At 34.8% G+C, this 72,089-nt stretch overlaps 3 protein-coding genes across 7 annotated transcripts; all 3 read left to right on the top strand.

Moving 5' to 3' along the window:
* The first annotated feature begins 12,136 nt into the window (after nucleotides 1-12,136).
* barc (RRM1_TatSF1_like and RRM2_TatSF1_like domain-containing protein barc) lies at nucleotides 12,137-28,749 on the top strand. 2 transcript variants are annotated; one of them, XM_067285066.1, is made up of 9 exons: nucleotides 12,143-12,211; nucleotides 19,300-19,501; nucleotides 19,871-20,037; nucleotides 20,105-20,252; nucleotides 23,332-23,534; nucleotides 23,612-23,781; nucleotides 23,851-23,947; nucleotides 27,674-27,763; nucleotides 27,837-28,749. In XM_067285066.1, the coding sequence occupies exons 3-9, from the start codon at nucleotides 19,879-19,881 to the stop codon at nucleotides 28,272-28,274; spliced, it is 1,305 nt and encodes a 434-aa protein (XP_067141167.1). In that variant the 5' UTR covers nucleotides 12,143-12,211; nucleotides 19,300-19,501; nucleotides 19,871-19,878; the 3' UTR covers nucleotides 28,275-28,749. The 2 variants fall into 2 exon arrangements, with proteins under 2 accessions (XP_067141169.1, XP_067141167.1); XM_067285068.1 differs by lacking the exon at nucleotides 19,300-19,501 and having other exon boundaries at nucleotides 12,137-12,211.
* Nucleotides 28,750-29,256: 507 nt separating this feature from the next.
* Nucleotides 29,257-46,327, top strand: LOC136987343 (transcription cofactor vestigial-like protein 2). 4 transcript variants are annotated; one of them, XM_067285081.1, is made up of 6 exons: nucleotides 29,257-29,425; nucleotides 29,784-29,839; nucleotides 34,381-34,591; nucleotides 43,897-44,325; nucleotides 44,574-44,662; nucleotides 45,940-46,327. In XM_067285081.1, the coding sequence occupies exons 3-5, from the start codon at nucleotides 34,396-34,398 to the stop codon at nucleotides 44,636-44,638; spliced, it is 690 nt and encodes a 229-aa protein (XP_067141182.1). In that variant the 5' UTR covers nucleotides 29,257-29,425; nucleotides 29,784-29,839; nucleotides 34,381-34,395; the 3' UTR covers nucleotides 44,639-44,662; nucleotides 45,940-46,327. The 4 variants fall into 4 exon arrangements, with proteins under 4 accessions (XP_067141182.1, XP_067141183.1, XP_067141181.1 ...); XM_067285082.1 differs by lacking the exon at nucleotides 29,784-29,839; XM_067285079.1 differs by lacking the exons at nucleotides 29,257-29,425; nucleotides 29,784-29,839 and adding an exon at nucleotides 33,932-34,099.
* Nucleotides 46,328-61,575: 15,248 nt separating this feature from the next.
* Nucleotides 61,576-68,057, top strand: LOC136987191 (uncharacterized). Its single transcript, XM_067284883.1, has 8 exons — nucleotides 61,576-61,995; nucleotides 62,701-62,770; nucleotides 63,095-63,172; nucleotides 63,238-63,318; nucleotides 64,374-64,579; nucleotides 64,789-64,858; nucleotides 65,692-65,769; nucleotides 67,318-68,057. The coding sequence occupies exons 1-8, from the start codon at nucleotides 61,648-61,650 to the stop codon at nucleotides 68,055-68,057; spliced, it is 1,671 nt and encodes a 556-aa protein (XP_067140984.1). The 5' UTR covers nucleotides 61,576-61,647.
* Nucleotides 68,058-72,089: the final 4,032 nt, after the last annotated feature.

Here is a 72,089-nt window from a genome sequence, read left to right as displayed (position 1 = left end):
CCAATAACTATAAGTATAAAAAAGATTTAAAGTTGAAAAAACTTTTTGGGTATCCAACCCCTAGAGAAAGGAAAGAATGGGGAAATAATTTAATTATTAATAAAACTAACATACAAATCCCTAAATACATTAAAAACTTTCTCATTTTAGGTATGAACTTTAACTTACCTACAAATAAAATAACGGTAGATTTAATAACTGACATAGACAAAAGTATTAAAGATCTGCCTGTTAAAAAAGAAAAGAAAAGTGACCTTATAGGTTCTGTGATACAAGACATGAAACACTCGCACCAGAAAAATAAATATAAAGTTAATAAATATAGAATTAATTTAAGCAAAACTAAAAATTTTTTAAAAACTAATAATTTATCTATTATTAAGGCTATAAACAAAACAATCAGTTATTATTCCTGTATCCCAGATACTATAAAAAAGAATACATATATAATGGACTTAAAGAAAATATATACAAGAACGAGTAAACAAAGCGAGTGTCAGATTGAATTAAAAAAATTAAATTATAAATTCATACTTAATAACTACCCAAAGCATTTATTAACGAGTTGGCAAACACAATATTATAAAAATAGATTCAATATTAAAAACAAGAAAGACACTAACCATAAACCTTTCCCTTATATAACTAAACATATATATGAAAAGTGTTCTAAATCTCAGCTACTAAAGAAAATTTAATATAATTAATTTTAAGCAATTAATTAACTTTCTATCAGATTATTAATTGGCATCTTCCTTAATTAAATAAATTCATTGTATAAAGAATTATAGCTTGGATTTTATTAAGTTATAAAAATGATTTTCTTTACCTGAGTAGTGGTTACGTGGGCCCACTGGCGCGTTATGGGCCCAGGCGAATTTGAATGAGGGGCTCCCATTTTTTAGTGTTGACTTCCGACATTGTTTTATGAAAGATTGGTTTGGGCCCCTTTTTGGTGGGTGCCCCAGGCGACCTCCCTTTTTGCCTATAGCCACTGTCTGGGCCCGGAAAGAATCTGTATAATAAACTTCTAATTATAAAATCTAGAAAAGTATTTTGAGTAATTGAAAGCGCATAAAGAAGAAAATAAGAGATAGAAAGGCTCTGGAGGTCCTATTCTGTAGGTCAGTGTTTGTTTTTCACCGTCTAATTTTATAGTATACGAGTTATATTAAGAATGTAACGCATAATCTATGAGAATGTTACATTAAAAAGTTGTAAATTCTCTTAAATTTAAGGCCCGAGTTATTCGTAAATGTGGATCCATCCCTCTCTTAAAGCCATATAAAATTAATATATATATATACTATTTTCATTTTTATATAAAAGGTTAGTTTTTGGGGCACTCGGAGGGTCGAAGCTTGGACCAAATTATCTCTAATTGCCTGGATTTAATGACTTTAAAGTTAGTTCGCGATTCACTGATTGAGTAAAGACGACGTTGAGGAATATAAGAGTATTTCGCAAGGTAATTCTGGAGAAATTGCAATGTACAGTACTTGTAGTACAGTGCATGGCATAAAATCTATATAAGTATATTATGAAATATAAAAAGTAATAATAATATTCATAAAATCGAAAAACTTTTAATATATATTTAAGGAAAAATCTTTCTATCTTCAATTTTTCCTGTGTATTTATTTTATGAAGTATAATAATAATAATAATTGTGTAATAGTGTAATAGGATTGTGTAATAGTTAAATGATCAATTAAAGAAAAATGAAATCTTTAAATAATCGTAAAGATCATTTAATTAATCTTTCAATTAACTTTAAATCGTTTAATTCAAAATGCAGCCTGTGTACGTTCAGTTAACCTTTACGTATCACCTTTATATATATATTTAAACCATTATACAGCAAAGTTTAGCCTTCGTATATTTAATTAATCCTTTATAAAGCACAATATAGCCTTTGTATTATGTGTTAAGCTTATATAAGGCATAGTTCCATCTTAACTTCTTGTAAACGACGATTAAATTATACGAAAATAGAATTTTAAATAATCTATTTTATACCAAAAATAGAAAATTCAAATTAGCCCATGCCAATTATATATATATATATATATAAAATGACATTGGAATTATTAAGAATATAGAAAATTCATAAGTAAAAACTCTCAACTTCAAGGTGAAATATTCGATTTTACAATAGAAATTACAAGAAAAATTAATTAAAAAATAATTAAAAATTAAAAAAACGAGTTATGTTTTAAAAACAATTTAAAGTTTAAAAAGTAAAATAAAATAAAATAAAGCACAAAAAGCCCGTTAAGATGTTTTTTCTGTTCAGTATTCTCCCGTCCAGCATCCATTCATCCAGCATCCTCCTATCCAGCATCCTCCTATCCAGCATCCTTTCAATATACAACTCTATAATGATATAAAATTAACTATTATATTAAAAAAATACATAATTTATTTTAAAAAATGCACGCCGGTTAGAAAAAAAATAACAATTTTAATAACTCCGAATTAAAGGAAAACGTACAAAAATGAAATTTCTAAGAAGATATTCAATAGATTTTTCACTTTAAAAATCATTTTAAAAAGTAATTAAAAATTTACAAAACCTGTATAAAATCATAAAGGAACGAATTTAAAACTTAAAAAAAAAATGTAAAATAAAGATTTAAAACTTCGTTAAAAATCCAATTAATTCGGCGCCTTTTTGTATAAAAACGCAATTAAACGATGGCCTAAAAAAAAAAACAAAATGGAAAATTGTATTTTAAAGTAATTTAATCGAAATTCGAAATAAGTGAGAGTTATCGGGGACGATAACTGCATGGGAGAGAGTGAATCACCTCCCATGCAGTTATCATCCAATGCACCACGTGATTAATGGAACCGCGTGATTTAAGAATGGAGAAGCGTAAAGTTGATCGAACTTAATTAAAATAAAATGAATTTTTTTAAAAAATAGAGCGTGATCTACCCTATAAAATTAGTAACACGTTTTAAAAACCCATCAAGTACTTTCTAAGAAATACATTTTTATATATTTATTACGAGTGTCATAAAATATTTTATGACATTTGAGTAATAAATAAGTGAATAATAAATATTTTTATGTAATAATTTGTATTAGACCCTTCCGTATTCGATGGGCCAGCCACGTGGAGTTTCCCGGATTTTCTTCGTCTAAACGGGGGGAGCTAGTTACCCATATAAAGTCCTCCCGGGTGGAATCACCAAATGAAACCCCTCGAGGGAGCGATAGAACCCATTTTGGGTATTACTGGCCTAAAGGTTCGGAAGGGAGTGAGCCGAAAATAAAGAAAAATTTAATTTAATGGTTCAATTAATGTGTTATTTAACGTGACTTAATGTCACTTTATTCCATTTAACAAAGGGTGGGACGGGAGAAGGTCAGTGAGATCGGTAATAATCGGTAACCAGGTGGTTTTTAATCGGCTTCTGGTGTACAGGTGAAGAACCTGTGGATGGGTTCTTATTTATAAAGATTCGCTTCCCTGCCTCAGACATGTTTTCATTAAATTATACAAGAATATAAATTGTTATCTTATTCTATCCTTTCAACACTGACATTGATTAATTTAATGAAAGACAAAGTTGAAACAAGTTAAAATTAGAATATTCAACCGTTAGTTCCCATTTATTTTAGCAATAAATTATAATTTTAAAGTATTTTTATGTGTCATTATAACAAAGTTTAGTGTTTTAAACTCGTATCTTTTACGGGAGGCCCCTATTTAGGTGTTACGCTCGTAAACTCCACGTGGTCAACGTTTTAATCTGTAAAATATTATTGAAAGAAATATAACAATTTTTATGGTAGATTTTTAAAACACGGAGTCAATGGTTAAAACAATGGTCAATTAACCATTATGGTTTCAAAATGGCGGCTCGTCTCTGATTCCAACAAGACACAAGGCGCCAGCACATAGAGCAAAGAAGACCTTGAGAAGCTGACCAGATTCTGCTCATTTACCTTACAGTTTAGACTTGGCGCCCTGCAGAACCATTTTGTTTGTTTTATTAAATTACGGCAACGCAACACTCGGGCGTTCTGCCTAGGGAGAGAGAGGTCTCTTTAAGGGTAACTGGCCCATATTCGGGCGTTACAGACGTGGAGAAAACTAGGAAAACTTCGCGTGGATGGCCTGTTCTGGAGAGGCGCGAACCCACGACCGAACTCCCAGTGTTCAGGGAACGGAACTTCTTGATCACTGGTGGGCGCAGAACCATTTTGACAATATACAAATCATTGACAATATCCATACGAGAACATCGGATTGAAAGTTTGCAACAAAGATGGCGAGATGTACTTGATATTGATGGTGATTACCTACAAGACCAAACTGTAACCGCTATTGGTTTAATTGTCAATACAGTTTTATTCGAAATGTCAAAATTTTATCCTTACAACCTGTTACTAGGAGTGTCTAAAATAGTCAAGGTCTTTCTCGTCCTGCTGGAGATGGTGTTCGTATCAACTTGTCATTGCTACCATTTGGGAATTTAAATTATAAATAACAAATGTTATAACTGCTCATTAACTCAGGGTCATTTTGTAATTATAGAGTATTTACAATTTTAATAAATGATCCTATTTGGACACAGAAATGTGATGAACAATCTTAAATATATTTGATTCTACGGACGAGAATATTCTGAAAACTATAAAGCTGTGTGAAGAATTACTATAATAATCGGTACAATGGGCCTTTGAGATCTCGGCCTGAGTGAATTGAGTCTAAATTACTATATCTTAGAGCAGGTGTCGGCAACCTATGGCACGCGGAACAATTTTCAGTGGCACTTTGATTGAATAGAAATGCGGTAAAAGTTATATTTTAATTATTAATTGCACATTTAAATGAAAGCTATAGTTCAGTGTGGGCCGTGGCGCATTAAAAACAATCTTTTGCTTGTATGTTTATATTACAGCTCAAGCGTTTACTCTTTGTGTTGCCATCTACGTGTTGTGCATGCTCCCCACATGTAAGAATATAATCGAATTAACAATTTAATCATTGTAATCGGACGAATTTTGATAATATATATAACAAAATTGGTAGAATCATGTTGGCACCCTGAATAACATTATGCATTAGTTTCGGCAGAACACCTATAGAAGGTTGTCGACCCCTGTTTTAGAAAATGTCATGAATAATTCATAAAATACACACTGGTAATTATTGTATTATATTATTTTTGGTTAATGTTACTTATGGTTCCAAAATGGCGGCTCGTCTCTGATTCCAGCAAATAGAAGAAAGGAAACAGTGGGGACGCACGTTCTAACCTAACCTAACCTACTCTAATAATTTTGTTGGTAATAATTATGGTAATTTATTAGAATAGGTTAGGTTAGGATAGAACGTGCGTCTCCACTATTTCCTTTCTTCTATTTGCTGGAATCAGAGACGAGCCGCCATTTTGGAACCATAGGTATATTAATAATAGTGTACAAGGTGTAATAATTCTACATCAATAAAGAGTGGGGATGCCGCACGAAAATAATTATCGTGTTCGGGTGCAACTGTAGGAAAAAAGTTGAAAAACACTACCTTAACGCTCGGCCATTCGGCTATTAACGAGAGTAAATTAACGATAACGAGCAATTATTTACTGTGACATAGTCACAATGCCAGCCTGCAATTTGAAAAACTTCTAGACCTATAAATTCTCACTGTTTGACCCTCTGTCTTTTCTTAATCTCAATAAGGGAATAACGTAGATGAAAGACGAAATCAGATATGAAAACCTTAAGGGTAGGAGGCCCCGATATATGAACTTCGAACTAATAGTTTCTTCGTAATTCACCGAAATTCCCATATCGTGCACAATTAAAAGTGTTTGGGTCGATTTACTTATAGAAAATTCACCGCTAAAACAACGATACAGTAACCATCACCGCTTGTGCACAGAAGAACAGATGAATAAACAGGTTCCAATGTTAGGTCACACTCACACACGCTGTCCGGAAGCGATTCCCTCCATTACAAGACACAATGCTTATTTTTAGAAGTACGTGATTTCCACGGTTTATAGAAAGTTTCTGATTAGTTTATTCGATAAATTAATAAAAATACTGTATCAAACCCCCTATTCGAATTAAACAACTTGATTTAACATGTAAATCTCTACGATAGACGACAGCGGAGAAAAAACACTTGGAGTTATCCCGGTTCGAGTTATTAATCGGGTTTCACTGTATCTAGCAATAAAAATTACTTCGTAATGAACAAGAATGGAAGAAATTGCTTCTGTGATACCAGTCACGGGACTGATGCAAACACTGGACAAGTAATTCCTGAGTAAAACACACTTTACTTTTATGTACAGGCCTACGAAGCAGTAAATGGCAGTTTGAAAAATAACCAATACCGCGCTGTATTATAGTTATTACAGTTCGTTAGGAGCGCACATTTTCATAAAATATAAATGACAATTTTCTTTTATTCGAGAATAAGGCTCAGTTGTATAAGATTCTTTTGTTTTCTATTTTATTTCCTTCCATTGTTTTCCCAGGTATATTTCTTCATCACTGAAAAAATTTCCTGTAAATCTCTAACTCTGTTTCTATCCATTCATATGTGCCAATAACTAATACACTATATCAGTAACATCTATACAAATAGTAACATGCATTCGTAGACTATAATAAAAAATTAGGTTAATGTTACCTATGGTTTCAAAATGGCGGCTCGTCTTTGATTCCAGCAAATAGAATGAAGGAAACAGTGGGGACGCACGTTCTAACCTAACCTAACCTACTCTAATAATTTTGTTGGTAATAATTATGGTAATTTATTAGAATAGGTTAGGTTAGAACGTGCGTCCCCACTGTTTCCTTTCTTCTATTTGCTGAAATCAGAGACCAGCCGCCATTTTGGAACCATACGTAACATTAACCAAAAAGTATCACCGAAAATAAAAGTAATAAAGTGTTTATTAATATAATACAGTAGAGAGTCGTAAATCGGCACCCTGGTAATCGGAATCGCCGGTAATCGGCACGATTTTCAGTCGGACTGTGTCGTGCTGAATCGAACGTTTTTGATACTAAATTTACTTCTAAAGTATAATCTTCATGTTTTTATATTCTTCAATATATTTATTTTGTTTGTACAAAATGCAGAAATAATTTTTAACGATACGATAGCCTCGATTATTATTATAAAAATTTTCGTTAGGCTTAAAATCGACGAAAATTCAACACGAAGCGACACGCAACGGAGAAGAATTTGAACATCGGACAGGTTAATATATTTTTTCGTACATAGACCGTAATCGGAACAAATCCCTAATCTGAACAACCCCAGTCCCCAATTGATTCCGATTTTCGGTTCTCTACTGTACGTAATATACTGTATTGCCATCTATCGTCGATTCTTACAAACAAAATAAATTGTTTTTATATTTTAAAAACGATTTTGTAATGTATAAATTTTGTTTATATATAAAATGTTAATGAAAAGTGATCTTATAATAATAATATCTATTAAAATATCAAAAATATATCGGAAAACAGGAAATGCGTGTATATATAGTCACGTGGTAATTTAAACAGGCAAAAGTAAATAAAAAAATTATGGTGTATAGCAGTGATTACTTTTAATAAGAATAAATAATATAGGCTACATAAAACTAACTTAAAAGTATACATATACTATAAAATAGATTACACACTAGCAGAATCGATAGATAAACTGGTCCTTGAGCTACGCTTTCGAATAGAGTTAATGTGTCGAGTTGCCGATAGCTGGCGTTAGAGTCGCACTACGGCGAGAAGAAGTTGGTTTATCTATTTGGTTAGCTTGTAGTTTTATCGTTTTCAAGCATTTTTGTAACTTTTTCTACTGTTCTGTCAAAAAAATTATTCGTAATTACATTTTTTAATTTTATATCATGTATAACTGCCTTACTACTGAAGCCGTAAGTTCGATCGTCCGTCATTAATCTCAAGAACGAAGTTAAAATACATAAAAATACAGACCAGATAGTATTTACTTAAATTAAAATATGATTTAAAATTTGCTGCTCGGCGATGTTTAATAATTTTTTATTAAAGCAGTTGATAATGTACGATGTTTATTTCATATTAATCTTCTATATATATATATGTGTTACAATCAAAATTCGTTTTTAGTTAGAACGCGTTTTAACTAGTTGAAACTGGTTTATACTGGATGTCTTTGTTAAAACCCGTTTTGTCTAGTTAAAACTAGTTTTAACTCAAATTCATTTTTGACTAGCAGTAAATTCTAGTTTTAACTAGACAAAACGGGTTTTAACAAAGACATCCAGTATAAACTAGTTAAAACCCATCCTAACTAAAAACTGGTTTTGACGGTAACATATAGAGTGATTCGGGGTAAGATGGTAAGCGGGTGAAGATGCCTAGTTTTTGATATTTTCAAACGGTGACGTCAGATATTGTCATGTGTTTGTATGATGAATCGTTGGCCAATATTGAGTGCGGAAAGCTATAGTTGGCTACCGTTACCTCATTTTCTACATCTGAGAAGAATAAAAGCAAGATAAGAACGAAGTTTTTGTTGTAAAATGTTTCTAGAATCATTTTAAAACTAAAAGTTAAAATAGAATTTATTAAAAATTGCGGAATTAATGTGTGATGTAGTTAAGGTTCTAAAGTTTCCATTGTGAGCTACCGCCGATCCCGATCGGACATGCTAGAACCTGTACAACGTAGGTATCTTACCCCGACAAATGGAAAAGATGCCACATTTTTCATGGGGTAACATGTCTATTTTTAATAATTTTTTGTTTTCTTACAGGATATGCGTAGAAATTACATCAGGACTTCACAAAAAGATTTTTGGATTGAAAAAAGCTTTCAGCTAGCTGTAGAGTACGTTAGAACGGGTGGAAACTTAATAATACTTATACTGTGCTTTTTTTAGCTCTTTTCGCCCTGTGGGCACTAAGAGGGCCTCTTTTAGTAGGCCCATTATGGGTTCGGCCAGGCCTACAATGGGGCGACCGGGTGGTGAGGGACGGGGCCCGACAATATCCGAACGGACCATCCCCCGAAAAATTCCTGGGGATTATTCGACCCGTTCGGATTCGATCCCGGGTCCCACAGAGCGGTAGGCTGCCACCTTGACCGCTCGACCATCCGGCCGTCTCCATTCTTAAGTTTGTAAATTACATGAGAGACAATAAAAATTTGAATGTAGGCCCTCTTGATCTTGAGCCCCTAGGCTGAAGTCTAGTTAGCTTATAGGAAAATCCGGCCCTGGGTACATTCCAGCCCAAAATATCTATTGAATTTCTTTAAACTAATTAATTTCTATCTACATTCAGTTTACTGATTTTCACGTAGTTTCAACTATTGGAGAAAAATTTAAGAAAATGGTAAACTAAGTATAATTCTTAGAAAAAAGGATATAATTTGAAAATAATATATACTACATTCACTTAATTACTGTGACAGGTAGCATATAGCACTTGCCACTTGAATTTTTGTATTTCTGAACGATACTTTCTTAATGAGTGGCTTTCAGTAGCCGAATGGTAAAACCACCGAACGCCGGTAGTTAGTTTGTCCTGGGTTCGAGCATGGCCAACGGGCTAGCCACTTAGAATAACACCTAAATAGGGTCCAGCTTCCCATAAAAGTGTTTCCGATATGCATTCTCCTCTGTAGATCGCTCACGTGTGGCGTTGCCGTAACCAAATAAACCAAACTAATTCTAACGAACGATTATTTATTGTGACGTCGTCGAAATGCCGGGCTGCAACTTTTCGTCACAATGTTCTCGATTCTTTTAGTGGTGCATTGCCCCTGTACATCATATTTTTCCTGTTAGAAATAGAATCGTGTCGGTCATCTATTAAACACCGTTCAAGGGAATATTTTGAATCGGAGTCAGGGCCGGATTTACATAAGGGCATTTGGGGCCTGTGCCCAGGGCCCCCACAAAATAGGGGCCCCCACAAAACTAAAAAAAAATTATGTTTAAACATAATTTTTTTTCTATTACCGCGACAGCCTAGTGTGGCCTAATCATGAGGGCAACAGGCAGAGAAAACCAAACCCGGAAAAAAACCTATGAAACATCGGAAAATTTTGGGAAAAAATTTCACATAGGTATTTTTCAGTTAAATTGAAATCATTAGTTTTACACAATAAAATATATGTATGTTTACAATAACCTTATTTTTAAATGAAATTTACAACTTCCTAGTTCAAATCTAATTGAAAGTACAGTATTTTGTGTAAATTTTCTAAATCCTCAAATTTGCCTACTCTTAAAGGGGGGACCCCCACCGAATTTGTGCCCAGGGCCCCTGGATTGGTAAATCCGGCCCTGATCGGAGTAACGTGACTTCCGTTCCAAACCAAAAGTTCGCGTATGGTTAATCAGTAATCATTGACCATCCTCTCTTCAGGAGGTCTTTTGGCCAAATTAATTCCACCCTCTTCCGCAACAGTCCGTTTTTTCTATCGGATCAGCGTATGATCGCATTCGAATAGGAAAATTATGTAATACAAGGTTACCAGCCAGCACAAAATATGTTTTGAGTGGTTCTTCAGGGTGCCGAGTTTAAATATTTTGTCCGTTTTTTTTCCGAAATTTGATTGGTTGGAAGATTATTCGGCTGCGAATGGTACAGTTTCTTAGAGTTAACATTAGGAAAAAATACGACATCTTAAATCAACGTGAAATGACCGAACGGTTAACCGCTCTGGAGACCCGGGATCGAATCCGAACGGGTCGAAAAACCCCAAGAATGTTTTGGAGGATGGTCCTTCGGATTTTCGTTTCCAGTTCCTAATGTACTGTACTTGCTAAAAAGAGGCCCTCTTAGAATACACAGAGAGGATAATTAGAAAAAATAGCGACGTAAAAAAGAAATATAATAATAACTTTTTATAGTAAGTAGTTTTTTTTACACAATTTGTGTTTCGTGATAAGAGTCATAAATCTAACCTCACGAGTTCAGAAACGGTTAAAAAAACACTTTGCTTAAACAATATGGAATTATGATAATTACAAATATCAGAATAGTATATTAGCAATTTTTTCCTAAATTAATGCAGCAAGATTGTGTAACGAGGAAACCGGGATACATTTCCTTATTGTAGTATTTTCGGCGTATGAGCCATGATAATTTCGCGCATTGTTTTTAAAACTCTGTCTGTCCTGTGAGAACTAGTGTTTTCCCATGCTCATCAGATATACGACGCATGTGAATCGCCTAAGCTTCGGGTAAAATTTTTGCTTTCTCTTACATTCATTACATTTGTTCGGATCCTTCAAGATAAAATGTAACGTAGTCAACAGATAAAATTTGACAATGTGCTTAATAACAATTTCTTTATTTATACTGCAGCCAACACTACTGGTGGATTGCATTGAAATTAAATCAACACATCCCGAATATATGCAATTCTCGCACACTAAGAGGAAATTGGACATCATTAATTATCCAATTTATTTGGTTGGGAACACTAATCCGCTTTTGTCAAATGTACTAGTGAAACAAGCATCACTTTCGTCACACTTTGTAAATCGGATAATTGTTTGTAACAGAATTAGGTAAATTATGGGCAATCTCTTGCGGGTTCGAGAAGGCTGACAATGGCTGCGTTCAGCAGTCAACAGTTATAACTGAGCAATGCTATTATATAGTTAACAGGAAAGCAGCCGTCATTGGTCAGTTGCAGTAGCGAACTCTACCGAATATGACGTCAAAACACTAACAATGATCCGAAACACAGCTACTGTAGAGGGCGGTTAGCAAAACAATACCCAACAGCTCCGCAACTTTTGAGTCTGACGAACGCAGCCATTATAAGCGCATGAAAATTTTCAAAATTTTCAATTAAGTATATTTGGTATATTCCACAATGTATGCACGTATATATTTAATTATAACACCTTCCGGCGTACGGTCATAAAAAAGTAACTTTTCGCGTCTATTATGATATCGGCCGTGCCAGAAACGAAGCGGCATGGCCGATTCAGCAACTGAATCGCATTTAATTTTTAATTAATATATTATATTTCTTTAAATAATTAATTTAAATTTATATAGAAAGTAATAATTTCAGATTATATTTTATTTTATTTCACAAAAATAATAATTTCCTCCTTCAATCATTTCGATATTTGTAGATGGCGCATTACGACGACGTGCTATTTAGAGTCGAAAGTCAAAAATCGTTTGGTGATCGTCAATTCTATAAATCCGTAAATAAATAAAGGTAATTGTCGAATTTTACGTATTTAAATCACGTATAATCTTATATATAATGCAATTAAGGGAAGTGTGCGTGTAATTGCGGGAAATCGTCACGCGCAATGAATTTTATCAATATAATTAACGGGAAAATTCATAAATGTGTGCGTAAATTTGCTAATACATGACGTAAAATCGGAAAGTTTGATCGGCGGGCTTGAAAAATTATTTAAAAAATCAATATTTTAATGACAACTCGTAAGTTAAAACACAAAAAAATATATACTTTTGTATTGTTTCTGCACATATAAATGTTAAATATAGCATTAACATTGAAAACTGGGCTTGAAGGATGCGGTTTGGACCTTATTGAAGCCTTAGACCGTGCTTGCATTGTGCCGAGGATCGCACGTAGACCGTCGGTTTCTTTGACTATTTTACTCTGGTCGGCACGCCTAGAGATCCCGACTGCATTGTCCGAGCCGGCATTCATATCGACCTTGTTCTGTATGTGAAAATGTTGGCGGTGTCATTTGTGGACTTTTCCGCCAGGGTGTCGAGGTGCCCCGACGACATACGCGTCTAAGCAAACCGGAGCGATGGAAATTTGTCCCTACCTTGTCGAGCTCTTGACGTCTCTGCGGCTTTGTCCCGACGGTAAAGTCGTAGGGAGACGACCGCTCAAGTAATCGCTTTCCTTATCTCTGTCGAAAAATATATAGGTCGAGTCGCTGCGATGCCCTCTGTGCTACGCTGGCATTCTTTGTTTACATCTCACTAATTTCTACTCTTCAGATTTACATAAAATTACTGATACAAATGATTACTCATAAAGTAGAGGTCATTTAAATATTTTAAAAATATTGCCCTTTCCCATCTCTTCAACGTATAAGTATCTTTTGATCTAATTTCCGTGGAAAATGTGATTAATAACAGAAAACGATATTTATCTCAAAGAATTTTGTAATAAAATTAATTTTTTATGCTTTTACCGACCTGAAGTTGGGGAGAAACTGTTTTATTAATATACTGTATACATATTGGAAAAGTTAGAACTCGGTCTATTCTATCAAAAAAACATTAATATTGGGAGTGGGGTAATTGTTGAAAATATTTTTGAAACACCTTTACTTTTTGATAAAGTAAAAACACTTACAGGTTAAAAAGTCTCGTAATTTTGAGATGTGGTCCTCATTTCCTTAATTAATATCTCCCAAACTAATGGTCCCATTTTCCTGAAAATTTATAGAAACATTTTCCTCTAATATACAAACCACCGCGCAAAATCGCAGAGTTCTTACATGTTCTTACAGACACTGAAAAAATAGATCATTGAGGATTGTAAATTATGTAGGCTTGTTTTGACAGCTGGCATTGTTTGTAGGTTTGCTTTGATGCCCGACATTGTTAATTTTAAGTAACAAAGAGATTGGTTGTTGAAATTTGTCGTTTATCCTGCTGTCCTGAATTGTATGAAGTCTTTTTGAGTATAGAAAAGTCAAAAGATAGCTTTATAAATGGGAAATAATTGCAGTATTGTAAAATGTGCTGCATTCTGTTTAGCTACAAACATTGTGCCCTTTGTAGTTTTCAAGCTTGCGCATAATTCCTGACACGATATTACCTACAATGTCAACACAATTAATTTACTGTAGATTTGATTAAATTTTCTCGGATATATTCATTTCTTCACATGGTTATTTTCACGGTTCTATACTCTGCAAACTGGACTGTTCGGCTTTCTCTAATACGCTTCTAAACCTAAATTTTGTCCGGTAACAAAATTGCAGATTAAAGATGCATTTAATTTTGTTATCGGATGGAATTTAGGTTTGGTGGTTTGTTAGATGTTATTTTTATCTCAAAATATTGTTTATATTCCCGGCATCTTAAAAAATTTACGAGCATTCGAGTATTGCATGCACGTGGCTGATTTTTGTTATTTTTGATCCCCTCACTCGTATAAACAATTAAAAGCATTGCCTTGATCCATTGTAAATAATGTAAGATTGTATTCATTTACCTTTCCTTGTTACGATTATTAAAATAACAGAACAAGCTAGATATTTTTAATGTACCTACAATCTGAATACTTTTATTGATTTTATACATTTATTTTTTTAAATTCTCATTAAAAAATGATAAGTTTCTTTTGAACATGGATTAGTGTGTGATTGGTGCTTTTATTTGAATCTTTCAAATATTCGATAGCACTCTAACGTGAGTTTGAATGTACTAAAATATCGAAACGTAATTTATTATAACCATGTCTTTTTTCTCAATTAAATTTCAATGTTACTCTTTTGTAATAAAAAAGGATGCTGAAACACTCTATCCAGCTTGGAAATTCTTGTTAAGGGACATTTCAATGTGACTTAATTCTTCAATATTTATTATATATATATTAATTGAAAGTGTGTTTCAGTTTGTCCAACTTAGTTTGAATAAATGGCATGGGCTAAAAGTACAGTTTGGGTATCATGTCTTGCAGATAATGCTGCCAAAGAGAGATCGAGTAGGTGCAATAGTTCAGGCATGGACAAGTGGCAAAGGTACGATGTTAAGTCTACGGTACAAATATGTCAGGATCCCACTCCCCTGTCGTCTTTAGCCCAAGCAATTTTTTGTTTTGCAGTTTCATTATTTTAAATATTGAGGTCGATAAATGTACATTTTAGTTACTAAGACCATTGTTTTTATCACCCTCTTCTAACTCATTATCACCAATTCCCACCCTCTGAAAAGCTCGTGCAACACTGGGCACATGCATTTAGTTTAATTTGACTGAGTAAGAATAAAACAATGTTTTTACATTGTATTATTGTAAGTTGTAATTTCTTAATTATTTTGATGTTATTTAATTACTGTTTGTATACTTTATAACTGCACTTGCTCGTGCCATACATTGTAGTCATGTTAAGTAATGTCATTATGTTCAAGTATCACAATATATGCATGGTATAATACGGTAGTTAAATTCCTATAAAGTCTTGTTTAGTGCAAAATCATGTTAATTGGGACTAAGAAACAATGCATTCCAAAAGTAACAAAAATATATGATATTTAATTTTATAACTATTCAAAATACTGGCAACTGAACAATTGTCTTACAAACTATCATATAAACTATGACTTGGAATAAGAGTCAATGCACTTGACCTCATCTAATCAACTCTAAGTAATAGCCTCTCTCCGCCAAATGGCACTACAGAGTACTAAGAGATGATGTTCTAATCGTAGGCCGGTCCACCGCCCGGTGGGCACCGAGCTCCTTGATGAGTGAAAACCGGACCCGAGATAGGTGCACTTGACGTTGGCTCTTCTTCCAAGCCATATATGTATATATATATACAGTGAAATCTCACTTATTGAGCATAATTCATTCCAAAATCTTACTTGTTAAGTGAAACGGTTTTTCCCATATAAATTAATGCGTTCCATGCCGAAAAAAATACTCAAATATTTTATGTATAACGTTTATTTAAAGAAAATTATACATATGGAGAGTGAATCATCTTTTCTGCTAGCATGGAATGAACCAACTTGGTATGCAAATTCGATTTGCAAAAAACAAAAAAAAAATCACAGATAATATGTCTGATAAACATGCCAAACGATATGCCAACGATATTCTTGGGCTATGTAAAGGCTATAATTAAATATTAGAAATTAATTAATTTGATTAGAGTATGCTGCCATCTCGTATTAAATTTAATAATTATAAATAATTAATTTTTAATTTAAACATTTTAAAAATTTAATTTGGAATTGGTTATTAAATTTAATACAAGATGGCAGCATAACTGCCTGCCTCTAGTCAAATTAATTAATTTCTAATATTTAATTATAGCCTTTACGTAGCCCAAGAATTTGGCATATCGTTTGACTTGTTTACTATATAACGGGTGATGGTTGTTGACGTTTATACGTAATATGTGTGAACACTAGTTTGGAAAAATGTTTGATCACAAGCGACACTAAGATGCTAGCATAACAAGTGCTAAACACAGACTGGTGGAGCATGTGCACAATCCGGGACTTCCCCTCTCCTCATCACTCGTCGAGTGAGTCATTTTTTTACAATTTGTTTTGCTCGTTATGCGAGGTGCTCATTAAGCGAAGTTCCACTGTATATATCTGTCAAATAACATACGTTTATTTAATTTTCTTCCTGTTACTAAGCACTGTGAAATGATAGTGAGTTTTCTCTGTTGCAGGATATCTTTACCTTCTGAACTTTCTTCTGTATCATCTACATTTTGTGTATTGTCTATGCTTTTACTTGATAGATTTTTGTAAACTCACATGATAAACCTTCAATAACATTCAATATCTTTCTTCGGATAAGCTTTCTGTATCATAATTTAAGTTTTCAATGATCTCCCAATCTAGAGGTTGCAATCTACAAGTTGTATTTGGTGGTAAAAATTAAACTGTTATAGCTGTCGGAGCACTAACTGTTAAATGTCCATCACAGTTTTGACAAAAGAATAATTTTTCTGTCTTTGAAACACTGAGGCATTGTTATAACAATGATAGTTTCTCATTATTTATCTTGTTTGCTTCAGTCACATGAAACCACTTTAAATGTGTCATTCTATCTGAAAGACATTTAAAAAATAAGCCATTTTGTGTGTGTCAAAAACATCAAATTCACTGGCATAATTAGAAATTTTAGACTGTTAAGCAAAATAAGGTAAACGCCCCTCCAATGTTTAGGGCCTAATTCCTCCACATTAGTTGATAGTATAGGAATTTAAGCAAATCTAATGTGGAAAAAAACGTTACAAAATTAATCTACGGAAAGGTTTATAAATAAAATGAGCAATTATTTATTGTAACATTGTCACGATGCCAGGCTGCAATTTTTAATTTATTTAACTTAAAATATATGCTCTCCACCTCAAATTAGTAGTGACTTGCCCCTGTACATCACACTTTTCCTTTAATCGTAGAGTCATCTATTGTTAAAGTCGGTCATCTACATAATATCTTTCGTGGGAAAATTTTTGAATTGAAATAACGTGATATCCAGTTTTCGTCGGAAGTTTGTATACAGTTAATAGGCCTCCTGCCCCTAAGGTTTCCATATCTGGTCTTATATTTTATCAATATATTAAAATGTAGTGACACGGGTACAATACACCACACTGCAGACATATGAAACACCTATCAAAGTGACATCAAATTAATTCAGATAGGAATGTCAATCCTTAAACAGTATTGAAATGAGAGAGTTGTTATTTTTGTTAAACGTATCTTGTGTAAGTAATGCCATCGGACAACATATTCTTTGTTGTCGTATTATCAGATTGAACTAATGAAATAAGGCAATGAAAGTCATGGGCAATCTGCCAAGGGAGTGCTTCTCAGGAGAGCTTTTTATGGAATTTGTATCCCTACTTAGGTGTTAGACACATGAAAAAACTTGGAAAAGTCTGTACAGCCAGCCTCTCGACGAGGCTCGAACCCTCGATGACTATCGGAGTTTGGTGGTTTTACTGTTATAGTACTGTATAGTGTAAAGTGTCATTTTGCACCGTTGCAAAATGGTATTGGTAAGTGTAATTGAGGAAAAAAACCTGTTTAAAATAAGTAGTATAAATTTATTTAAAATGAATTGTTCCTAGTCAGAACAAACACAAAAAATATTAATACTTTTTAATAAAATTTTCATATTTATGCCGTTCTTTAGAAATTGTGCCTAGCACCTGGTCTGGTTTCCCTTACGTTGTTCATTAAGTGCTGCTTAACGGTACTTAATAGCAGTTATGTCACTGTCCGAGTTATAGTTTTGTACAGTCTCTGATAAATTTTTTAATCACCTCGCCTTCTGCACTTTGCCACAGAATTTGTTGAAAACTATTCTGTGCCACCTCTTAAATTTATCGGGTCATTTGCTGCTTCATTTGATTTTGTTAAATCTCATTTGTTGTTTGAATTGTTCAATATTTTTCTCTTAAGTTTTTTGTCAATGGCGACATTCTTGTCTCTATGCTGTAAAGAATACTTAGGCACATTCTTTGCATCTCGACACTGGCATTTATGCTTACTTTTCTGTTCTGCCTTCCGAAATCCTCTCCTTGTTTTTCAAAAATGTAAAGTATTTAATGGAATGTCAAATTCTTTCACAATTTGTATTTTTCTTTTTGCTTTCCTCTATGGCCTTAATTTTGAAAATGATCACACGTCAGATTACATGTGTTTGTGGGCCAGACTTGGTCCTTGGCTGTAGATTGCCTGCCCTAATTTTGAAAATAGTTTGAGGTACTATTTAATTCACTACTCTTAATAGATAGCCTATGTTTTTCTCGTCATCTTTGCAAACGACTCTATATTGCTAAAGTTTAAAGGCGGAATAACTGTTAAGCTTAATAAAGTTAATATTAACATCTGTAAAACTTTATTTGTTAAAATTTCTAATCAGAAAAGACCGAAGACGCGACTAAAAAGAATGCCAATATACGTAACGAAACCGAAACTTTCACGACAAAGTTAAATAAAGGATCTACAAATGGTTTTTCTGAATAAACAAACATCGGTTAAATTGCCATGTGTAATCAAATATATAAAATTTTATTGCGTAAAACATGGAAAAAAAATGTTAGCTAACGGAATAAAGACGGTAAAATGAGTTTAAAAACGAACGATATATTCTATAAATAGTAATATTCGGATAATATTACGCAAAGTAATAAAACTTACCGTTCATTGGCAGCATATAAGCTTGTTAGTGCCAGACGCCAAAAAGCGTAGTAAACAATTAATTTGCCAATGTTAAATAAAAACAAATCTGAAGAAAGTAATGCAGTTTCTTGTCTAAATAAGAAATGTTTTAAGTCAGTTTATTTTAAAAGAATTTCTTTGTATACGGATATATTATCTAAACCACTTAAAGTAGGTCATTGGTAATTTATTTAATTATTTTATTAAATGAGAATTGAATATCTTAAATATATATATATATATTTCAAAAGTATAAGGACATAATATAAAGTTTGAAACGTGGAATATAAACTCTGAAAGAAATTATGGTAATTAAAATGTATCAAATGCAGCCGGCCTCTGTACACACGAGTTTAATCTGGTTTGGATCCTTGGGATTTTTTATAGGTGGTTTGACTCCGACGTATTAGGATCGACCTGTCGACGTCCATTCACCCCGTTGTGGATCCGGCCAAATACATAACGAGCATAAAAACAGCTCCGTGGTGCTCGTGGAACGGATGTAAATTATTGTTAAATAGGAGATGATTGGTCAAAAATTTGTGATTGTTAATTTGCTATGACATAGACAAGACGGAGAAAATTAGAGGTTGGTTTAAATATTTTGATAGATATTTTTGGATACTGTCCATATCAATTTTTAGATCAAACATGAAATGAAAAAAGTTCAGCGCAAATGTAGAACGAAAGTTACGTGTGTGAAGTATGCAGTGATATTATCGTGCATCGAAATAACTTCTTGATAAGAACGGTGGAAGTGCTAACCATCTGTGCTTCCACGTACAAGAATCTTATAAATAAATAAATGAAGGAAGGTGTCATTCTTTGAAGAGCATGGTAATTCATAGTAGATAAGAGTTTATAGCATTAGTTGTAATCCATTTTACTACACGTTAGGATTGATAATTCTTGTACCAATTACGCGCGCAAATTATTACAGTAAATTTAATGTTTCTAGATAACAACATGAACGATCCCGATTTTGAAAAACAGTTAGAATACGAAGCGTTAGAGAAACAGAAGCAAGAACACGGAGAATGGCACGGCGATTCTTGCGTCTACACGGATCCAAAGGACGGAACCGTTTACGAATGGAACGCAGAAAAACAGGCGTGGTTTCCAAAGGTAAGAACCATAAAAGAATAAAAATTATTTCTAATTGTGCAACATCATTTATTAAATTATTTCACAGATCGACGACAATTTTATAGCGGCCTATCAGGCCAGTTACGGTTACGAAAACACCGCCACGTCATGCACTTCGAAAGAGGAGACCACCAGTTCAGCCATTCTTAAACAACCCCAAAAGGGAGAAAAAAGAAAAGTGAACAGCGAACCGGGTAACTTATTAATTCTTAAAATAAGGAATCAAAGTAAAAAAAGACAAACGCCATTACTTTAAGTCGACTTGAAAATAATTTATCAATGAATTTAATAGTAGAGATAAGTAAAGGGAATCTGTTTCTAGATTTTCTGAATTAGTTAATTAAGATGCCAAGATATTTCCGTTTAATGAAGTTATCTTCAGATTGCACTTCCATTTTACTTTCTAATGTTAAATTCGTTAATAAATTTAAAACTAACTCGGAAAATGTCTTACTAAAATATCCAGCAATTTGGCTTACGTTAAATGTAGGCTTGGATAATGAAAGACCAAAAAAAAATTGACAAAAATGTTAATGCGTTATTATGAAATAATAATTTTGCGAGTTTATTTTTTTATATTGTGAGAAACTAAACACTGGCTCTGTATTTGAAGCCCAGAACGAGTGTTCGGTTTCCCACAACCTGAAGACAAAGAAAAAAATACAATGTGTTTCCAAAAGAAAGGAGATAAAGAAAATTTTATAATAGGTTATTTACAGCAAATTATTAATTAATTAAATTATTGTAGCAAATTGTTAATTATATTATGTATTGTGTAATTTGTGTTATTTTAAAATGAAACATAAAATGGCCCTCTTTGCAAAACTATATTTAGTTGCCGTCGTTAATTCCGGTATCTTTCTTCCATTAAATATAATTAGACTATAATAGATGGATATAAATGTTCAGTTCAAATTTAATTTGTATGTTTTTTTTTTTTTTTTTTTCACATTTCCAAACTTAAAGTAATGATTGTGGCTTAAATTCAAGTATACTTTTACTATTTACCGAAAGATTGTGACGAAATCTGTCATTGTTTGACCAATCTTTCGACTGTATTTATTATCTATACTAAACAACACCAGGGTGAAGTCATCTACTTACCAAAGCCTGTGGTCGGAGGCCATTTGTATCTACGGATCTAGCCTTATCGACACATGTATCAACCACAAGGAGGAATTGACTCTGTCCATAGCGTGGCAAACGCTAATGGACAACAGCCTGTAAATCTAGACAGATGCTTCCGGCTGTAGCGTGCATGCCCGGTAGGACGACTTCAAAAAACACGTATTCAAGTGAACTTTCAAATTGTCGTGTTTTTATTTAGTTGCATCCCGTCGGAAATTTGCCATTTCACCTGAAGGAGAACTGTTTCTGGTCCAAAAAAGTTTGTGAAGTACTGTTTTTTCATTCTTTTTGTTTTTCTTATTTGAGTTTCAGTCATCTACATACCAAAGCCTGTTACAGGCTTTGGTACGTAGATGACTGTATTTATTATTTAATCAAAAATGTTGCAGTCTTTTTCCAGGATAGTAATTATGTTTATTATTATCTGAGAAGAATGTGATGTATGCGGATCGATAGAGTAATCATCTAAAGGTTTTGTCTTCCATCCACATTTGAACATCTCGTAATCTACTAACTATCTAAAACAAAATGACGACTTCACAACAGGGAAGGCATTTTGCATTCTGTGGTTTGCAGAGTTGGAGTAGGTGACACGTGTAATTTGTGGAGCCTTAGAGTTGTGGCCATTGCGGGAGAAGTGACGATGGATACGCCACTTCTCCCGTTATTTTTCTGTGTTGTGTTAAAAATTTATATCTATTTTATAACTTTGTTTAGAGATAAGTAGAATCTGTTTCTAAAAACTCTGTCTATATTTATTTATCTTATTAAAGAAGTCAGAGTTTATTCAATTTTTATAATTGAAGTTATTTTTTTTTTATATTATAGTATGGTCGGGTAGTTTCGGTAGCAAGGTGTCGTCCTGTTGTCGAGCTAAAGACCGGAATATAGTTTTGAATCATGGTGTCTACATAAATATCGAAATATTTGAATCTATGGTGTCATGCATTAGTCTCTTGGCCATAATGTGCAAGTTTAATGTTTGAACATGTAATGCGAACCTCTCATTGTCATCAGATACTGAAACTTTTGTATTATCGAAAGTAGTTGAGTGTTAGATCTCCCATAAGGATTTTCCTAATTTATCGAGATACAATATAAGTCGGGATGTGATTTTTCACCACTGTTGGGTCCACCCGTAATGGATGTAACTGCATATTTAGTCGACAATGTGCCGACATTTTGTATTAGTTTAACAATCGAGCAGTTATGCTCTAGTTATTGTTTTTAGTTTTCTTTAGATAATTTATTATATGATTACTTTTAATTTACCAAAAGGAGGCAATTATATTTTAACTTGCGTTTTTTTTTTCGCAAAGTGATCGGCTCGGTATACCGAATTCCGGCCGTGTCCTTTTGTTTAAAATTAGCTTCTTAAGATAAATTGTTATGAGAAATATTCAAAACCGATTTTATTTGAGGAACAAGCACTTACTTAGACACATTAATATATAAAATTTTTGCCAATTCTTATTTTGAAAATTAAGTTTCAGTTACACTTTATGTGAGAGCCAAACAATTATTCGAAAAATTAAAACATAGATGAGTATTTGTTAAAAACTTAGTTGTAAAGTACAATTAACAATTGAGAGTTGTATGAAAGAAAGTAAAATTTAGTTTAATCTTCAGTTAAAACCACCAAATGTCGGTAGTCAGTCACAGGTTCAGACATCACCAAGCTGGCCATGGAGAGTTTTCTGGGTTATCTTCACATGTCTAATGTCCAAACAGGAGCCAGTTTCCCAAAGAAAGACCTTATAGGAGACATGCCCCATTGGCAGATCGCACTAGTGTTGTGTTGTCTCATTTTGTCGACTTTTAAAATTCGATCCAATGCAAAGACAAAGTTTCAAAGTATTTTTATTTCTGCATTTCCCTCTTTACTATTTAAAAATGAATAGATATTTATTAATCGTTACTAGATGATTTAATAATTTACTCCAAATAAATCCTATAAAAATTTCTCTCACGTGTTACTTTACGTTGAATCGTCCCAAATGTATTATTTCCAATTTAAATAGTAAAATGTTAGTGTGTGTTTTGAAGGTTTACCATCTTTCTGTGATTCTCTAACCAAATCTATTTGATTGGATGCCATTTAATTATGTTTTCTATTAATAAGTGTGTTACTTTTTCGTTTTTAAGGTTGGTTCGAAGTCGACGATGCACACAACACGAACGTTTACGTATCGAACTTGCCGCTGAGCATGACGGACGAAGAATTTGTCGAACTCATGAGTAAATGCGGACTGATCATGAAAGATCCGGATTCTGGTCAGTTCAAAATTAAATTATATCGCAATCCGGACGGGAGCCTGAAAGGAGACGGACGTTGCTGCTACATAAAGGTCGGTCTCATTGTCATTTATTTTGTAATACACAAAGAGTTGCATTAGTTGTGCATAAGCTGCATTTTTTTCATCAGGTAGAATCTGTCGATCTTGCATTGAACATCTTAGACGGGTATATTTATAAAGATAAGGTGATTCATGTCGAAAGGGCAAAATTCGAAATGAAAGGAACTTATGATCCGAGCAAGAAACCAAGAAAGAAAAAGGGAAAGGAAAAAGAGAAAATGAAAAAGAAAATAGAAAAGTTAGTAATTGTAAAATTCAAAAATAAAATAAAAACTTATTTTGCAAAGTTTTAATTTTATTTTATTAGGTTATTTGATTGGAGACCAGAGAAACTTAGAGGAATGAGGGGAAAACACGAGAATGTTGTAATTATATTCAATATGTTTGATCCTGTTGAATTTGAGGTGAGGTTTTTTTTCGTTATATAATCGATCTTTTTAAGTAAGTATAATACTATAAGCTAGGAGATCAATCATACTAATTTTATTGTGGTTTTGACATTATTTGTAAAGTGGTTTGTCTTAATTCTACTTGTACTATGGGGGTTTTCTACAACACGTTTTCACTTCATTCTGGTCGATAACAAGAAGTCCAAAGTCTTTCATAAGTTAAATGTATCGTTCAAAGCCTTTCTTGGTCTTCCTCTTCTTTTTTTGCCCATTTAATCCCAGTTTTGGGGGTTGTATTGATATATATCCCGTCAGATATTCTTCGTGCTTAGTAATAATGCTTTGGAGCATGAATTTGATCATTTGATTGTTAAATTACATAAATAATAAATATCATGCAAAGAAATATTCCATATTCCATTTTATACTATTTTCAAAACACAACTCTTTACTTCATTTTATTTTCCCATCTGTTATGTATACATAACAAGGGACAATATTGGAATCGTGTCAAATTTAACCCTCTGAATTTTTTGCAAATTTCCATGTGTTGAGGCCTGAATCCAAAACAGTAAAAGAAAAAAAAAAAATAGCAAAAATATTCCGTGGATTTGTGCGTGTGTTGGCATTTATTCTGCTTAATTTCTCAGGATGGGGAAAAGATAATTTAACAAAATTTGGCATGGTGGCTTGTATATAAGGGGCATTGATGCTATTAAATTTTGGTGGCGAAAGGTCAAGGGGGTGGGGAGATAAAAGAAGTCGTGTGTGTCTTAATGGTGTAAGGCGACAGAATGACGATTTTACTTGTTATTAACATTTATACTTTTTATAAAATTCGTCTCTACCCTCAGAATTAAGCTTTTTTGCCATTTTATAGTAATTAAAAATATAAAAAGTTTTATAGCAAACCTTCATAATAAAATTGTGTGGCACCATCTGTTAAGTTATATTGTAATTAAAATTTTAAAAGTTTATTTTCTAAACAAGATCTCCTAATAGCTAGGAAGGTTATGCAACTCATTGCTGGATTTTGTTTTAAATGTTGTCTAGTTACATATAATCCAATAAAACATTCAGGAATATCTTTACATCTGATGATATTCACTTCTATTTGATACATTCTCTCTAATTTAATATTTACAATGCTAACGGGCAATTGCCGAAAGATGATTTTGAGATGTCTTCGTCATAGTGACGATTTTTGTTTTCTGGATCTATAAATATGAAATTCATTGTAATTTCCTTTTGTTAAATTATATCTTTAAATCTTTATTTTTAGAGCTAAAAATGATCTATTAACATCTAAATCATAGTATGCTATCCTCTCTTTCACAGAAATAAAATAAGGAATTCAATGTCCTCCTGACAAAGATTGGCTTTGACTATCGTAACTTTTCATTAGCCTTGAGTAGTTGGAAATTTTTGCTACTGCTTAAAAATTAATAACAACAGAATACAATTTTATAAAATCAAAAGCATATTTGAACAGAAATTAATGTTTAGGTGATGTTGAAATTGCAACACTAGTCATTGATTCTGAAGCAAATTGGAAGCAATAAAAAGTTTTAAAAAAATGAAAATTTTCCTGTATTTAGAAATCATGACGTACTTTATTACTAGCAATTTATTTGGCAAATGTAGCCAAATAACTACTTACTCGTAAGCTTTAAAAACTTAATTACTGATTAAATTAAAATCATTCCAACTTATTAGATAACGGACAGATCTGTCATATTCCCAACGTATAACTAAAACAATAAAGAAACTTTGTAATGTTCGACTGTCGTCTTAAGTGCAGATAACGTCTCTATGCAATTTGCCCTTTGGAACTTTAGAAACTACCGAAGAGGTAATCGAACTTTTGACTTCAAATGTAAGATGCATTTGGTTTTGGGGACGTTAAAATATGAGAATATACATGGTTTAGAATTGAAGAAATATGGTAAACGTGATCAAATTTCGACTTTAAAGTCGGTGATGTCGGACTTAGGAACCCGATCCTACTTTTTGCAAAAATTAGATTGTGTTAAAGTAGTTTATTGACATTGTTTTTTGGATCGGATTGCAAACCAAGTGAATAATATGCAAAATAGTATCGAGAGACGGACGTATTGTTTATGGATTCTTTGATGATGCCAATACTGTAACAATTTGCTCGAGAGAAACAATCATGAAGTAAGGACTTCTTAATAAAATTAAATAGTAGTAGATGATGCTAATTACCAAAAAGTTAATTTTCTTGCCATAAAAACTTTGTATATATGAACAATACTTCATTAATTAATATGTGACATTGATTGATATTGTCTAGAGATTAATATTGTGGAAAAGTGATTCTGTCATGGTAAAGCTGAGTTGATTAATTACTCAATATTGTAATCAATTTTAATGAAATTAAAAACACTTGTCTTTTGATTTTTTTCACTTATATACTGTTGAGCTTGATGTAATGGACTAATAGGGGAGCATGATGATCCGATAATGCTGATTGTCTGTTGTATTTGATGTCATAATCAACTACAAAATTAACTGTTTATGAGATATAAGGAATAGTCTACATTCTGGCAAATATGAGGAAAGCAAGGACCATATTTTCAAGCAGGGTGTAAACAATAGCTAATAATACATTGGCATCCATCTCGTATCTAGCAATTCTAGCCTGACGTTCCAACACATTGTTCTTCGGCTACGATGCATCAGAATGAGTGGATTTGGTCCACCATTTCTAAACATATTCCACTGAAATGTCTTTTTTTTTGTCCATTGTGAAGTTGACTTAGCTTGTAACATGGAATAATGTCTGACATATCTAGATCGACAGCCACTCGAACTCAAATCTCGGTCGTGCAGAGAACAAGAGCCTATTTTATACTTTCTCGGTCGTCTGGCTACTAATAATATATATTTATAACAAAGTTCTGTTAAAAAAGTAAAATAATTTTTTAATGGTTTTCTTTCTGTTTAGCACAATCATATTGAATATGTGTTGTTTTCACAACTGAAATATAATAAAATGGATTCATTTTTAATGCGAGAACAATTAATCAATTTATTCATTACTATTATATATTATAATCTGTTAATTATAATATATAACAGTGATATTATCATCATCTCTATGTATATTAATCATAGCTAGGCATTTGTGTTTGACTATTTTGTCTTCCCACCAAATTAATTGAAAGTTATTATCTTTGCAGATTACTGAGATTGTACTGAATATAGTAGTAGTAATTTAGTTAATTATAAGAAATATTTCAATTCACCTATATTACTAGAATATTAATTGACAGCAGTGTCAACAAAATATGCATTCTAACAATACGTTATAGCATGTTGAGTTGCATAAGTTCAGATTTTTTGGTTTATAATTCTTTTCTCGATTTAACAACGTGTTCATTTTGTATATAGTAATGCTTGACTACACCTGATTGACGCTTCGTTTGCCTAAACTTCAGCTTTACTGTAGACAATGCCCATTAAATGAATGCACTGTTGAAATCAAAATGCAACTCGGTGTTTAAATAATGAATTAAATATATGTGATGTGTTTATAATTATATCCGAAAAGTTTTCATTTGCTTAAGTTCTTGCAAACTGATGCAGTATTTCGGAATTTTTTCTCAAATGAAATGATTTTTAAGAATTCCACAAAAATGAGTTAGCAGTTTAATAATTTAAACAATAAAAAATGCACAATTAAACATTATATAAAAAATTTTTATTGTATTTTATCAGAGAGATCCATCACTTATTATGGAGTACCAGAAGGATGTGAGAGAGGAATGTTCGAAGTGCGGAGAAGTTAAGAAAGTCATAGTCTACGACGTAAGCCAAATTCTTTATGCTTTTTTTCTAATGAAATATTAATTTAATTTTAATATTAATTATTGTATTGTAGAGGCATCCAGAGGGGATCGTATCCGTTTCGTTCAAGGAAGTAGAACAGGCCGACGAATGCGTTATCCTGATGAACGGCCGTTGGTTCGCCGGTAGACAGCTGAGAGCCGAAACTTGGGACGGGAGAACAAAATACAAAATCGAAGAGTCTGCAGAAGACAGGGAAAAGAGACTGGCGCAATGGGACAAGTTCTTAGACGGAGAGGAGGGAGAAACAAAATCTGCTTCTGCCAATCCCACATTGTCTAACACAAAAACGGAGAAGAATACCGCTTCCAGTACCATCGAGGTAGGAAATTCTAAAAAGAAAACGACTTCCAAAGGAACCGTGTCGAAAGACGAGGCAGAGACCGAAAGTTCCGGCGAGTCGGAACCGGATCTAGACGAATCGGCACAGAATCTGAACGGAAAGTCGAGCACGGCAAACCAGAAAAACTGAGCGCTTCCTCCTCGTGGAATGTTTAACCGTTATTTAAAAACATACCAGCAGTTCTCCCACGCTTTTATAGACTAAAGTCGGCTGCCAGACCATTAATTAGACTCGCGCTGCCGTTCAAGTTACCAAATCCACTAATAAATAATAAAGTGTTATGTCAAAATATGCCAGATACACGCCACGCATCTCGGAAACTGTACAGAAGCACTCCTCAAACTCTAAAGCATTTTACACTACTACAATAATTCCATTTATTGTATGGGAGCAAAATTATTGTATTGAAATCGTGCAAAAATTCTTTTGTTTTTTTTTATTCTCCACATCATTTTTTTTTTGTAAAGAAGAGATTCAGCATATATTTTTCCCTTTCAAATCATTAATGGAATGTCTACATTGTAAATAAACCTGGTATGTTAAATTCTGTTTTGTATATTGTTTTCAGCGTTTAAAATATATAAATAAATGTTTTAACCAGAAATCAGCTTTGTATGTTTATATTCCACCTTCCATTTTAACATACAAAATATACAGCTGTAGTTCTTAATTTTTTCGATAGATAGCGCTGATGTCTCGCGAAATTCGAAATTTAAAACTTACGTGTAGAAAAAGCTCGCGTCGCATAGTTTGAATTTGAATTTCGTCACGGTTTCCTAGTGCTTATTTTAAATGCCGACACCGGATTGGCAGTTTTGTTTAGGGGGAAGCCGTAAAATTTAATATTAATTTGGATTATTCACTGCTTTCATCGTACGATTTAATATTAAACACAATTATAACTGTGTGTGACGTCGGTACGGTTTAAAATTTAAAAATCGTGATAACATTCGATAACAGATGGCGCTAATCGGTGCGGAGCAATTCGAAATTGTTTACTAATTATTAATTCCGCGTGGTTTTTTCCAGAAAGTTTTCGTACCGACTTTTGCCACCAGGGTCATAAATTAAATTTTGAGCTTAGTGTTGCCAACTCTCCGACGAGTACAGGAACGGGCGGAATGCGATTTTTTGATCGCTAGCCGAGAGCAAGAATGGAACGAAGGAAAGAGTTTAACAATCGAAACGAACTACTAGCAGAAAAATCGATTATGCCGAGTAAAAAAAGGCCCCGTCGACTTCAATAAAGTGGGCCTGCAAAGATATTTTTTCGTTAAAAGGTACGCGTTTCGATTTAGCCAACTTAAAATACCGTTTACCCGCTTAAAGCGAATGTTTATACGTTCGTTTTACCCGGTGTTTTATGTAGTGTTATAAACTATGAAACGAAACAGGTAGGTAGACGGCCTTTTTGCTATATATAAACGTGAGCAATTATGACTGTACTAAATTTGTATCCGTTGGATTATATTTAGATTTGATGTGTAACCCTATCGCTCTCAGACGCTAATCACGGTCTGTAACGTCGCTAAGAATTTTTGCCCGCTTACGAAATTTTAATTAAGCATAAAATCATTTTAGCGACGGTTATGCCGATTTTTATAAAATATTAAGGGGAAAAAATATATATTTTTTCAGCCGGGGTAACTCTATACCTGTGCAATGCCCCAAGCAATTCCTGGAGAAAAGTTGATGTAAGTGGAATCTGTGTTTAACTATGTTAAAAAGATAAAAACTAGGTTACTTGTTTTAGAGGGGGGATCGACGTGAGGATGCTGTATGAATGAATGAATGAATTATGAGGCCCCCCGGACGTAGTTAAAATTATTGCTGTGCATGGCAATAAGTTTAATTAATGACGGGTATGCACGGAATTAATATTTTAAATTGGGTTTTTAAGCTTGGTTCCTCCTAGTCACCTCTTTATTCGCCTAACCTGCGTGTTAATTGCTTCTGTTATACCGTGATTGTTAATTGTCTTTTAAATTATGCATAAATATGTTAATTTTAAGGAGCCGAGTGAGAGTTAATTGCGATTAAAGTGAAACAAAGTTTGTTCATTTTTAAATCGATTAGTCCGTAAATCTTGAGGTAATATTGATGAAATTTAGCACGTTAACGTTCCTGCTTACGTGAAAATTAATAAATTATAATAACACAAAACATTTCGCGCCATAAAACCGGATTTATAACCCGAAAAAACACGAGATTTCGAGTCGAGTTCGTTTGAGTTAGAGAGCGTGGCAGCGATAAATTTGGAAGAAGAACAGTTTAGATTTTAGATAGAGTCGAACCGGATTTAAAATCATGCAGGAAAAATTATTTAAACAGAAGAGGGAAGTCGAAAAGAAGGAAGAAGGGGGGAAAAAAGGCGCGCACATCCACCTGCTCCTGGCGATGCCAGACACTTTGGCATTAAATAAATTCCATCAATCATCCTCTGCATATTGAACCTATCCCTCATCCAACAAACCGAATGCACATCTCCCTCTTGGCCCTCTTCAACACAACGCTTCTTGTGCTCTTGTTAGATGGCGCGTAGCTAATGCGGACGGTAGCGCAAGCAGGCAGAAAAGTTGTTGCAGGTGCCTCTGCAATAAAGCATCCCTATGTTCTACCTCAAATTTTGTAAATTTTGTTCGGTCTTCCTTCCCCCGTTCCTAGTCTTCCTCCTCCTCTCCCGACTCGCCGGATAGCAGCCACGCATCTGTTCTCGATTGATATAGGGGGTGATCTCGATGCGGTTGACACCCCGTAGAGTAACAATAGTACAGTACATCAAGGCTTATCAGTTGCAGTCTTACCTGCTTATGGGCTCTACGGGGAAGCCATCTTTGGCCTCCCACGTCGTACAATACAGACGTCTTTAGCTAGCAAGCCCCATGTAAATATTTTCTGTCAGTATGACGCATGGATCCGTAACACACAAGGGAAACATTGTGCATCCTGACCCCACCGCACATCTCGTGTATATTTAGGTAACAATAACCGAAAACTCCCGTTCGAATTATAGGTACCAGGTGGTCCGACACACGTGATCCCGAAAGCGCCCAATGGGGGACGGCCGATACCAGAGGATAAATCATATTTAAGCAACTCTTAAACGTGATTAACATATTACCAGTCGACCGAGGCGGCCACACCCTCCGACGCCACGTGACCGGCTCGGGCGTGGCGCTCTTTGCGGATAACCAATCAATAGGCTCCGAACGGGGTGGGGAATGATGACGCTTTCGCACCGATTAAAAGAATGAAAAATGCTCTCCGTGGCCATTTTTTAATATATTGCCCGTTTTGTATAGGGTATTAATTATTTTTAAGCGAATTTTTTTACCTTTATACGGCCGATTTACTTACGAATCGAAAGCCGAAAGCAGGCTAACAACTCGGGAAGCTTGTATAATTTTTACACCGCCATATTTTAGGATAATTTTAAGAAAAGCACACACGTCAACTAAGTTATAAAAGCGCCGATACCGGCGTAGAATTTAATATACTTTTTAATATTTACAGCCAAAATACTTTAGCATCTACCGAGAGAAGGACCTCGTTAATTTATAGAGCCTGGGATTTCTTTTTTTATTTTTAAAAAAGGGGGGAAGCCGAGATAGAGCACAAATTAGTCGTAGCAGTTTTAAGAGAATTCGAGCCTAAGAATGGGAAGGCAAAGCTGATTAAAATCGTAATGAGGTTATTACGATTTCTGAGGATATTTAGATGAAAACAAAAATGAGAAATGCATTCGAGACGACTTAATTAAGTTGTATTAATCACGAACAAAGAATTTGTTTATCAAAAGTAGCGAAAAATGGCGACACTTACATCTGACCTTCCGACTGCATATTTCCGGCCTTCTTTTCTTTAAAACGAGCCGCTCAACAGGCTAGGAATGAACCTCACATCATGCCGGAAATACCAAAAGTGCAATTTCTCCTTAACTGCTGCAGCCGCCTTCAGAATCCCAATTATCACAAAGAGGGTACCTTCTCTCTCTCCCTTTAATGAATTGCCTTCCACTATGTAATAAGGGTTATACTTCGAAGGCACGCTAAAGCCTGTTTCGGTCTCGATAAGTACTACTAAGCCGCTTTATCTAATTAGAAATAATGCATTTTTCTAACTTTATATCTAAATCATTTCGGTGGATAATGAGATGCATTTCTGTTTGTTATTAAGGCTAAAACAATTTATGTGAATGTTATTCCGATTCGCCGTAAGGAAGAGACTTTAAGGCTACCAAATCGGGCCTTTTAATTTACACCTAATTATCCTAAACATCCTATGGGTTTCTCTCGGTAGAATGACATTAAGGCTTTGATTTTACAAGCATTTACTCATTCTCAAAGCCTGGTAACCTGTGTAAGAGCTTATAAAATTAATTTTTAACAGTAATTACGCAGGCCTAAACCATCTTAGCCTTAATATTCCATCTCGGAAATAAATAATTAATTCCGTGTTAAAACTCTGTCTTGAAATCCTGTAATGTATAGTCTGCTTATGTTTATGTATGCAAGGCTTTAGATAACAATTACGATTCAAATTAGAAGCTTTGAAAAGTATTAATTTATAATTAAAACTCTATAAATATATAATTAAAGTCCTATTTAAGTGGAAATTGTGATGTATTTATGCCGTATATTTATGTGTCTAAACAAGGAGTGCAACATTACTTCCTACCCTGTAGGGTGTGTAAGTTGGTGTCTTACACACAACATAAGTAAATGCATGTTATATATGTATGTACAGTAGATTATACTTACTATACATAAATGTATCCTTTATACATACATAATCTACGCATGTAGAATGTAAACTATACAAGTCTTGTGGTTTAGAACCCGTACACTCTCAAAAATGTATAAGGGGGTGAATGTAATTTTTAAAAAAGAGTGCAAAGGGCCCCATTTACACAGGCCTGTACGAAATATGTATTTAAGATCTATTTTAAAACAGTGTTTAGACATCTTTTAAGTTAAAGTTAGTTTATCTTATATTGCCACCTCCTGGACTACAAATAGGCCTACTGTAGTTTAGGTAGTGCCTACACGACTTGTTCGCTTGTGTACAATACCGAAGAAGGAATTGATTTAAAAAGGACTGCGATAAGTTGCAAATTAAAATGAAAGAATGGTGTTGCGCATGTTAAAATGCAAAGAATTTCTTTAATATTTATAGCCTAAGCGTTAAAACGGAACTATTTATAGAAGGCCCGAATGAGATTCATCTCGCCTTAGTTAAATAGACATAGGGCCCACAATAGGCTTCTTTCGTAACCGCAAGGAGTCGCCACTAAAAATAGAGCCCGTAGTTTAATTTATAAGCGCTTTTTTCAGAGGTGTTAAGTACAAATTAGATGTTTGAAATCGGGTGAAGCCTCCTACCTCCCCACGTCTTTATTATGGATTTAGAAGGTATAAGGTTACCGAGAAGCGCACGTGAAAAAGCAAAGCTGTAGCACGTTCCATTAACTTTAAGACAAGTCTGGCGAATCCTATCCATCAGCACAGTAAGCCTAATCTTGCCAACTCAGCCAAGTGTAGCGTAAAAGGTTATAAATCACCGTCGTTTATACTCAGATTCGCTATAGAAACCAAGATGACGACTGTACTCACCGTAGCAATCATGTCCACCAAAAACCGGCATGAGATGGGCAATGACGCTTCACCACCATCATTCAGGCAGCACCTCTTCTCTACTCCCCTATTGGTCGATTGTCACGGGTGGGCGGATCCCCCGACGGGCGGAGAACGGAGCGGCCCCCAAGAGGCGAGGGGGGCATCGATCAAGTCTGTCGGAGGGGTGGGGAGACCCTTGGAGGGAAGGTAGAGGACCAGGGTCTGCAGTGTAGTTGACATCACTGCAGGATGACCTGCATCGACATTATGTATCAGCCGTACGCGCAGTACTTCCCTTACCAGAGGCCGACTATCCAGCCGTCGCTAGCGGATACCAAGGTAGGTGGCAAAGGAAGCAACCATTCTAACAACGCTCTGCTGACAGTGCCTTAGATACAGGCACTTCATTCAAAAATTTCATTACTTGCCGGCTTCACATCTCTGGCCACATTCTGGACGCTGAATTGCTCGCATAGTTGACGTGCCTGGCATTACATTCTCGACTATACGACGTGGATTTCCAACCACGCCGAAAAACAATTGACTCCCCTTTGCATGTACATAGTTTTTCGTCCCTCCCCGGACATTGTTTTCATACTCTCCTCCCTCGATTATTTCAGAAATACGGAGACCCAATGACAACGGATTATTCCGAGTCCAACCAAAGTAAGGACAGAAAGTATTGCGGCGATACCCATTTTCTTTCTGCCAATTGCATGGTCGTCACTTACTACAAGGGCGACATATCTTCCGTCGTGGACGAACACTTTACACGGGCATTGAGTCAGACTGGCAGCTACGCACCCGATCCGGGCAAAGGATACTGCAAAGGTAAGCCCTTCCTCACTTTCTCCCACTTACAGTAACACGTCGGGATCCGCCGTACCGGTAGTTACCGACCCACGACACGTATCGGTAATTGTAAACCTGTCTCGATATTCGATACCGACACAGGTTGTACCCGTCGACATAGATAAATGTCCTTCTTTCCGCGCAAACTACACTCTACAAACATTAACAAACTGCTATGAAAACAATCGTTGTACTTTGTATCGTGCACAACTTTTACCTAAATTATTAACCTTAAACCGCCTAACGTCACTTCTCCCTAACATTTCTACACGAATTAACGTGTAAAAATCGCCTACACATTTCCGATCTGTCACGAATTACCGCTAAATTAACCGTTAAAATCTTTAATTCTTTTCGCTTAATGGAATTATTAAAAAATGATGAAACGATGCAAAGGACATCCATTGTTAAAACTGTAAATTTCTGACTGTTAAATTACGTAACAAACGTCATTAAAATGAATCGGTTTCGGTGTTTACTGGTAAATTACGTATTGAAATTTCAATCAGCTGATAGAAATAGAACATTTACCAGTGAAATTGATATGAAATGTATTTGATTCTATCACAGCTGATACAGATGAAATTCTGCATCACTTATACCATTTCCTTCATTAGAAATGAATAGATTTAAGTGTTACTGATAAAGTACATTTAAAGGTTTCAATTTCCGTATATAAACTACAACAGCTGATTAAAATCGAGTATTTTTCCCCCGAAATTTAAATGAAATATACATATTTTAAAGGCAGTAACAATAGGCTTTATCACAACCGATTTAAACGTAATTAAATAGAATTTCGTTTCCGAAATGGCCGTTTAAATGGTCAAAAACGGGCGGATTTAAAAGATTAATCGCGTACGTTAATTAAAATCGCTACGTTTGTGCCGAATTTCGGCGAAATTTTCAAAACAAAAACGAGCCTACAAGACACACATTGTCAATTTATTAGAGGCCTAATAACCGACTTTACCGTAATGTTTTCGGGGGGGAGGGTATTTACGGAAAGGGGCCTATTTAATTCCTGAATTGGCCAACATAGCGTGGCTTTCTTTAATCGTAAGTGAAAATTGCCGTCTAACACTTCATTATTATTCTTGTCTCGCTCAAAAATCGCATATTTCACAAGAAGTGACAAAGTGATGAAAAAAAGAGGTTTCTTTGTTGTCCTGTCTCACTTTAAATTCACTCAATTCTCATAAATCACTCAGTATAATTACTTCTGTTGTTTTACAAGTATATCCATTTTTAGACGTTAACCGATAGATTAACCTTCGGCCTCTCGCTTGTCTATAAATTATGGATGATTAGTTGGTCTTTTTTTTTTACCACACTTGTTCTTTTTAACATTCCTTAGGCGAGTTTTTTAACGGGTTACTTGTCATAACAAATTGATTGTTTAATAAAGTTAGCACTCCTGACGGAAGTGTTTCGGTATAAGGGCGGTCGAGACACTCCATTTAGCGACCTTTCTTTGCTCTAGGGCTATTTGTAACTGTTGAAAGTTATAACAGGTTAAATAAGTTTTAAGGGATTCTATCGGCCTGTAGGCCACCCCGATAATGACTCTTTTCGGGACGTCTCCTGCCAACGTCAACCGTCTTAATTTTATTCGCTCCAATGCTAAAATTAGGACAGGGTCTACGTTTTCTATCGAAGCTTTTCATAAAGTTCAGACTTCCCCTTCCCCCTCCTTTTTTCCTTTTTTCCCGAATCAGTTTTTAAGACCGTTAGAGCCGACGTCAAAGTTCGTTGGCCTACGCCATAGAGAGAGATTCGCTTCTCGCGAGACGTTTATCTCCATTTAATTTCGGGAAATTTTAACGTTAAATTTCCCGAAAACGAGAGATTTTCGCTTAATGGAATCATTATAAAAATATGATCCATTTCGTAGTAAACACGCGCAAACGAAGTTCATTGTTAAAATTGTACTGACCGTTAAATGACGTAACAAAACGGTAAATTACGTATTAGAATTTCGATTTCGTGGCGTGAATTTCGATCAACCGATCGAAATAGAAGGCGTTTTAAAGGCTCGGGCCTATCAATATCCGACTCGTTCATTCGAGAATCGTGATAATTTGTTAAGATGCGGAGAGGAACAATAGTTTTTTTGTATCACTTATCTCGATGCTGTCACGAAACTAGAAGGTCTACCGCACTCTGTTGACTCAATGATATAACGACTGTTAAAGAGTAGTTTTTCGCTTTGTTTACCTTTCTCTTAACGGAAATAGCAGCGTCCACAAAAGTACGAAAGAAGATTGGGTTTCGGGCCAAAGTGAAGAACGTCAATCAAAGGGCAAAAGATAAGCATATCTCTTTACTAGGTTCGGTTTCATTGCTTGTCATAAAACAGTTTAAAGTACTAAAGTGGAGTTGACATTCTCGCTTCCTTAATTGTTTGTTACGGTGTGTATTTCTGTCGCACTTCCACCGCTAGAATTATGGGATTAAAGATTACATCTGTACCGGATTACACATAGGTAAACACGATTAGTAATGGGGGATTTAGATTTATTTTATGGGCTTGGGTATAATGAGGCTATAAAACAACAAAGGTGAGTTATAGCCGGGTTTTACACTAGTGTAATTTATGTTAAAGGGCTGTCTTTTTTTAGTTGGGCTAATACTATATTCGTAAATGATCGAATATAGAATTTAGAGCGAGTTAAATGATTAATTATCCTACGTTAATTAGTAAGCATTAATTCTAAATAATGAAATTTAAAAAAAGGCTGCAGTTATAAAAGAACTTGTCTTATACAAAGGGTGTATTTTAAGTTTAGAATAAAAGAAACTAAGGTATGTGAGAGTTTTATCTCTAGTTAATTTTTCATTAAACGTTAATCAGAAAAGAAATGGCGTGTTTTCCCCCCTCGTCTGCGTCATTAGAAAAGTATTTGTCGCAAGGGTTCCAACAGATTTACATCTCTTACCGACGAGAACAAGCAGATCAAGCGAGACTTATGCCAAAAACTTCTAATCTGTAACAATGCCAACAAAAATGAAAAGGCAGTAATGGCATTTCTTTGTTGATTCTTCCACTCGATATCGGTTTATCGATAAATGTAGCAATGCGACTCTGCTGCACTTTTGCACTTTGATACGAGAAAATAGTAAAAACGATGTCGAATTATGGACGATTTCCTATCGTAAATGAGTTCGAAAAGTGTAAAGTTCTAATTAAACCGTAAAACGAGTCTATCGATTAAACTTTAAATCGTAAAACGGGGGTATAAATTAACCCGTAAAAAGAGAGTCGACGTAGCAAATATAAATAGGAATTTATCCTTAATACCAGGTGTGAAAAAACTGGCTGTAATTAGCATTTAACAATCAGAAAAGTTAGTACAAGCGTAGTCCAAAACACGTAGCCAGTCTATCGTGCAACTAAGTCTAAATTAACCACTAGGAACCAACTTTAGTAACAATCAGCTCTAAAACTGAAGATGCCAAGACGTTGAAAATTTCAACAATTGTCAAGCAGACAACTTTCTGTTCTGCTTGATTAAAAACATCATACTGAAAATACCATTGACAAGAAGCCAATGATACGGGCGAAGAAAGAAACGATACACAGGTTAAAAAAAAGGAAAAAGAAACCACTTGCTATAAACGGAACGGCGGGATTAAAAATAAATAAAATTGAAAAAGTAGAGGAAGAGAAAAAAAGTCAGATCATAGTCGTACCTAAGGCCTGTCACCTGGGCTAATCCTCCGCTTATTTTAGTTTGCTTAACAAACAATGCAGACAGCAAAAGTCAGTCTTCTATTAATAGACATACTCCCAGACACTGTTTTGGTCTATTAGAAATTGCATATTGCAAGAGAGATGCTTCCAAATATGGGAGGATGGCTCGTTATATTATGGTATTTTTTAATCGATTCTGTTAGTTTGGCGGGTTAAGAATTTAACCTTTGGCTTAAATTTTCTTTAAGGTGTTTTGGCACCGTGGCCAAAAATGATAAATTACGCCCGGAATGGTTTAACGGGCCTAAAACGTTGGGAGATTTATAACGGATTCTATCGGAGCAAAAATTGTTTTAAGTGGGGAAAATATGCTATTTTACGTGATTAGAGAGATGCTAATGTGCTTCTAATTAGCATTCTGTAGTAAATTCCGACATCCGGTGGAATCTTCGACCGCATTTACGCTTCATTGGTTTGCAAATGATTGGATTCTCTACCAGTCGCTTCACTGCTAAACACGAATAGAACAGGAGAAGTTCACCTTTGTTTATCGCCATCTTAGAAAAATTTCCACCCTTTCTAAATCATCAATTTTAGATAAATTTCTCATTTCACCTCCCTCGACTTTGCTAAAACGTAAGAAATCTCCACAAAGTAACGGTCCATCGAGAGTTAAAGGTCCATAGTCGGACTCGAGAGGATTATTTTGTCAAGCGAAACCTCTAAAAATAAGATTCTAAGTCCATAAAAATCCATTTGTATCTATGCGAAAAAGGCTTCTACTTACCGAAATAACGCAAAACTCCCGTTAACTTCGAAAAAAACTCCATCCCCTCTCTAGTTAAATTCGTTAGATTTATGAGAAACAATTAGACTTGGTTTCTCTAATCCAGATGTCGGCTTCATAAAGATATACTGACTTATAAATACATCCTCAAAAAACATTAGCTTGACCTAATTGAGGGATATTTACTCAAAATAGCATTAGGGGTATCGGTTTTAAACATCCTAAACACAACAAATATACTGTTTTTAACCCGGGAATCTCTTTATGATGGGAACCATATGGTAAACTCTAATGAGTAAGACACACTTTGAAAATTAGTGACTCTTAAGACGGTTCGAGGTGGTGGCAAACGGGCTATTATTGTATAATTTGGTAGGTGTTTCTTATACGTTTATCTTAAATTTAGTCTATAAACGCGTGGTATCATACTTACGGTTCAATTGTTCTCTCGGTAACCGATAACTAAGCACAGTTCTTAACGGTTTTCCTCTACAGTTCTTGAATTAATGGATTCTGGAATATAGTAAACGTAACATAGATTTTCAGTTCGTATGTTTAAGCTATAGAGCGTAACGTTAGCACGGTATTGATAGGCCTACGTTACGGCTTAGAATTTAGAAAAATATATCAAATTTGTAACTAGAATAATTGAATAAGATATGTGTTAAGTATATTTAAAACACTTAAAAGATAATAAAGGGCTTGCATATATACACGCGATTCATTAAGTAGAAGGACCACGTTAAATACAGGAAAAACAGTATTTATTCAATTTTAAAATAGACTATAACCTACACTCCCCGTTTACAAATTGAAAAAAATAAAAATAAAATAAATAAATATATATATATATATATATATGTCCAACATCCAACGTTAAAGTAGAAGCGAAGAAAGGGCGAACTATTTGTCAGGCGGTGAGTGTAATTTGTGTATGAAAACCTCAACATCTTAGGAAGCATCTTCACATCATTTTATTCAAATATACAAGAATGGAATTGGATATCTGACAAAATTCCAGTCACGAACTGTAAAGTCCAGCTCCAAAAAAACATTCGTAAAACGGTTTTTTTTTGTATAGAATTGCTCGGGCCTTTTCAAAAACTTCTACGTCGTCCCTCTTTGTTGATAAAATTCGTGCCTTTTTGCTTCTCTTCTCTACCAAACGCCAGCTTTTCTATTACTAGAAAAGACAGGATAGAAGTACTATTGTCTTGTAGTTTTGCAGCCGTGAAAGTGATAAAGATGCTTCTATAGGATGAAGATGCCGCCTACTGAACAATCCTTGTCTATGCGGCAAGTGTAGGGCCACTAATTATACATCTTGGGCATTCCTTTCCTCGTAAACATCTATCGTTTGTGTGCGCGCCATCATTTATTATACTCTCTCACTTCTTTATGCAATCTTTTCTTCCTCCTAAAGCCTTTTAAGCGCTCAGACAGTACCTCGGTATAACGCTATTTTATTAACTTACTTAAAAATATAGCTCATAAAATAGTAAACAGACTTAAAATATTCGAAATTTATTCATTTTTATCCCTTCTAAAAATGAAACGTAGTTAGGGAGTGTGCCTAATTGCCGTAGACCTCATTAGGCTTTCCACACAACCTTCAATAGAACGTCTTTAAGTCATTATCTTCCCCCCGAATATATTAATTTATGGCTCCTATTTTTGTAAATGGCCTTCTATTAGTTATGTAAGCCATCATATATATATCAGGATAGAGTTATAGATTTAATAAAACCGAGACTTAAATTCTTCCCGAAATAGCCCGTGTAGGTTGGGGTATGGTTCTTTTCGCTAAGAGTAGAATGGATCTAGAAATATTCCGGGTGTAAATGTTTTTCCTCTCGTATAAATGCATAAAATCAATGTCGAGTGCCACACGCGAGATTAAAATTTCATTTAAAAAACACTAAACTTTACGATGAAATACTTAAAATAGGAACAGAATTTATTTATAATTAAATAAAGATGGCTTCGCAGATAAATTTCTTATAATAATAATAAGAAGAAGAAATTTTTCATCTCGAATTAAGAAAAATCAGTTGAAATTTACCTCAGTTGAAATTTCTCACAATTGAAATTTTTCACAATTAAAATTTACCTCAATTGAAATTTCTCACAATTGAAATTTTTCACAATTGAAATTTATCTCCATTGAAATTTATCTCAGTTGAAATTTATCTCAATTGAAATTTTTCACAATTGAAATTTACCTCAATTGAAATTTATTTCAGTTGAAATTTATCTCAATTGAAATTTTTCACAATTGAAATTTACCTCCATTGAAATTTATCTCAGTTGAAATTTATCTCAATTGAAATTTTTCACAATTGAAATTTACCTCAATTGAAATTTATCTCAGTTGAAATTTATCTCAATTGAAATTTTTCACAATTGAAATTTACCTCCATTGAAATTTATCTCAGTTGAAATTTATCTCAATTGAAATTCACCTCAGTTGAAATTCACCTTCACTGTGGAAGCTTCGTTTAATATGGGAAATGTAACAAAACTCGATTTTGAAAGTGAAAAAAAGCAAGTAGAAATGTATATTTATAAATTACACGTCAACATAAAATTAAATTCTGGATAAAATACAATATATTTTATCAAATTGACAACACGAAAATGATAAATTTCATTGAATATTCAGGTCTACGGCCGGATAAAGGATGGAGCCTGATGCGTTAGACTTCTGTTTAGGCTATTCTAGACACAAATCTAACGATAGGCCTTGGATTTTTTAGTTGTTACACTCAATTCCGCCGAATTTCGGGATAGAATTACAATAACGGCGAGTTAGAAACAAAAGGCCGATAATCCGATAATTGGATGCGGGTTCGGATCCCGGGTGGAGATTTCCTGTGTTATTTCTTTATTAACCTTAATGAATTTTCGGGTGGTAGGCATAAGGAATTCTAACGGCGCCAGTGGATAATAGAGAAATTTCTTAAAGGATAATGAAGGGTGGCACGAGACCTACGCCTGTCCTATCCCGTTCCGTAACTCCTTAAGAACTATAATCCTGGGTGACAGCTAGGGTAACATCTATCTCCGAGATGATTTAACGCATCGTATCTGGTTGGTAGCTTGATGAAGGAGGCAGAGAAAGCAACCCAGGCTGAACACATTCCAGGTCGCTACACGCATGCAAAAGCAAATAATAAGATGATTGCAGCAGTTGCGTCATGCTTGGTGATTTCATCTTTTTTTTTAATACCTCTTTCTTGTACATATGGGTGTTTTATTTTACTAACCTCTATGTGTGAGGTCCTCGGATGCAGACGGATGCTGTTTTAAATCTGACCCTCGGGCCGTCTGCGTTATGTCGACATATTTTTCTACGTTTATGCATTTCTTCTTGCGTAACGCGCCTTTTTTTCGACTGGCGGATACCAGAAACGTTTGCGAAACAGAACGTTTGAAGAATTTGAAGGAGAGCGCCTTAAATCAAGTAATCGATCTAACAAGCTTACATTTTAGACCTTTAACGGCTTAAGAACCTCGAACGTTAAAGGTTTTAAAAATTAGGCCCTAAATTAAGTAGGGAACGTAAAGATAAAGGCATTTAGAACGACGATAGGCCAACTAAATGCGCCTTTTATATCAACGGTGGCCAAGCTATTAAAGTATTCTCATTATTCAATAAAAAAGACACCCTTCTAGATGACTTTCTACCGGGACTTGTTCAGGTTTTATGATAAAAATTAATTATTCTCTAATTTCGGTTTTGCTCCTTCTCCTTAATTGCAAAACTTCTTTAGATCAAGTAAAGCTTAATGAGTATAATTAAATAGATTAAATTAATTATAATAGCCTCTTAGCTTATAACTTAAAACCTTCTTTTATATATATATATGTGTGTGTGTGTGTGTGTCTGCAGGCTAAAATTTTCCGGATAAACAGCTTATTATGTCCTTGTTTCGCCGTCTTTTTTCGGCTTTTATAGGGTCGTGGGGATACTTTTAGGCGTTATTTTAAGATTATAAACTTTAAAAAATGAAATTTTTAGGAAAAAAAGCTTCCAAATTAAACAGCAAATAATTCATCGCTTCGGTAGCTTATGTTTATTTTACTTAAGCGTAAATTTGTTTCCCTTTCCATCAAATTTGTTTACAGTTAAACTCAATCTGTTTCTTCTACTTTACGTGACCCAAAGAGGCCCCCTGGGCGTTTAATAGCACGTAATAAAGGCCTAGGAGACAAATATTATGATGGATGATATTATTATTACAGGTTTGCGGTTTAAGACACACAAACAGGCACGCAACCGTTTAATTATACAGGCTATCCGTCTACTTTATTTGCATTTCGGGGATCGGTACTACTGTAATTGAGTTAAGAGAGGTTCTTAATGAGTCCCCCCTTCATTAATAAACCGTTAAAAAGTATATAATAGTTTGGGCTTTAAATTCTACGCCGGGATAAATTTAAAGTGTAGCTTAAATGGGATTTGTTGTAAGGATTCCAGGATGCATTTCTAGGCCGTGACGTTTAGTTTATCGGGATGAAAACAGTTTAGAAACTCAGTGTAGGTACTAGATGTATTCTTATCTCGTCGAGTAATTGGAGAAGTGTTTCGTCTTCAGTAGAACAAACGATAAAACTCCCGAAGAGAGATAACCTAAACACTCTTAACAGATCATTCTTGCTTGCTTACACATGTAATTACTGCAGAAAACGGGGAGATAGGAAGTGGAGGGAGGGTGGACGGAAAAAAAAAGTTATATTTAGTCCGGACTAATGTGGACATAGATAGATTAACGGGAACAAAGAACTTTTGTCTATCCACAGATGGGCCGCCAATGTCACAGAGGAACTTCCCACCGTCTTTCTGGAATCAACCAGCCACCCAGGCTCTGGGAAGCGCTGGTCATCCCCCGGACCTTTCTTACACCGACCCTTATCACGCGGGGACCCTACACACGTCGCTTCACCAAGGAGACCCCTGGCACTACACCCTATCGGCACCACCGACTTCAGCCTACCGTCCCGAGTTGACCTATCCGTCTGCAAACAGATTCAGCCCGCAGTATGGATCGTTCCTCCTTCAACCTTCGGTCAGGACCACTAGACTGAATCCCGTAGCCGGAAGTTGCACCGCACTCGATAAATCTACCGACACCTGGGGTGCAGCCAGGTATACGGACACCTTGACACACAACCTGGGACACATGGAGACAAATTACGGTGCTGCTTACAGCCCTATGGGAACCATGTCAGGCAAGTGTTCTTCTATCTTCGCTCTTTAAAACAATAAAATCAAATAAATAAATATCTTAAAGTATCTTGCAGGGCGAAATGGTAGCTCGTCTAGTCTTCCGTAATGACCTTTAACCTTTGTTATTGTTATTCGATACGTGTCCCGCCTGCTTTTTTATTTTTTATATTATTATTCTCTGGCTCGACCAGCTGCTATTTTGACCCGTTTTGAATGTTTTAAGTTTTGTAATAATGAAACTCCTCTGTAGATGCAACTAGTGGCAACTACATGTTTGAACTGTACAAGATGCACGCGCCACGTTCGTGTCGATGAATTCGAACCCATCGGGGCAAATCAGTACGTCATTTCACTTTTATCTAGTCGCGTGGTGGTGGCACTAACTAACATGCATGAATAGTTTAGGGGTTCCGTTGTAAGGATTTTAACATTGCTTGCCTGTTTTTTACTCTCTTTAAGCCACTCCAAGAGTGACTTTTACCCATTTATGAGGTCTAAATAATTATCATAAACCTTATATACGCTTATTTTACGTTACAAATGCCTCTTCGAATACCATTTTTACGACTGGTTTAAGCGTATTTGCTCTCTCCGATCATTTTGCATGCACTTTTTAAACGCGATTTAACCTAATTCGAGCCTCCGTGCTTAATCTTATAATCAGGAAAACTTGGATTTTGTAGGAATAAATTCGTTCAAAATCATCAGATTTTCTGCTGTAATCCTTACGTCGCGACGTAACTTATTGCTAACTCATTTTACACACAAAGGAGCCTGCGCCTTAAGCTTATATAGATTAAATAAAAGTTCCAACTACAAATTTAACCCAAGCAGAAGGCTTTCAATCAAGATTCGCTACAATCAGAGCAGTTAAAGTGCGATTCCTTTCATCCGTTTTTATTGAGAGCCTCCAAAGCAATAGAGGTCCTCCTATCGATCCGAACATGTCTGACAGTAGGGGGTCTTGTAATTAATTATCATCCCTCCCGCCAGAGAAGGAGAGAGAGCGAGAGAGAAAGAGAGAGAGAGAGAGAGAGAAAACGAGAGAGAGTTTGGAGGGTTGTTTTTAATTACGACGCATTCCTGCCTTCATATACTATAGAGTGTTTCCATGGGTAGTACTCGGATACTACCACATTATTAATGCAGCTGTAATGATTGGAGTCGGCTCGACTGCACTTTTACTCACACATAATCCTACCACTTATCTTAAAATCCGAAAAAAGATAGCCTTTCGGGGTTAAAATTCAATCTAAAAAGAAGGCATAAGCATATTGCGACACAAGTAGGCTTGAAATGAATATTCTAAAGGCCTCATAAATGCTTCTAATCTAATTTATTTGCCTTAATATAAGTACACCCCCAAAAACGAGGCCTATAGAGACATTTAGTAACTAATCTTTCTCCTTTTAGGGTATTCTTTTTAGATGATTTACTACTACTACACACGCTTTCAGGCAAATTTAAGCAAAATGCCACAACTATGTACTTTATATAAGCTATAAAAGCTCGCTAAATTTTAATTTTTTTAATTAAAATTTTAACTTTTACATCAAACTAACTGTTAAAACTAACAATACTCGACTCAGTTTAAACTGAACGGAAATCCTTTTCAGGTCTAGAAAGTCAAGTAGCGGATGCCAGTAAGGACTTATATTGGTTCTAGTGAAAACACCAAAGACTTAAAACAGGGATTTAAATGGTAAGATTTAAAAAAAAAACACAAGCTTTGGATGGAAAAGTTCTATATTTCTACAGCCGTCAGTTGTATATAGTTGCTACTATTATGTGTTTTACTTATATACATTAAGTGCAATGCCAACGTTGGCATCACACTAGTGATATTTCTACAGGGATCCGAACCCAGTGTTGTGAATAGTGTAGTCTTTTAGTGTCGTAGCCTTTAGTGAGTTACGTGTAATTCTTTCAGTTTTTGTACAGTTCTACCTCAATCTTTGTAAATACGTGTCTCTTCGTGTGTGTGTATGTATGCGAATAATACTAAAACGAAATCAATAAAAGTGCAGTTAGTATAGCAAAGAGTGTGTGTGCATCTTGCTCTCCACTTTCTATACTATTATTGAATTATCAGAAGTCTGAACACTAGATCTAGAATAATAAAACACGGTTTATAGACAATTGGTTCCAATGTTACAAGATGGATAGCGTTGTAAACCCTTATATATACTATATATATATATATATATATAATGTCTTGTAGTTTAAGTATACACAATGTTTAACTGTCTACATGTACAATTTAGAGCTTAAGTTGTTATAATTTTTATACAGCGAGACACTCGATCTATCAGTAACTTAAATAACGAATGGTGTATCTTTTCCAAGTGTTTGATAAAGATTACGGTCGACGTTAACATTTGCAGAGCGACAAGATTTTTTGGGGGTATTATGCACTATATTTATGTCATCCACAAAAAAAAATCTCCCACTAAGCTGGTCTCAGCTGTCTTTTAGACCTTGAAAAAACGTGACGTACTTCGCTTGGTCACGATAAATATTAAACAGAATCGACTTTATAACACGAAAATTGTCAACGAATTAAAATTTTACAGCGGAATTACGCTTTACAACGTCGTCCCCCCGTTTAATGATATTCGCACCGAAGATAAATTCGTATTTAGAAGGAAATTATGAGATAAAATAACTGAAAAACTGTCTTCGAAAGCAGGACTTATAATAACCCAAACACAAGGTTTAATTGTTACTCGACATACTTCTATACCCTCTTCTGGGAAGTTGCAGACCCCTTCGCAACGTCTCCCGCATCGTTCGTTCGACTTATCCAGCAAAACACAACTTTTCCGCACTACTGTTATAGTAATAAAGCTGAAAAATGTTTCGGTAACGGATCCTTCGTGGAAAAGAGTAATAAATCACGCGATTAGAACTTCAACTAAACTCAGATCTTAACAGATAGCAAAGTTTTTGACGTAATACCAGCGGCTGGTGTATATATGATCCTCCTTATCTCCCACTGGAGGAGGGGGGGAAGGAATTAATTACCGCAGCACCATCGTACCTGGCTACCACATGACTACGGCCCGTCCTGCAACGAAACGAAAAACTTTTATAAGTATAAAAATGGTAGAAGACGAGACCTATATATAGGAGTGTAAGTATGTGCCGAGTGCGACTTCTGCACCCCCCCTTGACAGATGAAGCAAGCTCTTGGTGACAAATGAGCCATGCTATTGCTCTGGACAGCCAACATGGGTACACCCTCCACATTACGGTTATTCTGAGTAGTGTATACTCGCCAAGACTCGTTTGGATACGAGAAACACAGAAAGATAGAAAATAAAAAAAGAAAAGGAAAGGAAGGGGAGAAGAATCGATAGCGCTAACTCCACTTTAACTTAAGCTATAGGTGTCATCGAATTCTTAAAATTCTTTAAACTTTTAAGCCCCTCTTTCATTTCCTCCGATTCCATCTTTTAAAATGCATTGATGGAGCTTGAATAGAAAGGGGTCCTTTTCCAAAAGTAGATTGCAAGTGAAGACAGTGAGACACGACAGTATGATTGATATAGGAAGAAAGTACAAGGATAACATCATCCTGGTGTTATTCGTCAGAGGACAAACGGATTTTTGTTTTACTTGTTTTGTTGTCGAGTCTCGGGTTTTACGAAAATGGTGAGCCCTTTATATATAATGTCTCTTGTCTGTTTCGTACTCGGTGGATGTTTCCAGACAGGTTCCAAGATAAATTTATACTTGAAGCTGATAAATGAAAGCCTTCCTGATAAAGATAGCATGCGATATCGTTCTTTTTAAATAGTAGAATATGGCGACAAGAAATACTAAATTTCGATTAAACGTGCTTTAAATGCAATCCGTAATAAATCAAATTAATTTAGTTTCGCTATAACTCGGAAATTTAACGGCGAAATTCATCAAAATTTCAATTATTCGGCCGCTTATTAACTGGATTACCCTCCGAATTGAAAATTGACACGCACGTATATTTACTGTATTTGCATGTATTATTATTATTTTTTTTTATAATGTTGAACATAAACTATATTTATTTATTATTTAATTGTACTTAATTATGTACACTCGTAAATAACATGGTTCGGACAGGGAAAAAATCGACTATTTTAAGCAAAAATCCGATTATCCGGACGGCCCGAGGTTCCCGATTAATTCGGATAATTGTAGTTTCATTGTGTATACATTTCTTTTGCTGTGAGTTTATTATGTGTTAATATAAAAGGGAAACTGGAAATAGAAAGAAAGAATCAATTACTTTTCGTTAAGATAATCGATTACTGTAACTGAATCTTTCGTTAAAGTAATCGATTACTGCAATTATTTATCGAATTTCTTCAATAAATAATCGATTATCGATTATTTTATTAGATCGAGTATTGTGTATTGAACTCGATTATTAAAGCAAATCGTTAATGCGTAATGGAAATAAAAATAAATCGCTCGAGTGTAATCGATTAGCTGGATTTTCTTAAAATATATATATATATTTTTTTAATCGATTTTTTTTGTTAATTAATGCATATTTAACTGCATGCTAATGTTTCTACCCTCCCGAATAACCGCAGAGTCAGTCGATTTTTGAGTTAAAGCATTAATTGCCAGACCGACAGATCCACTTCCATTTTTACGAGGAAGAAGAAGTTGAAAAAAACGGACAAATCAATCCAAATATTCACCAACAGTCCACGCCGTCTAACGGGTAATCAACGAACTACTATTGTCTGAAAGGGATGGAACAATAAACGCAGGAATGTATAGCATGTTCCTTCTGCTACGATTTATGACATTGCCGACCTAATATTATCTGTGCTTTGTTTGATGTGTCTGTTCCTATTGGTCAGATAACAATGACATTATCCATCCCATTTGTTAAGGGGAAATGAACACCTGCTTGGAGAGAGTGAAAGCCACTTTCTCGCATATCAGATCAGGTGAATTATTAAAGGAAATATTTAATTAAACATACGGTGTCAGATAAACGATGAGACGATAACAGACGAGCTTGGATGACCTGATTAACTTCTATAATTAGTGAATGACTAGTCCCGATTAAGTAAAGTAAATTAAAATTATATAAAAATTATTCGTCCTCGTGATTAAGTAAAATGTGAGTAGGAAAAAATTATTATTATTTTTGCTAAATTAAAACACTAGTCTGTAGACAGAACGATGGGGTGTATGGAGTGGGAAACACGTGCAGTCGTAGCATGAAATGAAACGCCTGAAAAGGACAGTCTCGTACGTGAAACGAAGCTTTAAAAGTAGGGGGGAGAAAGTGAATTGAAACAGATAAGCGTGAAATAATGGGCATAAAATGGGTTAAATTAATTTCTAGAGCACGGAGAGATTAAACTTTACGTCCTTCAGAATTGTTCTAGCGCATTGTTTCAATTGTCCACGCTATTCGCTTCTCGAAATCAGAAATGGACAAGAACAGAACCGAAATAATCCTCCTCGACCACGTTCTGTAGAGAAAAAAAAGTGCAATAAAAGCAGATTTGTGCGATGTTTCTAGAAATTAATCGTTCAGAAAAATTACGAACGAGAGAAAGGAGACGTACCGAAGAACGTATCGAACGTGAATACATAAATCACACGAAACGAAGAGACTAAACACATGATTTAAACACGAGAAAATGGATAAAAATGAAGCATAAAAAGAAGGGGTAAAAGTCACGAAAAATATAATTTGCAAGGATTTTTTTCCGACAGACATTTAACGAATTCTAACAGAGTTACAGGTATTTGAATCGGTTAACAATATATAAAACGAGACCACCGCCACGACAGTCATTAAAGTGATACTACTTTCTTGATCCCTTAGGACCACCAACGAAGCATCGAGTGTCGGAATTGTTAGCAGCAACTAGTTCGACATAATGAAAGTAAAAAGAGAAGCTTTTCCCGATACAGGATGGCCTCCTCTTTAATGGAGGAGGAGGCCTTTGAGACAATCGTGATTGGAATAGATGCGAGGGACGAGATAAGATCTCGTAAAAACCAGTTAAGTCGCGCGAGCTTTTTCGGGATTACGTCCGGGAAAACGGGGGGGAGGGAAGCGTTTTTAGGAATTTTCAAAGGTTCCGGATGATAGATCAGAGAGTAATTTCGTAATTCTCCATCAATTTTTTCTTGTTCTATGCCGGCTATTTCAATGAACCATAATCAAACGCATCGCTGCTCCTTCTACCACGTGGTAATAAATGGTCCAATCGTGTGACTTCATGAATACATATTGGATTTGATGACACGTGACACGTACTTGTGACCAACACGTGCAACCGCCACTATTGTTGTCTTCATAGCAATTATGACGACATAGTTGTCCGATTAGCGCACGTGCTTGGTGAAACTAATCGGATTAGTAACGCTGCTGACGTCATCGATCAGTAACGTTTCGTCCATTTTACTGAAGGTGAACAAACAAGAAGCGAAAATATTAAAAAGTTAAATGTGCATTTTAAGCAGTGTTTTTGATTTATCGTCCGTCTTAACGAGGTTTGATTGATTCTTAGTAACGTTTATTAACGCTAGATGGCGGTAGACCGCCGGTTGAGGCTGTTATTAATTTTTATATTGTTCTTTCTAAACGTATACCACGTGTACTTTATTTTTGTCAGATTATTCCTATCATTTTTTAAATAAAATTTTGTTGTTCGTAATAAAAATTATAATAATTAAATTATTATTACTCAGTTTCAACAAAACTGTTATATAATTGTCACATGTACAGGCCTGTATATTGTCTGTCGCATGTAATTCTCTATAGAGAGATAGGCTATATATAATTATCACATTTATATAGGCATATACTGGACTGCAATTATTAAATTGTAGACCTATGAATTCCCACTGTCGTCCGTCCGTCTGTCCTTCGTTAATCTCGAGAACTGAGTTAGATGGACCAAAATCGCGAGCAGATATGAAAAGCTTAGGGGAGCGAAGACCCGACTAATTATATAAGAACTTCCGACAGAAACCGGAAGTCATGTGACTCTTTAAAATTAAAAATACGTTTAAAAATTGTAGCTCGGCATTACGACCGTGTCACAGTAATTAATTGCTCGTTAAAGTTTAAAAAATAAAGGTAAAACTAAGTTTAAAATGTTAAAGTAGTAGCGAAGTTTGTAGATTCAAATTTCAATTTCTCTATTGTTTTTTTTTTCCCCACGAGAAGAATGTCATCAACATGTCTGTCTTCACGCATAATTTCACCAGATCTGTATCTACGTGCAGACATAATTTTTATAGGAAAAAAAAGAAACTAAAAAAAGGTGTGTGTGTGTGTGTGTGTGTGTGTGTGTAAGAGAGAGAGAAGAGGTTAATTGTATTTAACAGACGAAAACGGAGGAGGTAAAAAAACGTGTTAAGTAAAAATTAACAGATCAGTTTTAGGATGTTAATTAGTTAGTTTCGGCGATGTAATCTCTTAATATTGGAGACAAACCAAATGTTGTAGATCCATCAAACTATTTTCATTGCATAGTCTGACATTTAACTGTCTTATGACTTCATCTGTTTGCTTGGCATATATATTTTAACTAAGGTGTGCTTGGAATGTGTATTTAATCGGCGGTATTTGTCGGCTAACTACAAAGAGCAAATTCTTGAAATTTTAAGACTAATTACTATATTTTAAGGTCCTGAAGGATCGTTCAAATCTGTCTTTTCTTCTCTACTCTCCGAGATACTTCACTAATAACTCTTTCTAGATGATAATTTCGATAACAGGACTATAACGGATAGCGGGTGTTAACGTCCTAAACGATAATTACGTAAAACACACAATTAAAAAAATGCTAAAAAGTAAAAAATAATTTAAAAAAAAGAAAACTCTTTAGCAATTTTAAGAATGCTTAATGGGAATTTTATTCTTTGTACGTATTCATTGTTCCTTACTTAACAAAACAATTGTTAGCTTTCACAGCCAACTCCTTCTTAGTCTATAATTTATTGATATTTGTATGTTTTTTGTACAGCATTGTTATAAAATAAAATGTATTAAAATTAGTTTTAACCTCATTAAAATTTTTTAAATAAATTTTTTTCAAACGATAAATTTCGTTTCTAACGTTAAGAATGGCGTGGATCTTCTAAGTTTAGGACAACGTCACCTCTTTTAAAAACCCGAATTGTCTTCTTTGCTTTCGCTAAATACAAACTACCGGATACAAAGGAACTTGCGAAGACAGAAAAACCAAAACAAAAGGGTCTAACTACACAAGGATTTTACAGTAAAACAAGGAGACAAACACTTAAACAAGAGAAAGGAAATTCAAGTGGATAACGCAAACACTGCCAACAATTGTTATCCAACAACGCACCCTTTCATTGGTCGAAATGATCTGAATAAGGTAACCAATTGTCACTCTTCCTAAACTGACGTAAAAACAGATAATAATAAAGACTAGAAGAGAAAACAGAAAATTGTCTACCGGGAATCTCTCTCTTAAACGTCGCAGCTAATTGAATTTCGAATATCAGACGTGGGGTGTTAAAGTTATAAATTATACACGTGAATATTTGTTTACTCATTCCACCAAGACCGAGCTCGGTGTCAAGTTCTGACCTATGCGTGTATTAAGTTGGTGTTAATTCCCTGGAATGGTCTGTTTGAGTATAGCCAACTAAAATATAACCGAGTTATTAATGAATGCGATAATATTAAAGGGGTTAGAAGCGAGTTAAATCCATCTCTTTATAGTTTAACATTAAGTTACTCATTAATATCTTAAGTCCCAGCTAAAATTGGAATAGTTGAAATAACTTTATCGTTGAATTACATGCCGAATTTCGTTGGGAAAAAATCTTTTCGACTGTTAATTATTTGTAGTATTTTCAGTGAAAATACTTCTCGTCGTCCAATGACTATTTTCGAAACAATAGATTGTAAAGAAAGGTAAAGGGGAGTAAAAAAGCCAGACAGGAGAATGATAAATTGCTACAAGAAAATGACGAAAGGGACATCAACAAAAATAGTTTTATCCTCACTCGACTCGTTGTTTACGTAACTTTTTGGTGATTGGTGCCTGTGACTAATGTTGAAACGGTGTGTCGACAGCAACAGGATACTCTGCATTTCCTTCGAATGCTTTTTATTTGTAAACTTAACACCAAACAAAAAGATATCGTTTACAAAACTGTACTGTTTAATTAATTATCTAGACACGTCTTAAAGCTGTAATTTCGTTGTAGTATTTATATCTAAATAATAATTCGCAACACCTTAAAAAAATAACTAGCGACCAGTTGTGTAACTTTCCCGGCAAAACATTTAAAATTTGCGTGGCGCCATCTGTTACGATATTTTGTAACTTTTAAAAATTTTTTTATATTATAAAATGGCAAAAAGCTTAATTTTGATGGTAGAGACAGTTTTTTTTGTTTTTAAATTGTACATGCGAATAACCGAGTGAAATCTTGGTTAACCACTCGAGATACGATACGTGACCTCCTCTATCTCCCCACCTACTGGACCTTCAACTACTGAAATTTAATAGCATCGATGCCTCTAATTCGTGAACCTCCCTGTGAAATGTCAGTAATTTTCGACTAAAAGGCACCGGAGTTATTAAGCTTCAAAGCGGGTAAACAATATCGTGCACCCCCATACATTATCATCCGTACATACAGAAGAAAACACCAAATTTATTTGAATTTCTCAATGTTTCAAGCTCCGCTGAATCCAAAAATGCAAAAATCTTCGGGGCAGGGAGTTCATTTTTGACCAATCCCCATACTTTCCTTCTGTTATATATAACAGCGAGGAATGTAATTGAGAAGTATTGGATTATTCTAATTATGTGGGAACTGGTAAGAAATTATGGTTTAGAGTTTATTAAGAAGAATATGAACAGAAAAAGCACCCCCCCAAAAATCCAAATTACACCAAACACAATTGACTGTGTCCTCCAGTTAATAAATATGCCAACAATAAATAAATAAATAAATAAAAATTTAATTTCCTACCTATATTACGGCATTTACATCCAAGAATCCACCCATTACATGCACCTACAAATCAAGAAAAATTACATTGTCTAGAAACCCAATAAAGAATTATAGCATTGTCGTTTAGTGTTTATACTTAAATTTTAATACTAAATTTAAAAAATGAAAAAATGAAAATAAAAAATTAAGTTTTAAATCTTGTTAAAATTATTTCTAAATTTACAAATTCTTGAAAAAAGTTTCTCAAGAATTCATTCATTAAATGACGTCATTCATTAAATGACACGTCATTTAATGAAATCTATAATTTCATATTGGTAGTATGTAGCGCCATCTAGGTGTGATTAATTGAATTATTATATTCATTACAATTGAATTCATATTATGATTTAAAAAATAACTAAAAAATAAAATAATAAAGAATTTTCTTTAATATAATTAAAATTCTCAATTAATTGATATTAAATTAAGTAAAATGGTTTCGGAAATAAAATTTAAGATATAAATGACATATTTTTGTGTTATTAATGACATTATTTACACCAGTTGCGTTATTTAATTATAATTTTAATTATCTTCAAATATTAAAGCAATATTGCAGAAAATAAATATAAATCAAACCTGCGAACAACGTCCACTGACGGGAACGTACAAAATGGCCGTCTTTCGGAGGTTATTTTGAATGTATTTTTTATTAAAAAAAAAAAAAAAAAATTCTGAGAAAAATTGCCAATGTTTAGTGTGGTCGTTGTTAAGAGGTTAAAGTAAATACAGTATTAATTAGATACTTTTAAGGCTTATTATTAATAAACTTTGATCAGCATGGTTATAACAGGAACTGTGGAGCCAAAACAGCAACACTAAATAATTTATACACATCTTACATAGTTACTTAATCAAAACACTAAAAATTCTAAATAAAGTAGGCCTATATTATTATTTACAAATGAACTTAGCTTTAAAAACACATGAATATTGGTCATAATAAACAAGTATCTAGAGAAGATATATCATATAAGATCGATGGTACAGAAGTTTTCTTTGTAGAGGACATTATATATCTAGAATTAAAATTTGATAATAAAAACGGAAACTTATAAGAACGGAATATTCTCATCTTTCGTTTTAGACAGGTTTTACTATATTGCTTGAAATACACTTAATATTATAAACGGAAAAGAGATCGAGTGATATGTTTTGCGTACGATTTGGCTCGTTACAGACCTGCAAATTTTAGGGATGCAGCCAGAAACTTCTGAATACGGGCCACCCGCATAGCTGACGGCTTGTGTAGACTTAATATGGGTACTGTACGTAGGCTACAGTAAAAAGGCAATAGCTTAGAAACACTAGCAGCATATTGTGCAAGAAGCTGCCATACAAATATAGATGTTCATGTCATACGCCAATCTTTGAAACAGTTGATAACGCTCAACAAAAAAAAAAGGCTGAACACGAACAAGTAGTAGGCTTATATTCGTTTATTATAATTTACCTCGTAATTGTTCATGCAGCCTAGCATTTGAGTATAATACGCATGTTTTCTGTTTCATCCACTGCTTGTGACATTTGTTTAAACTCGAGTGGAACAGTAATGGGGCTGGCAAAGAGAGACAGTGTGGAAGACTTCATCCCTTATGGCGTGTGGTTAATATTTTTTACCTATAATAATGATAATAATCTTAATTCTACTTAGAGAAACTTAATATTAAAGTTTTCTTAGGAATGTTATAAGATTAACTTACTAAGTTACTATGTGATTTGCTTAATGATAAAGCCTACTACAATTCTGGAAATTTGTTTAAAAAATAAATAGAGCGGCCCTAAAGATCCTATATAGGAGAATGCATCCTGGTTAACTGATCATTTTTTGATAGAGCTTCGGCGTGTTAATATACAATGGAGAGAATGGGTACTTGTATTTTAAACGCAAGACTAAACTACATGGCAATTGGCCTTGAGGCATTGTGGAATGTTCTGAGCTCCGTCTTGCAATAGTCCAAGATCTAAAAATAGTTATCAAGGATCTGTAATGACTTCCAATCATCATCATGGTAAATGAAGACACATTCTAACTCTTTAGAATGTGTCTCTATTTACTGGGCTTGTAAAAGAAACCCCCATAATGGGGCAGCCGGGTGATGAGGGATGGGGCTTCACACCTAAATGAAGACCAGTAGAACACGAAGAAAAACATTTTTGCAAAGAATAGAGAACATCATACAGATAACTTCTAAATTGCATGTTAGGGAAGACCGTAGCGCACTTTATAGATTTAAATAAATAGCTCTTTAGGGCCACCGAGAAGTGGGACCCAAACAGTTGTTTCTTTAGCCCTATCCTGGAGATTTTTTCCGACCTGAAGAAAACTTACAGGCCCTACGTATTTAATATATTAAAACAAAAGGCAAAATGGACTGGGGTAGAGTGGGTCTCTTTTCCTCGACTCAAGCTCCTGCAGCTCTTCTAAACAGACTTCAATAAGTAATATTCTTGCGAAGAACAGCATGTTTACCCGGAAAACTTCTCTTTTTTCCTCCTCACCTCAAAATCTATTTTTCTTTTTATACATTTAAATCGCGTAAGGATGAAGTGCTTAAATCCTATAAAAAATGATTTTAATTAATTTGAGATAATATATTGTCATTATTAGCTAACTTGAATCACTTATAACTCCTAATCACATTACTACTTAAAATTACCAAAAGCCTTTAATCGAAGTTAACTACTGCATCAAAAATACCAAAATGGCGGAATATTTAAACCAGACGATAAATTTCTACAGCGCGCACGGTATAGTATTATAGTTTAAACACAGATGGCGCGATTAGAGCTGACTCATTATTAATTTAAATAGTAAATTTTTCAGAAAAAAATGAAAATTAATAAGTGTTTTTTATTAATTTTCGTAATTTTTTGGTAATTTTATTAATTTTATTAATTATTGAGTTATTTTCGTATTCCTTTCGTATTTTTATTTAAATAAAAATTCTATTTATTTTGTAAATGTGTTATCATATATAAAGATTAAATGAATTAATTAACAGTGAAGGAATTAACCGGACAGTTTATTTAAAATCATTTAAATTTTTCAAATAAAAGCAAACATTAATAAAATAAAAATTATTACGAAATAAAACAAAATTTAAAAACATATCCTTATTTATAGAAGCTTTGATTGGTTGAAATAGTGTGCATTTTTTTTATGTCAATTTGACATAATCTCTACAGGTAAGAAGCGTTAAAAACTGACGTCAGATTTACGTAATAATGTTCACTATCTTAACCAATCGAATAAACTTTGTTAACGTAGCGCCATCTGTTTTTACTTCAAATATTTAAATATTCAACTTAATGTATACACAAAACATTTAAAATATTCAAAAGTAAACCAATAAAATTGTAAAGGAATAAATAACAAAAATTAAAAAAGACGATTTTTATAGTTTTTAACATGCATATTTTTTATTATTTCACCGATCCAACTGGACATATGACACGTGACTACTCTTCGGACCCACCAGTAACCAAGTAGTTCCGTTCCCGGAACACTGGGAGTTCGGGCGTCGCCAGGACGGGCTGGCCACGTGGAATTTTCCAGGTTTTCTCCACGTCTGAATAGGGGCCAATTACTCTTAAAAGACCTCCCGGAAGATGTTTTTTTCCGCGTAACGACAATCATAAACTCATACTATTACGTCACACCAGTGGCGTAGCATAATGGGGGCGGCAGGAGCGGCCTGCCCCGGGAGGCACTTTTAGGAGGCGGCATTTTTTCACAATAAATAATAATAATATCTTGTAAAAATTTGAACCATTTCACTTCACATTTTTGTCGCACCTACGATTGAAATGAGCACGGAATTTTTTATTACTTATTCTGCGACAAAACTGGGAAATTCCTTTTCTTTAAATGAATGTATAATAATGACATCTTGCTCATTGTAGCGATTGACAACATCGTCTGTACTGACTTGTAGGGATTCCCCGTATTTTATTTAAAAGGGCGACGAAATTTTCCTTCGTTACACTTTACCACGGGGCGATATAGCCTTGAAGCTCATGCTTAACTAGATGATACGACCCCTCTTCCTATTCCCCGGCCTTTAATTATAAAAGACTAACAGCATTCGATGCTCAATTTATAGTAAATCTCCCAAGTTTCAAAGATTTGGTTCATCTGGTTCTGAGATATAATGCAAAATAGACACAAGCACACAGGCAAACACGACTTTGTGAGGATTTTTTTTTTAAATATATATTTTGGCTCCTGGAGTATCAAAACGTCGAGAAATGAAAAAACCGAAGGGGGGAGTTAAAATCTGACCGACTACTTCCCTGTTATATTTACAAAATTCGGGAAAATAATATTTATCTTAATTAAGTATTAATAAATTAGAAGACGAGTCTGCCCAAAAGGATAACTGGACCATACTCTCGTGGAGAAAACCCAAAAAATTCCACGTGACCAGCCTGTACAGGTGACGTTCGAACCCACTATCGAACTATCCAGTGTTCGGGGAACCGAACCACTTGGCCTCTGGTGGGCCATTATCCGTTTATAAATTCCACTAATCGTTTAATTGTTTATTATCTTTCTTATTAAAAACTATATCAGTACATTTTATATTTATATTAACATAGATCAATTATAAACAGAAGAACGTATGTTTACATTTGGAACGAAATTCCACGAACTGGATCTAGCTACTTCTCTTCTATGGCTGTTATATAACAAGAAAAATATGGCAATCGTTCAAAAAATGATCTTTTATCAAGATTTCGACATTTTTGAACTCGGGAGACTGTCGAAAAATGCAAGAAATAGATTTACTTTCTCCCCTTATGTATATACGAGTTTGTATAGAAGGCGCGATTTTCTTCACTTAAGCTTTATAATTCGCTTGCCTTTTGTCGAAAATTTCTGTTTTGTTGGTAAAAGGTTTAGTGTGAAGGTCACATGAGGTATCTGGAGTGAGGTTAGACTTAATGGAATTAATAATATAAAAAATAAAAACTCGTAACAAATAGCGCCATAAGCAATTTTAAGGTTTGGCCAGGAAAGTTACGTAACTCGTTTCTGGACTTTCTTTTATAAGAGGTTAAACGAACCATCCTGTCTACTTGATATAAACGAAAATTCTTATATTTAATTTAAGAAAATCTCTAATTTAATACCGTATTAGCCCGAATAAAACGCGATATTTTTCGACCATTTATTTTCCGTTAAAAAATCGACTCGCGCTAAATTCGGGGTTTAAGTAATGAAATGTAATATAAACAAGGACATTTTCCTACAGAGATTGAAATGCGACTGAACGTCAGACCTAGCTCGACCGACCCCTTCAAAACAACCATGTGATCTAGTTAGTAGGCCTGCGCTTTTGTTTGCATAGCGCTACTATAGTAAGGCTATGTCTCCGCTTGTTCGAAGTTCATTAGTCACGTGATGTTTGGACCTCCTTTTAGTGACGTGGGCTCTCACAGACGCCATTTTTTATCTTAAAATTGTGAAATTTTTGGCTTCGCTCGAAAAATTATTATTACATCTTTCTTTTCTTTATTTTCTCTACTTTTAAACAATGTAAAATATTTCTATATTGACAAAAATGCTTTATTTGTGTCGAATTTAATGTAATTTGATACGTAAAACGCAAAAAATAAACATATCAAATTTCAACTCGCTGTAATTTATCTAATGTTTCACCGATTGCCATCGGGTTTGTTTGTTAATGGGGAAGAAATATGACTCATTCAAGTTAAGTCAGTAGAAATTTCGTACTACTGCGAGAAAATTTGTCAATAGACCCGCTTTACCCCTTAACGCGAAAGTCAATAAACGCTGTAAATAAACGCGTTGTAAATCGACCAATTGACTAAGTTTTTATTTTGTTTTACTCAGAAAAATGTTGTGTTTAAGATTTAACAGATATTTTCTTTACATTTTTACACATGAATTTTATTTTTAATTTTTATGTGATATAGTCGTGTGTTAGGCTTAACTCGATCATTGACATGAATGTAACCTGTGTTATTAGCTATAAATATCTAAATAAATGCTTATCTGATTGAATTTTACTTTCTTTGAATTTTTTTATGAGTATTATTTTTTTTTCTAAATATCTTTATGAAAATTTTGGAGTAGCGTTAAATTCGGGGTCGCGTTATATTCGGGCTAATACGGTAATTAAAGATGTTTCAAACATGTGTTGTTTGTCAATCCCCTTGCACGATTTAATTTTATTCGTCGATCCTTTTCTACACTAATATTAAGACAAGAATAAATTGCAAATAGGAATCCACAATAATATTTATTAAACATAAATTAAAATTAAAAAATGGGTGTTTATTTTACTAAAATACAAAGGTATATCAATTATTATTATATGAATATAGTTATAATATAATTGCATTTGTGTATCGAATTCAAAAGAAACCATAGCGATTTCTCGACACCCTTATCATGTAATGAACTCTTCGGATTGCAAACGTTTAAGGTGCCAAGTCTCGAGTTACTTGAGTAGCAACTCGAATGTGTTGAGAATTCGTGTGTTCCTAAATTCATCGGTGAATCCCAAGTGATGTCGCGATGAGCATCCATGAAAGGGAGAATAGGAACGGGAGTGTGATAAACATGACTGACTCTTAGAATACAAACAATCGTATTTTGTAGCGCATAAATTGCAGTTTATATAAGAAACACAGAATGTTCTGAAAGTGAGGAAGAGTTACTTATTTGGAAGTTTTACTCAAATTTCTACAGAAAATTCTCCACGTGTCAAAAACACGCTTTTCTTGCTATACGCCATCTTGGCACCAGCTTTACAGATTGGAGAGTTCGATGCCACAGCGGTGCAAATTAGAAACGCTTTTACTAAAACACATCGGCGAATTTATGAACACAAGGAGTATCACGTGGTACCAAATCGTTCGGTGAAACCATTTACCGAATGAGTTCGTGACACGCAACACTCCCAACACATTCGTGTTGTTACTAGAGACTGGGCACCCCGATTGGTAATCCCTGCTTTAAAACGCCGACACTCCAGGAAAAAAAAAGAAAATTGAATATGACAAATAATTAATGTTAAAATGTAACGATTGTGATGTTGAAACAAGGAAATAAATCAATTTGTTTCGCTTTGAAATTCTCAGAAACACTTAACGTTGTAAAAAGAAAAAAAAAAAAAAAACACGAGACAGATACCCATCAACAGACGACAGAAGTATTTATATTTATTAACAGATAAGTACTTACTAAGAAACGAAAGTTTCGTCTTCCTGCTTGTTATATAAGAACTCTCGATCAGCTATACTTCAAAAACCAATAAGCAAACTCCAATTTTTCTCGTCGTTTCATGGACAAAATGGACGATTCTTCTATAATAACTTCTCGACTTCACTTTAGAATTATTTACTGTTTAATAGTTTTATTATTAGTGATATCGGCATTTAATTCGTACTTATATCTTAATTATTCATTTAATTCTAATTGTTCCGGCTCGATTAACTTGCAACCAAGAGCTTACGAAAATGACGTCAAAAAATTAGAAGATCGTTTTAATACTTTTTACGAGATATGGCGAGATAGATTGAAGAAAAGATCGTCAAATCAACAGAGCCGATGCCAAATCAAGATTTATATAGAAACCGAAAAGGATCAGTTTCCTGATAGTGTATTGTTAACTGACAGGTATTGCATAAAGGTAATTAAGTTTAATATTAATTAATTATGTTGTAAGTGCCCACTAGTGGCCGAGTGGTTGAAACCACCGAACACTGGTAGTCAGTTGCGAGTTCGAGCCTGGCCAATGCACTGATCGCGTGGAATTTTCTTGGTTTTTTTCAAGTTATTAACACCTCAACAGGGTCCAGTTTCCCATAGAAAGTCTTCCCGGAAGGACGGGAAGACTTTTTATGAGAAAACCCAAAAAACTCCACGTGATCAGTGCATTGACCAAGCGCGAACCCGCAACCAAATACCAATGCTAGATGGTTTTATCCACTCTGCCATTGATGGACCTGGTTGGGTTCGGTTAGTACAAAATTCTACGTCGACCTGACGTCGTCTCTTTAGGTTTAAAGTGATCAAAGACTTTAAACTCTTTCTGCCCTGTGATGCCAAGAAGGCCATTTTTATTATACCCACAATAGACCGGCCAACCGAGAAAGGATGGGGCCCGACGTATCCGGACGAATCACCCCAAAATTCTTGAAATCTTTTCGACCAGTCCGGATTCGATTTCAGGCCCTCTATTGCAGTAGGCTGCTACCTTAACCGCTCGGCCACAATCGAGGATTAAAAAACTGACACCAAATCGACGTAGAAGTTTGTACTGCTTGGACTTAATGGACAAACCTTGTATATTAATTACAATTAATTATTAATAGTAACTGTATAACAATTCTAGGAATCTACACTCGAAAACTATTTTCCGCGGGAGGCTAATTACAGCGTAAACCAAACTCTACGACTACAAGGTATTCTATAATTAACGAAATTAATATGCATGATTTTCGTCACGAAGATGTAATTTAAAAAAATTGAATGACTAAGTCCAGGAAATCAAAATTATTTTTTATTCAGCTTCAACGTTTATGGCCATCCTTAATTGCAATAAACATGAACTAATGATGCACAAGAAGGTCGAGTTGTTAGATTCGTGTAGGGTTGATTTCTATTCGCTATAATTTCAGAACGATCTTAAAATGGCCGACAACGTTATTGAATAAAACTTATTTTGCATTTCCTGTACTCAGACCTTTGGGTTTTTTAAATATATACATTCATTTGGCATTTTTCAGTTGTCAAGAAAGATGTAAAACGTGAAATAAAACGTCAAGATGGCCAAAAAGACCATCAGCACAGTGGAACAGAATATGGTAGATAAGTGAATTCGGTTTTCAGTATTTCGGTTTTCGATAAACAATTCAATGTTTGCTTTCAGAGAAACTGGTGAATTCAGTAATGTCTGACGAAGGTTGGATATCAAACAACAAAGACAGAATAGGAAGCTGGAGTAAATCAGGTAAACAGGGTCTTTCTAAAATTCTTTTCGTCGTGTGGGCACTAAAATAGCATTTCTAGTAAGTGAATTACGAGTTTAGTAGGCCCACAGTTGGGTGGTGAGGGACGGGAGTGGACATATTCGGATGGATCATTCCGAAAAAAATTTCTAGGGATTTTCGACTTATCCGGATCCTTCAGAGCAGTGTTCTTTAACCTTTTTACATCTGCAGACCGGCAAAAATAGGCATAGTATTTCGCGGACCGCACGCGGCCGCGCTGCTACGGGAAGGAGTCCAGCCACAATCGCTCTAGTTAATGCGCATGCATTGCTTACGTTAATATATTGTTAAAATGTGCAGGGATAAAATATTATTTACCCGAATTTCGGGAAATATCACAGATAACGTAATTAAGTATTGTCCTAAACGTACTCCATCTTTCTTTTCTGTATTTCAAGTTTACTTCAATTAGGTTAAAATTGAAGTTATAGTATATATTTATGATTCAAATGAGCTAGAATATACTACATAGAGTGACTAAAGCAACGCCGTGTTTGAGGAAAACTGAATACACGTCCGCCATTTTTCTTTTAGTCAAGGGAAATGACATTTGTATTGTTTAAAGGCGACGAGCTAGAATATTCCAACTCGTTGATAGTACTATTAATTACAAGTTTAAAAGCTTATTATTTTGTTATTACAAAATTTCCTGCTATTGTACGAAATTTTTGGTTAAAGAACACCGTTCTGGAGCCACCTTAACCACTTGGCCCCCCAGCCGTATTACACGTATAGTACTTACAAGTTAAGTATATTTAAAATACGATTTTTTTTTAATTCTCAAGACGTTTAATGAATCGAATAATTAATAAGAGGCTCAGTCGAGCTTCCTCATAACAGAACCCACACACAATATAATGTCTGTGATTGCTCTTCTGAGAGTAGTTAAATTAAAAATCTATAAATAAAAACTATCATAGCAAATGCCAATTGTAATTTCGAACTTTTATTACCTTTACTAATCATTTTAATCTCGAATTATTAAGAGTTTTTGAAAATTCTTTGCATTTTACAGATTGCGCAGAATTGATTAAAGAACTGTCACGTCTTTACCGTGATGAAATCGAGAGATTAGCGAATCGGTTAAACTCCTTCGAGGGGATTGTGCAAAATAAGTTGAATAAAACAGGTGAAATTGCAAGTAATTGCGAAATCACAGCTTTTCCACAAGCGATAAAGGTGCACGGAACTTATTCGCTCACTGGTAATTTCTGTGTCGAGGTAATTGTATTAAAAATATTTTATTAACCGATTAACATTCGTTTTACTCAAGTATACAAAGGCTCATTGCTTATGACTCTAACCCGAGTTTTAGTTTCGAATGCGGAACATTCGAATTACAATCCTTAATGTAGACTTTTATATTTATAATTTACATGTATACGATACATTCGCATTTTATTTAAAAACAATTTTTGATGTAATTTTAGAAATCTTCGCTTAAGAAATACGTTCTACAAACAGTCGACTTGTGTGAAAAATTCAATCGAAGACAAGGAGGTAATCTTACTTATTGTAATATAAATTAAGATCGAGTTAGTACTGGATATCTATCGAATTAAATCGATTTACAGTAGAATCTCTGTTGTCTGTCGCTCTCCAGTCCAGACATGTCCAGTAATCTGACTCCCGTCAGTCCGATATATGTCGGATTACAGAGACTCTACTGTACTTTTCGTAGGGACCGCCCACTAATTACGTGTCGAGTTTAAAGAAGAGATGAAGATTGATAAAAGTATATCGTTTTAACGATGGGGAGGGAGAGGATGGAGGCATTGTCTACGTGGACTTTTTAACTGGCATAAGGGACCTAAAAATGCATTTTTAGCATGCCCATTATAAGGTCGGCTAAGCCCCTAATGAGGAGGCTAGATGGTGAATGGGATTCGACATATTCAAACGGACTTCCCTAGAAAATTTCAATGGGTTTTTCGAGCCTTCCGGAGTCGATTCAGGGGAGGAATTTTGCCTAATGTACATCATGTACAAAATAAAGAGGGATGGGGTCAAAAATGACTGAAAAATTGTACACGTAATTAATGGACGATGTTCTTCTGCTTTTAATACCGAAATGCTTTAAGAAGCACGCAGTTACATTACATGACTCGAAACATCAATTAAACAAAATCGTTCGTAATTTGTATCAATGCAATTATTTGTATTTTTCTACTATTCTTTATTATTATTATTATTTTAGAAAATGCTGAATAAATAAATAAATAAATAAATTTGACTGCACAACATTTGAATACGAAAGATATTTCGGTTCTTAAACGTAAACGAGTTTGTGCTTTATATTTTCACTTAAAGAGAAACAATAATTATTTTTTCAGGTCAGAAAGAGGGATCAAGACAAGTTATTTCAAGATTTCCAGAAATAAACATTCCTTCGGATGACAGTAAACCGGAAGGTAAAATAATTCATTGTTTAAAGCTAGTTTTGATGTTTTAATAACAGTCTAATGCGATCCTGGTAATATCCCAATGGCCATTTTTTAAATAATTAAGTTGTTTATAAAATTGATGGAACGTTATCATAACGTGACTTCCCTCTACCTCCCACCCACTCGACCTTTAACTACCAAAATTTTATAGCATCGATTTCTCTATTGCGCAAATCTCCCTGCAAAATTTCAGAAAATTTCGACCAAAGGCACAGGATTTATTAAGTTTTAAATCGAGTGAACAAAATTTTGCCCTCCCACCAGCGCCGGATTAAGCCTCTAGCGGGCCCCTAGACAAAATTTAAATTGGGGCCCTATTTAAATAAGTTGCTTCTAAACAAATCTTATATAATGTGACATTAGCGTAGCTAGCATGGGTGACACCCGGTGCGGATATCGTGGTGTCACCCCAAGTCACACCGTAGTGTCACCCTTTTTAACTCTTTTATAAAACACTATTGAATTGTAATATCTTCGCACTCGAGCAACTTGAACGCTACATCGAATATGCGATGTCGCGACGTATACGTTTAGATTTAGAAAATAAATCATAACCATACCACGAGAGGCGGCCCTAGGAATATTTCTAGATGGTGCGAGAGATCTCGTGGGAGAGATTACTTCTGACGCACGGATGGCTGTTGATCTCTTTTTTTTTTTTTTTTTTTTTTTTTTAGGCAATGGCTAATGAAGCCGGGCCCCTCCGAATTACGGGCCCTAGACATTTGCCTACTTTGCCTATTCGATAATCCGGCCCTGCCTCCCACACACATCCACACAGAAAAAAATTGAGGTTTTTTTCATTTCTGGACATTTCAAAGACCCCGCGTAATGGTCAAACATGGGGTTATTTTTGGATCGATTACCCTCTATTTTATGTAACATATAGAAAAGTAAACGCTATAACATGTATCCCTTCGTATTACGCACTTTCCCAGTGGCCGAGCGGATAAAAACCACCGAACAGTGATAGAAACACCAAACAGCCAAACGGTTCTGTTTGCTAGTAGTACGGTCGTGGGTTCGTGCCTCACCAGGACGGGGTGGCTACGTAAAGTTTTTCGGGTTTTCTCCACGTCTCTAATGCCTAAATTGAGGCCAGTTACTCTTAAAAGACCTTCCGGTAGGCATTTCCCGCGACTCCTCGCAAGTAATTTCGTATGGTCAAGCAGAAAGCTTCAGCCGGCTCGGCTGAAGCTTTCTGCTTCAACTTGCTTCCGAGGATAAGCGACTACGCAATAACCTCCACGTTAACCCCGATATTAAAGAGAAAGACTTGGTCGGGGGTTCGAGCCCGGCCAACTGACCAGTCAAGTGAAATTTTCGGGATTTTCTTCAAGTTTGTAAAACTTAAATACGGGTTCTCGAATGAAAGTCCTCCCGGCAGGCATCGCCCACGTGTTTTGTTGCCATATACAAATAACCAATTTCTTAGTCTAACCGATTAACTTTCGGCTTATAACCGAGAGCAAGAACATAATTTAGAAATTAATTGCATTGTGTTTCTATTAATAGACTGTGTCCTGGAGAAGATCGAAGAAGAATCTATTTTCGAAATTCCTGATGAGGTTCGGGGTAAATCTTTTCTTTTGACCACCGATCCGTTCGGAAACGATTCCGAAAACGAATTTAGCGTTTGGATAAAGGAATTTCTCACACCCGATATAACAGAATACAGATTCAAAACATCTGGCCAATACGAAATCGCCAGTCGTGGCACATTACCCAACGAATTTTATAAATATGGCTTCTTATACAACGGAAGTTTCTTCAGCGAATACAAGGAAGAAAAAAGAATCGCCAAATACAGTTTGATGACAAACGAAACGTCGAAGGTGAAAGAGCTGGACGACGGTTACTTTTTCAACGACAAGCTGATCTTCTTTTACGCGGACGAATATGGCGTCTGGACTTGCTACTACACTCGAAATAGCTCATATGTAGTGTTGAGGATCGATCCGAAGAGTATGGCCATTCTGTCGAAGCAGATCGTTCCCGCCAATTGTTACTTATACAGGTTTTTCGTCGCATCTGGCAGAATTTACTGCGTCTTAGAGCATAAAGACGAGATTACTTTATTATCGGATTTCTTCTCGAGAGACAATCGAAACGTTTCTATAAATTTCCACCCCGACGAATTCCCTCGTCATCGTTATTTCTTTTCTTACAATTATAGGAGTCGATATCTTTATGTTTATGACGAAAACATATTTCTGAGATACAAATTATACTTTAATTGTTCGAATCAATGTTAATAATTTCAATTGAGATTCTGTTATTTTGATTAAATATTTACAAATGATTTCCTATTCTTTCCAATTTAATATCATTTGCATATATTAAAATTTGTCACTAGAAAATGATTCTAATAAATTCTATTCAATATCAGACTTCGAATACATTTTCTTTTGAAAACTCTTTCGGCCCTGAGAGCCGGTGTCCGACTCCGACCTTACCCTTTTTTTAAAATGTCACACTACGATTTCTTTTATAACAAAGATACCACTGAGTATCCGAATATTTTTACGTAAAATCTCTCGTACTAAACTTGATGGCGAAAAGAGAAAGATGGATATAACGAATTTCCCTTAAAAAACTTTCGTTTAATGTTACCCTAGGTATACAAAATGGCGGCTCGTCTCTGACTCCAGCATACAGAAGCGAGGAAACAGTGGGGACGCACGTTTTCTAAACCTAACCTATTCTAATAATTCAGTTGCTAATAATTATGGTAATTTATTAGAATAGGTTAGGTTTAGAAAACGTGCGTCCCCACTGTTTCCTCGCTTCTGTATGCTGGAGTCAGAGACGAGCCGCCATTTTGTATACCTAGGTTAACATTAACCAAACTTTCGATTACATACAGAAACACACCGAAATAATTCCACTTTTATTAGTCAAATAATTAATTGGTTTTAAGTTTAATTATTTTCAAGAAAAATTAATTCAATAAAACACAAAAAATGACGAAATGACAAAATTTGATGAATGACGTAAAATAGTTTCTCCTGCTCCAGCTACAACGGGAATTAACTATTTCCTCTATACTTCAGTAGGAAATGAACTACTCTCTGTATGCTTCAGCGTAGTCAACCGCGACTGTTGAATAAACTAAAGTAGGCCTATACAGAGAATAGCTAAATTCCTACTAAAGTATACAGTAGAATTTTAAAATATGAAATTTGTAATTAATCACTTGAACCGATGAGGACAATCCTGTTCCAGGAATTTAAACCAGTGGACAATAAGCTGAAACAATCTATTAATTACATTTTTCAGTTCTCTCTTCCTAAAAGTGAAAGAGGAAACTGAAAAATGATTGTTGCTGTTAGATTCTGATCTCGGTTTTATTTTTTCGTTGTTTTTTTATTGACTGTTTTAAGACCAAATTATGTTATCGAAACTATAATAAATAGTCATAAATAACTGGAAATCAATAAAAGGACATGAAAAAATTAATTACTCGAAAAGACAATTGATATCCAAAGTAAAACATGAAATGTAAAAGAATATTGCGCCAAGTAAAAATTATGGCACCCGAAATGAAGGTCGAATTTCTCTTTGGTTCTCTTTGTTTAAACTTGTCACTTCGAAGCGACACCACAAGAGTTAATAATTGTCTTGTTTACGTACTCGTCCTCACGTATCCTCCGTCCTGCTTTCCTCTCTTTCCCAAAGTGTCTGTCTTCCTTTGTTCCCCGAATCTCCCACCCTCCTCTGCCAGTAACCCTTTCACAGATCGGGTGTCACCCCCTTTTTTATAACAGTTCAGACACGTGGGTCAACTAACTACAGTGTGGTTAAGGGAAACAGAAGCCGGAAGTACAGTTTTACCGCAAGAAGATGGTATAAGGAAAATAAAGAAAAGAAAAATAAAAAACAAGGCTTAATAAAGCCACAGGTTCAACCAGTCCCAGAATACGACTGCCAAGTGAACGAATCCGAACGGATCAGACAGAAAGATTTCTGTACATCCGTCAGGATTCGTTCCCCATAGAGGTAAGTTGCCGAATATCCGAACGCACTACTCTCCCGAAAAATTCCTGGGGTTTTTTCGACCCGTCTAGATTGGATTCTGGACCCCCAGAGCGATAAGCTGCCACGGTTAATGTGAGCTTAGGTATACAAAATGGCGGCACTTCCGATAATCTCGAAAACAATGACTAAATGACATACGAGGTAGAAGGAGCTGCTAATGATTGTGGCGTTTTATGCAAATTAATTATTGAAACGCCCCTTGTGAACGTACGAGGTAGGAGTATTGGAGTTCTTGTGTTAATGCTAGTTTTCAGGTATTTAAACTCATAATTTTACCTAATTTTTATTTATTAATAGGTATTTGTCAAAAATGGGTACAATTAATATTAATTCCGAAGCATTTTGGGCCGAATGCACCTCTCTATTATTTTTTCAATTATTTGAATCAGACTATTTCGAATTAAGTCTTGATGCCAGGATTGATAAAGAGTTTAAATTAGCAGTAACGTTAGGAATACAGCACGTACTGGATGTGTGTAAAAAGTGTTCTAATTTATGTAAAATAATTTATCGAATTGACAGAGAATCTTGTGTTATGCGATGACAAACGTGTAGAAGTAATTTTTCAGCTTTTGACGGAACATTTAAAGGGAAATGCGGCAAAATCCCATGGAATCGAATTATTTCGTTTATGTGGCGTGACGTTGGTTTAGATTGCTCTACTACAACAGCTGCCCTAGCCTCAGGTATTTCTAATAGAGCTGGAATAGATTGGTCGAACCACATCCGTTTTGTAATGATGGTGGCTATGCATAATTTAACTACATTTAAAATTGGCGGGCCACACAAAACTGTAGAAATAGACGGAACAGTCATATGCAAACGCAAATATGAAAAAGGACTGAAATTGAAAACTACGAAATGGGTTGTCGGTGGAATATGCAGAGAAGATAGGAATTGCTTTATTTGTCAAGTGAATGATCGGTCCGAAATTACCTTAAACTGGATTATTTCTAAATTTGTTAACTCAGGGAGTACAGTCTTAACAGACGAGTGGAAAGGTTATACGAATATAGACGACCTGCAAGGAATTGAAATTGAACATCGAACAGTTAACCATTCAAAAAACTTTGTTAATCCAACTACGGGCGATCACTCGCAAAACATTGAAAGACTCTGGGGTTATTTAAAAAATAAAAAAAAACCTGCCGAAACATTATACCGACGATTTATCCGATTCCTACATGTACGCATTTATGTGCAAAAGTTTTTAGATTGGCCATCCAAAAAACCTGGCGAAAGATTTTATTTATTCATACAACATTTACGGAAGATTTTTCCTGGATCCGGAAGAAATTCCGATTGGTTAGAACCGGAGACTGTTCCTGCCGCTCCTGTTTCTACTAATAAGAAAAAATTAAAAAAGGAAACAAGCAAGAAATGCGATGTTACAGAAAAGTGTGACAAAAACACTAAGAAGAAACGAAATCAGACCGGTCCGTCAGAATCAACTGTTGTAGAAAGCAAGCGTAGGAAAAAGGGAAAAGAAGTATCTTAAAGTAAGTAAATTAATTATTTCAATTTAATAATTACTATTTTTACGTAAAGTAGATTTAAAATAAGGATTTAGTATCTAATAACTCGCGACGGCTAATTTGCATAAATGTTTTCACCGATAGCCGTAATCAAGATGGCGACGGCTAATTTGCATAAATATTTTCACTGATAGCCGTAATCAAGATGGCGTCACTTCCGGCCGCCATTTTGTATACCTAAGCTCACATTAACCGAATGTAGTACCTACCTTAAAATATCTATAATAATCGGCCGGATGGCCGAGCGGTCACGGTTAGCAGCCTGCCGCCCTGGGGGACCCGGGATCGAATCCGGACCGGTCGAAAAATCCCCAGGAATTTTTCGGGGGTTGGTCCGTCCGGATATGTCGGGTGGTGAGGCCCCGTGCCTCACCACCCGACCGTCCCATTGTGGACATGGCCGAACCCATAATGGGCTTGCTATAAGAGGCCCTCTTAGTGCCCACAGGGTGGAAAGAGATTTAGAAAAAATACTTATAATATATTACGAATAGATACTGTTACCTTCATGCCCCCCTCGCTAGGCTGCTGGTTCTCAACTTTACGCGGCATGTCTTCTGATTTTCGTTGCCATCCGTTATCGGAGAAAGTTAAAGTGAAATACCCTTCTATATGCCTGTGATTTAAAAATTTTTGTGACAAGTTCTCAAAATGTAATTAAAAAAAAAAAAAATTCGTGAGACTGTCTCCTCCGATATTTCGAAAATCCCGCGA

Source organism: Centruroides vittatus, unplaced genomic scaffold, assembly GCF_030686945.1.
Source record: "Centruroides vittatus isolate TY-2023 unplaced genomic scaffold, ASM3068694v2 scaffold_149, whole genome shotgun sequence".
Taxonomy (NCBI): Eukaryota; Metazoa; Arthropoda; class Arachnida; order Scorpiones; family Buthidae; genus Centruroides; species Centruroides vittatus.
This window is presented reverse-complemented; position numbering and strand designations above follow the sequence as displayed.

Excerpts from the sequence above, each read along its gene's own strand:
- barc (XM_067285068.1), top strand. The coding sequence starts at position 19,879 with ATGAACGATCCCGATTTTGAAAAACAGTTAGAATACGAAGCGTTAGAG. Across the intron at positions 20,253-23,331 it reads AAAAGTGAACAGCGAACCGG|GTTGGTTCGAAGTCGACGAT; the intron begins GTAACTTATTAA and ends TTCGTTTTTAAG. Across the intron at positions 23,782-23,850 it reads ATGAAAAAGAAAATAGAAAA|GTTATTTGATTGGAGACCAG; the intron begins GTTAGTAATTGT and ends TTATTTTATTAG.
- LOC136987343 (XM_067285079.1), top strand. The coding sequence starts at position 34,010 with ATGACCTGCATCGACATTATGTATCAGCCGTACGCGCAGTACTTCCCT. Across the intron at positions 34,100-34,380 it reads CGTCGCTAGCGGATACCAAG|AAATACGGAGACCCAATGAC; the intron begins GTAGGTGGCAAA and ends CGATTATTTCAG. Across the intron at positions 34,592-43,896 it reads GGGCAAAGGATACTGCAAAG|ATGGGCCGCCAATGTCACAG; the intron begins GTAAGCCCTTCC and ends GTCTATCCACAG.
- LOC136987191 (XM_067284883.1), top strand. The coding sequence starts at position 61,648 with ATGGACAAAATGGACGATTCTTCTATAATAACTTCTCGACTTCACTTT. Across the intron at positions 63,319-64,373 it reads AGGAAGCTGGAGTAAATCAG|ATTGCGCAGAATTGATTAAA; the intron begins GTAAACAGGGTC and ends TGCATTTTACAG. Across the intron at positions 65,770-67,317 it reads GGATGACAGTAAACCGGAAG|ACTGTGTCCTGGAGAAGATC; the intron begins GTAAAATAATTC and ends TTCTATTAATAG.